The sequence below is a fragment of the Perca flavescens genome, chromosome 17, assembly GCF_004354835.1.
Source record: "Perca flavescens isolate YP-PL-M2 chromosome 17, PFLA_1.0, whole genome shotgun sequence".
Classification (NCBI taxonomy): domain Eukaryota; kingdom Metazoa; phylum Chordata; class Actinopteri; order Perciformes; family Percidae; genus Perca; species Perca flavescens.
Window position 1 is genome coordinate 6877418 of NC_041347.1, and position 60948 is coordinate 6938365.

General features: G+C 41.3%; 2 protein-coding genes and 3 long non-coding RNA genes across 5 annotated transcripts; 3 read left to right on the top strand and 2 right to left on the bottom strand.

Moving 5' to 3' along the window:
- Positions 1–10749: 10749 nt before the first annotated feature.
- rnf166 (ring finger protein 166) lies at positions 10750–24076 on the bottom strand. The gene is made up of 6 exons (XM_028604303.1): positions 23526–24076; positions 17001–17157; positions 16366–16478; positions 15657–15771; positions 13384–13491; positions 10750–11268 (listed from the first exon to the last, which is right to left on the bottom strand). Exons 1-6 carry the CDS (start codon positions 23708–23710, stop codon positions 11203–11205), a joined length of 744 nt encoding a protein of 247 aa, XP_028460104.1. The 5' UTR covers positions 23711–24076; the 3' UTR covers positions 10750–11202.
- Positions 18903–19294, top strand: LOC114572611 (uncharacterized). The gene is made up of 2 exons (XR_003694784.1): positions 18903–19013; positions 19104–19294. It is a non-coding gene; the product is annotated as an uncharacterized LOC114572611 (long non-coding RNA).
- A 2004-nt stretch (positions 24077–26080) lies between the features above and the next one.
- LOC114572610 (uncharacterized) lies at positions 26081–33551 on the top strand. Its single transcript, XR_003694783.1, has 9 exons — positions 26081–26184; positions 27716–28398; positions 28486–28553; positions 29394–29453; positions 31444–31497; positions 31617–31721; positions 31962–32048; positions 32144–33176; positions 33379–33551. It is a non-coding gene; the product is annotated as an uncharacterized LOC114572610 (long non-coding RNA).
- Positions 33552–36734: 3183 nt separating this feature from the next.
- On the bottom strand, positions 36735–37744 carry LOC114572417 (uncharacterized). Its single transcript, XR_003694765.1, has 3 exons — positions 37612–37744; positions 37310–37498; positions 36735–37031 (listed from the first exon to the last, which is right to left on the bottom strand). It is a non-coding gene; the product is annotated as an uncharacterized LOC114572417 (long non-coding RNA).
- Positions 37745–39125: 1381 nt separating this feature from the next.
- On the top strand, positions 39126–60629 carry ctu2 (cytosolic thiouridylase subunit 2 homolog (S. pombe)). Its single transcript, XM_028604078.1, has 16 exons — positions 39126–39559; positions 45310–45384; positions 46626–46704; positions 46861–46920; positions 48112–48172; positions 48463–48572; positions 49841–50082; positions 50753–50888; positions 51652–51783; positions 52820–52911; positions 53061–53158; positions 54737–54835; positions 56816–56921; positions 57975–58041; positions 59165–59223; positions 60180–60629. The coding sequence occupies exons 1-16, from the start codon at positions 39504–39506 to the stop codon at positions 60247–60249; spliced, it is 1542 nt and encodes a 513-aa protein (XP_028459879.1). The 5' UTR covers positions 39126–39503; the 3' UTR covers positions 60250–60629.
- The last annotated feature ends 319 nt before the right edge of the window (positions 60630–60948 follow it).

Consider the following 60948-nt stretch of genomic DNA (forward strand, 5'->3'; position numbering starts at 1 on the left):
TTTACAGACATTTTGAATCTGTCCCCCCCTCCCCCCAGGCCACTGTACCCACCAGCCACAATTATACCAGTGCAAAAACAGAGTAACACACCCTGTTTAAATGATCATAGACTAGTAGCACTTATATACTATATACATATATATATATATATATATATATTATATACCATACTCTACTAAACTAAAACACATTAAAGTGCTCATATTATGCTCATTTTCAGGTTCCTAGTTGTATTTAGAGGTTATATCAGAATAGAATTACATGGTTTCATTTTCAGAAAACACCATATTTTGTCATATATTGCTGCAGCTCCTCCTGTGTTGAGCTCTCCGTTTTAGCTACAGAGTGAGACATCTCACTTCTGTTCCATCTTTGTTGGGAGTCGCACATGCTCAGTACCTAGGTAAGGACTACTAGCCAGTCAGAAGCAGAGTATGAGGGCGTGCTCTGACAGTACCTAGGTAAGGACTACTAGCCAGTCAGAAGCAGAGTATGAGGGCGTGCCCTGACAGTACCTAGGTAAGGACTACTAGCCAGTCAGAAGCAGAGTATGAGGGCGTGCCCTGACAGTACCTAGGTAAGGACTACTAGCCAGTCAGAAGCAGAGTATGAGGGCGTGCCCTGACAGTACCTAGGTAAGGACTACTAGCCAGTCAGAAGCAGAGTATGAGGGCGTGCCCTGACAGTACCTAGGTAAGGACTACTAGCCAGTCAGAAGCAGAGTATGAGGGCGTGCCCTGACGTACCTAGGTAAGGACTACTAGCCAGTCAGAAGCAGAGTATGAGGGCGTGCCCTGACAGTACCTAGGTAAGGACTACTAGCCAGTCAGAAGCAGAGTATGAGGGCGTGCCCTGACAGTACCTAGGTAAGGACTACTAGCCAGTCAGAAGCAGAGTATGAGGGCGTGCCCTGACAATAGCTAGGTAAGGACTACTAGCCAGTCAGAAGCAGAGTATGAGGGAGTGCTATGCTAGCAGCTAGGCAAGCATTATAACGTGTCTTGTCTCTGAAGTAAAGGCTGGACTACAATAGAGCTGTTTGGAGCAGTTTGTGAAAAGTGTTTTCTGTTGGAGATGGTAAGTCCCTTTGGGGGGGACTTTGGACTTTTTTACTTTGTAAACCTATAACGTGCACAAAAAAGATATATAACACAATAAACGAAAGGGAAAACGCCAAAAAGCATAATATGAGCACTTTAAATCCAGCCTTCCTGCCAACCTTGCCCAGCACCAATACGCCTAGAGCACACCGATCAACGGAATATGCGATTGCCACAGATCTCCACATAGCACTCACACACCTTGACCAGAAGGGGATGTATGTTAAAATGCTTTTCACTGATTACAGCTTGGCTAGTCTCGCATTGCCACACCTTCCTCCACAGTGCCATAACACCAAACAAACATGGACCCTAATGTCATTTGATTCAATTTTAATGAATTGAAAACTGTAATTGTAATAATTTTAAAGAATATAAATCTATATTGTCAATGCAAAGTATTTTTAACCCTCACAAGACCAACTTCGTCAGCCGATACCATTCATCACAATTTCATTTCTCTCACATGGCCTTGGTCCTTCACTGAATGTCAGCTCTGGTGTTGCATAAAGAACATTTCCAGTCATTTGAAATTATTTGACCACAAAAACATTATTGAAAGAAAGAAATGGCACATGCTGCCCATTTAGATAAAGTACTCATTTAACAAATATTTGAATGTTTTGTCACAAGCAAAAAAACTACTGTTATATTTTCTATCTAATACCTTCAAACTCCTGTAACCTTTAACAATTCACAAGATCTTTTTTTCACAAAACACTCTTTCTGCAAAGAAATTGAATTGCAAACACATTAAACAAGAATTGAGATTACACAAATAAAATTCCAATTGTTATTAAAAAAAAAAACAGAGAGCATGACTTGTGTTTCAGTACGGCTCTCAATGCTCTGCCTATCTGGAGAAGGACTGCCATCTATTGGTTACACTATAGCAAACATCTGTGCTAGTCTCCTCTCTAGTGCTGTGTGTGTGTGTGTGTGTGTGTGTGTGTGTGTGTGTGTGTGTGTGTGTGTGTGTGTGTGTGTGTGTGTGTGTGTGTGTGTGTGTGTGTGTGTGTGTGTGTGTGTGCGCGCGCGTGAGTGTAATCAGCAATTAAAGTTTGTAAACCAACTTCATCATCCCAGAAAGCTTGCAGACACATATCTGATGAACATGTCCCATGTTTTGAAATGGAAACATTTTCCAAAATATATTTTTTTATACTCTTCTATCTTGGCCGTTGGATCATAAAAGTATTCCTTGTAGCAATAGTCCAAGAAGCAGATAGCAGTATCCAGCACTTCCATCTTTTCTGAATTGTCCAGCTTGTATTTACCTTCACAAAAGTGTTAGTTTTGCCGCTGACAGGCTCAGATTATTATTGTAAGTGTCTGACAACATTATGGAAATGATTTCTAAGGAGGTCGACCTTTGTGTTAAAGTTTTTTTAAACATAGAAACATCTGTGAAATTGCGTTCACTAAATCCACCAGACTCAATGTAAATAAACAGTAATTTTAGCATCATAAAAATACATTTCATTCAAAGTTGACAAAAACTAAATAAAACTATGAAAAGCCATTTTGGGTTGTCTTTCCACTTTTCCAAACATCACAACTCTAGTTTTGGTTGAAATAAACACATAGTTTACAGATTTACATGTGAAAATATGTTGGCTCTATACACGCTAAAAGTATTGCTTTTTTAAATGGAGTCTGGTGAGTTTAGCGCTAGCGACTTCAGAGCTGGTTCTGGTTAAACAGAAAGCTCTCAAAGAGGTTTTAAAGGTCTATCTCTATAGGGATCCTTTCCATAATGTTGTCAGACACTTAGAATATTAATCTGAGCCTGTCAGCGGCAAAACAAGCACTTTTGTGAAGGTAAATACAAGCTGGACAATTGGCCTATTAACTTACATTGTAGCTTGTTTCTCCGCTGCCAGCTGCAGCGATCTCACTTAACACTGGACCAATGTCAAAGATTGTTGTTCCCATCAGTCACTTAGACACAAAAACATAGGAACATAGGGTCCAGGTTGAAAGAAAGGGTAGTAACCCTTTAAGGTCTCTCCTCAGTACCGCTGGGATGGACAGTGATAAACAAGCTACGGCTCATTTGTATCAGATGACGGCTTCGGAAGCCTCTGTTTGGTGTTGCCATGTCAGAATTATGACTAAAATACCAATTTATCATTTAAACATTTGGAACCAATTCAACACGGTATTACAACTGGAGTTGGCCCATGGGTGCCGAACTATTGCTGCCCACTGCTCGTAATTAGTTTGGATGGGTTACATGCAGAAGATACATTCCTTGTATGTGTAAATGTGCTTGGCAAATATAGGAAGTATTATTATTATATTACTATTACTATATAGTATATTATTATATACATTATTATATTGACATCAGAGTAAACTGGACAGACTGCTGACTGTTTGTCTCTATCAGCTCTTTTAACTTAAACACTTCTCTACAGTATGGGCAGCTGGTCAGGGATCCGGTTAAAGGTCACAAACATATTTTCAGCTCCTGACGCCAACAAGAGACTGAAGTGCATTGAATGATGAATTCAATCTTTTCACAAGAGTAATGGGTTAGTATAAAAACCTGATTATTCTGCGAATGCTGCTCCTTTTGGAGTTTGGCGAGCTGCCGTTGACCGACCATGACCACGCGGCCATCACTGTGCCAAGTTGAAGCTACCACAACTCATTTTAAGCTTTCATGGCTACATTTTGTGAGTGAGCCCTCAGGCTCGTGGATGAGCACTGAGATGACAATGAGGTGGGGTGTGTGTGTGTGTGTGTGTGTGTTTGTGTGTGCATGCGTTTTGGTTATAAACAGCGCTAAGAGGCTAGGACAGGCTGAAGGGCCAGAAAACAAATGTGGATACGGTTCTATCTAGACTATATTGGGTGTCTACATATAATAGTAATATCTTTTATTTATATAACACCTTTCACAGAATTACTGTGGCTAGGATTAGGGAGGTTGTAGGCTGTGGTGAACAGGGGGTGTTTGAGGAGTTTTTTTTAAATGTCCAGGGATGTAGCATTTTGGATATCTGCAGGATGGGGTGTTCCAGAGGGATGGGACTGCAACATTAAAGTTGCAGCCCCATCTGAAGGTACAGAGTCTGGTGTGGGGAATGGCGAGCAGGCCAGTGTCTGAGGACCGCAGGTTTCGGGGTGGGGTGTATGAATGGAGGAAGTCGGAAAGGTACTGGGGGGCCAGGGCATGGAGGGATTTGGGATTTGAGAAGGAGGATTTTATATGTGATGCAGGACTTAACTGGGAGCCAGTGAAGGTGGATGAGGGTTGGGATGATGTGCTGCCAGGTCTAGGTGTGGGTGAGGGCCCTGGTGGCAGAGTTTTGGACTTCATTGGCCTACCTGGTTAAATGAAGGTTGAATAAATACTAGAGCCTGTCTAGGGTTTTGCTGTGGATCCCAGACGGGACTCTACTACTATATACAGGGTGCGATTTGTGAAAAAAAAAAGCAGAGGGTGGGGATGTTTTTGATCATGCACGACAAAACAAAACATGCAAGAATTAAATCCCCATTCCAATACCATGGATTTAGCGCCACTCGGCCGTGCATGCTGAAACACTTATGCACTTCAATATTTAATGGAAAATAAAGTCAAACTGAAATAGCACAGCGTGGTGGCTGCATAAAACACAGCGCTTTGAAGCCGGAGAGCGGCAAAAACAAAATACTTTAACCAAGGAAACGCTCGTTCGTTTCTCGGGAGTGATTTAATCCAACTTGATTATTTTTCCTACATTTAACGAGTCATTCGCCGCATGACGCTCACTTTTTCTGGCTAAACTCCACCACCACGGCCCCTGAAAGGAGCGTCATCTGGCAGTGCCTGTAGCCGGCTCGCAGTCACCTGTTGGCGGCTAAACAACTGCCGCTGGTAGCCGGCGTCCCGGAGCTCTGTAGAGGCTAAATCCAACCAGCAACTACTGCTCAGATTTTATGGTTCTATGCATAGACTGTTCTATTTTAGTTATATATGGTCTTGGCTATTGGTAAAGTAGCATTGATCACCTGGAAGGGGGTGGGGGTGCGGTGGGGAGCTTCTTTGAGCTTCTAAAGTTACCGGAAGTCATTCATTTTCAATGGACGCTGGCTTCTCTGAGCTGCAAGAGCGGCAAATCTGTCGGCATTTTGAGCGACCAGAGCGTCAATCAGAAAGTTGAAAGTATGTAAACTTTACGGAAATGAGCTCTGACGCGGTTCAGCAGGCAAGCAGCGGCAAACGCCAGCAACCAATTGGAATATAGACGTCCTTCGCGCTGGCTGATTCCGGAGATACGATGTAAACTTTTGTTCCTACCAAAACAGTAGTTCCAAGAAAAGGGAGGAAAAGCTCATAATCGCTGTTGCTGGGTCCCCTATCATTTATGATAGGACGTTGTTTGCGTATAGGGACCAGTTAACGTTACCTGCCGCTCACATCATCTCTAAACAGTCCGCTCTCACAGTGAAGTCCTGCACAGACAACAGACACCGCTGCAACCAACAAACAATACAAATTGTCATTAGCCTAAATATGTAATGTATAAAAGGTTTATAGTGTCAATGTATTGGCCGTGCAGTGGCTGCTTGTGCTTGTGCTGCCACGTCAGAGCACAAGCCACTTTCCTGTTCATCACACGTTACTAGCTAGTGTGTGATACGTTTTTTGGGGATTTAATCGTTACTGTGCTGGAGAGGATGTTCATTTTACTTGCACAGTGTCATAATTGTAATTTTATTTCAGTATTTGTTAATATTTGTTATTTTTAATATAATATATTTAATATTTGTTAATTCCTTCGGCTACAGCCTTAAGCTAAACATTTGAAATAATATAAACAATATATTCAAACTTTGGACTGCTTTCTTTAATAACTAAATAACACTAATACTTATACTCTTAGTACTTGAGTAGTAGATTTTAAAATAAACTACTTGCAATACTTAAGTACAAAAAATGTTGAATACTTTATTACTTCTACTTAAGTGTGGAGCTTAAAGAGCACTTCAACTTCTACTCAAGTCACTTTTTTGATAGAGCACTTGTACTTTTACTCAAGTATGGGTCTCTAGTACTTTATACACGTCTGTCAATATCTCCAAAAATTCCCATTGGTCCTTCAGCCCACTAGTCCGACTTCCCTTTGTTTTTCGAAAAAATAAACCCTCTGGTCCAACCATATAGGTTTAGGGTGAAGGTTAAAGTTAGGGTTATAGGGTTAGGGACAATTAATTATAATATTTCTTTAGCATTTTTGCCTTGTTTAACATGTCGGGAATCCCGAAGTTTCTCGTTTGAAACAACCAAGATGAGGCGTCTTCTCACTGATCAAGTTAGTTTTACATTGGTTATTGCAGGGATATGCCCCATTCCTATTCATTATCATTGCATGCTTATGGAAATATAAATACATTACCCTGTTGGAATTTGGACTTAGCCTGCATTTTTATTTCAGTTTTTCAAAGATACACATTTAAATGTGTTAATAAGCTAGAGAAAAGTAATTTTGCTTGTTATTTTTGATTCAGATTTTAAGTTATGGGAGGTGATCCACAAAAGCCTATATGGTCGGAACAATGGGATGTCGGACCAAAGAGTTTATTTTTTTTTCGAAACAAAGGGACGTCGGACTAGTAGGCTGTAGGACCAAAGGGAATTTTTCGGTTTATTGAGAGGTCGGAACAATGGAGTGTTGGAGAAATGACATGGCACCCGAGCCAAAATGCTTATGTTATCAATAGCTCGCTCATTCTGGTTTCCTAACTGTGTCGCAAGTTATAGGACCTTAGGAGCTTCATGGAGACAGCTAAAGTTAATGTTAGCTGCCCAGAGTAGAGTAGCTTCCACTTCATATATTACCTTCTAACAGCTGTATTCTCAGTAACGTGACAATCTACAAGATACAGGTTGCTTATAAATCACTAAAATAGTAGTGACAGAACTGTTTGGCTTAGTTATCAATGCCATTAGCATCGTAGCCAACACTATTTGTTAGTGTTACTTAGTTTATGACAAATTGTGCTTTCTAACATGATGTCGTTGTGCTAACCGAGCACCGTTCGTCTTTACAACAGAGCCGCTTCAATACACTTCTTCGATAATGTTTCATTCCAGCGTTCTCTGCTGATTTGTGTTTGTCGCTGTGTGCTCGTGGTGGAAAATAATGTAAACAGAGAGCGGTGTGTCGGAAATGCAATGCGCTGTGACGTAGGCCCCCTTCAAGGCCAGGTTGATGTTAGAAGTCCCTCTAGTGGACAGAACGTATAACAACAACCACATGCTTATAGTGGCATTGACAATGCATACGCCTGAGTAGTGTAGTACATATTTATAACTGCATATGAGCATTAAATATTCAAATATTATTTGAATGTTAAAAAAAATAACAAATATAATTTGAATGGTATTATAGAGGAAGACCGACTCTAATACAGATGTGTATGTTTGTCATGAGCATGGACGTGGGCAGAAGATGGATCTCATGGATGTGGAAAGTATAAATTGGGCTCAAGCCTGCCATAAATATTTATGGAAATATTATGCTGATGCTTTTTTTGTAATTGACTTGTTTTTTCAGATGGTTATTTTTTTTTTATGCAGTAGCAAACATAAAATAAAGGTTATTTTGGAGAGGGAGGGAGCAAGATAGATGGCTGTGGGACGGGGGCCTTTAGTTTCACAGTGGTGTGGTGCAGCAGAATGTGCAAAGCTGGCAGTAATGGGACTGAAAAGGTTGAGCTCGTTGAAAATAGTGAGCCAGTTGGGTCGTCCCTCTGCCAGCCACCTGAGCTACCGATATCAAAAAAACTCAACACAGTTGAACATTTGAGTTCATCACTGAGATCCATCAGCCTCCAGACAAACTCATACCTCCAGCTGACAGACATCTGAGGAGGTATTTCAGTCCATAATCTTAGAAATGTGTATTTTGTTTCTTAAGTGGTTTATTATAACAAGTTCCATTTGTGTGTGCATACAAAATAACAATAAAATAAGATAAAATATATTGAAATATAAAATCTCTAACTTATAAGAATTTAAAGCCCTGAATAATATATTCCTGTTCATATGGCAGGGTTTAGTAAATGAACACTGAGCTTACTCTATTAAGATCTCTTTCAAAATACCGCTAAGATCTTTCTGTCAGTATGTTTATACGTCAATCCATTTATCAAATGTCTCATATAATAACATGTAGGGATGTAACGATACACTCAACTCACGATTCGATACAAATCACGATTTTAAGTTCAGGATTCGATTTTCTTGCAATTGTTTTTTTACTGAATGAGCTACAGACAAATGAGTGAAACAGATATGTCCTCTTATCAAAAGCGCAACTGAAATTGTATTTTATCCTAAACTGACATGACACTGTCACGAACGTGTCATAAACGTTATAAACAAGTCATAAATGTTTATGACTTCTGTCATTAAGTGTCATTCGGTTTTTGTCATGACAAGTTGACATTGTTTGGGTTGTCTTGATTATGACAACTTGACATTAATCAAAGTGACATTACCAGAAGTTGTCTTGGTCATGACAAGTTGACAATAAATTAGTTTGGGATGTCTTTGTAATGACAACTTGACATTAACCACGATGACATTATCAGAAGATGTATTTGTCATGACAACTTGACATTACATTTCTTTGGAGAGTCTTTATTAAGACAACTTGACATTAAACAGGATGACATTATGTCAAGACAACTTCTGGTAATGTCACTTTGATTAATGTCAACTTGTCATAATCAAGACAACCCAAACAATGTCAACTTGTCATGACAAAAAACGAATGACATGACATAAGTCATAAACGTTTATGACTTGTTTATAATGTTTATCACACGTTTATGACAGTGTCACGTCATAGTAATGACAGTGTCATGTCACGATTATGTCGATACCTTCAAGTAAAGTCTTACCTCACGCCCTAGGCCGTTTAAAAATTGCATCGCAATAAATTTTTTATCTCAACTGGTTGTAATTTTTACTAATTTATATTGATTTTGATATAGAAGTTTACTCCTCGGTGCAGCGGCTGCGGGTTCAACTGCAACTTGCGGCCCTTTGCTGCATGTCATCCCCCCCTCTCTCTCTCTCTCTCCCCTTTCATGTCTTCAGATGTCCTATAAAAATAAAAGCCTAAAAACATGGCCAAAAAAACTAAATATATATCGATTTTTAACCGATTCACGATGCATCGCTACATCCCTAGTGGAATACAATCTGTTGTTGCTACACAACATTGTATTAATGGGACAACTGTCAGTCTGTGCTACTGTGTTGTCAGGCAGAATATTCATAACACCTGCATGAAGTTGGAGAGAGCCAGCGTCGCAGTGTGCAGCAGCACAAACGCCCAGGTTACCGCCGTGAAACTAGAAGGCCAGATAATGGGAGGAGCATGATGCATTCAAAAATCCATGGACTTTTAGCCTCTCCATGCACAATGATCAGGCACCGTCCTCTAACCCAGTGGTTCTCAACCTTTCAGAGTTGTGACCCCTCAATATAATGAAGTTGGTGTTCTTCTTCTCTACCCCGACCCACCTTCAGACCCTTTTCTGTGTTCCAGGTACCAAACTCACACAGAAATGTAAAAAAAACATTCCCCAGTCTAGAATGTTATTTCTTCTTTTAAAACTATCTGGCGACCCCCTGAAATTTTCTTGCGACCCTCTTGGGGTCCCAAAGGTTGGGAACCACTGCTCTTACCTACTGACCATGACCATTAGAAGATGTCATGGGCAGTACCGTTGCAGGTGTTGCCGTGCAACCACACTTTGAGCAGCTCAGTCTTGAACTTACAGAGCTAAGCAACAGGATGAACTCTTCTGTTGTGTATATGGTCAACAAACCTGCGTTTCTCACTCCTATGATTTAGTTTGGTCTGGTAAGTGCAAAATACAACACACCAACTCTAAAGCATTTGCATCCATTTGGGGAGATGACTAGAGGAGCTATTTATTCATTGTATTTTATTCATTGTTGTACCTTTGAAAAAATACTTCCTAATTAGCCCTTGTGTACTAGCTACTGTATGTTAACTCATCAAAAAAAGTGCCCGTTCAAACTTGCTCACTGCAGACCAATCTGTGGAATAAGTTCTTCACAGTGAGTACCAGCAATAAGGAACTCCTAGCCAGTGACTAGTGGTCACTGACGAGGGTTTAAGAGTCAGCAGGCTTCAGGATGTTTGACACTCACACACAAGACATTTGCTTAATGGAGGTAGCCCTTCATGCTGTGGTGGTCCAGACGATCTGAAGATGTGAGTGGACGGACTGTTTCCAAGCTGTAGATTGGTATTTTAACGTAGTTAATGTTAAACACCCACTGGCAGTGTTGTAGTACTCGAGATCAGTCTCGGTCTCAAGACCGTTCTTGGATAAAGAGGACTCGGGATTTTATTTCAAGACCGGTCAAGAACACAACTACTGGGATTTCGCAGTTGCTTGTTTCTGTGCATTGTCTGACGTAAGCCTACGTGTTAAAACTTGCGAATGCAACCACTAACTTGACTTATATCTTATTGGAAATTGGTTACCGTAAACCCCCCTCTCCCTGCCCACTTTACACACACTCCCAAGAAAGCGAATGTGGGAGACAGGAGAAGAAGCTCTGGCTGTCCAACACAAATCTGGTCTTGGTCTTGACTCTGTCTCGCCCGGCCTTGGTCTCGGTCTTGTCTCGGTCTCGATACACTCTGGTCTTGGTGGTGACTTGGTCTCGGTTTAGGTGGTCTCAACTACAAACCTGCCCACTGGATCCATTCCAAGCCCACAGAATGTTTTATCTTCAAATCATCAAATCAAATGAAGCAGTGAAGACAGGTCCCAACTGCTTTTGCTCTGTAGCGTAACAAACTGGCTGTCCTGCTACCCAAGGAAAAACCCAAAAAAAAGGAAGTAAGCTTATCACCAAATCCAAACATGGCTGGACTTCTCCGCGATGTGGCTTTCTGTAGAGACTGTGTGAACCCGGCAGGGTCAGCTGTGTCTGTCGGCTGGATGATATCTTCTGAGACGTGAGGAACAGCAGCAGTGCAGAGGGACGAGAGTGGCAGCAGTCATGGTCAGGTTGGTTCTCATGGTGAGAAGGTGGCTGTGGTGTGATAGTTGTCAGTTTTCAGCCAGCGACAGTGCCAGAGCTGCCTGCAGCGCTGCTTCTTCGTCAATGCTGTAGTCCTGACAAAACACAAAAAACAGCTTTTAGTCACTGCAAACCACACAATGCAACCCTAATCGACCTTCCATTATTTAACCCTCCTGTTGTCCTCGGGTCAAATTTGACCCATTTTCTAAAGGTTTCTATATCAGAAATTTGGGTTTCTTTCAACCAAATTGAACGCTCTTAACAAGTTTTATTCAATTTCATAGCATTTGAATTTTTTCATATATAAAAGAACGTTGAAAAAACGTCAAAAGGTGCAGAAAAAAACATTGGGAAAAAGTGACAAAAATGTTGAAAAAGTGACAAAAACATTGGTGAAAAAGCAACAAAAGTGTCAAAAAAATTTGACCCAGAAAAACTAAAAGTTGCATAGTCGACAGGAAGACAACACAAGGGTTAAGGCAGTGATTCCCAACCGGGGGTGCTTCAGCAGTTGCCAGGTAGTTTGTGGAAAGATCAGAGAGTAGCTCAACTAATTCCATATTAACATGAAGTCATCTGTAACACCTGAACACTACATGTTTAAGTTTTCTAGAGTGTTTGCAAACTAGTCAACAAGCCAGCACAGAAGGTTAAGTAAAATTAATGAATAAATGGTCAAAATAACGAGCTAAATGTTTAACTATACAGTTTGAATGATTAGCTCAAAGTAATAGAGAAACAGTAAACATAGCTACAAGTTGAAATAGTTAGCTAACGGTTGGAATAGTTAGCTAAAATTACTGACTAAAAACTTGAAATAGTTAGTTAAAATGACTGCCTAGTTGAAATTGTTAGCTAACGGTTGGACTAGTTAACTAAAAGTATTGACAATAACGTTGGAATAGTTATAATGGTTGATAATAGATAAATGGTTGAAACATTCAGCTTCACAGTAGTAGTAGTCTAGAAGGTTAGTCGTAGAACGATTGCTGACCAAACCAACCTTAATATTGATCGTTTACTTGTATATATAATTAACAATATCCACCTTTAGGCCTATATAATGAATAGTGTACATTGTGAATTGATGAAGGGGTACGCAAGTTCATCTGACTGACTGGCTGTGGGGGTATGTCGGACCAAAAAGGTTGGGAACCACTTGGCTAATAAGGCTAATCCTTGGGAAATGTTTGTTATAAATTTGTACAAAATAAATGTAATTTTATGTGACTACATGTACAAAAGACCATGGACCATGTGAACCCTGCATCAACCCTCACCTCCCCCAACCTGCTGATTTAGGGTCTGTTGGGAAGTGGTTGAATCATGAGGGAGCACCTTGGTCTGGTTGTGTGTGTGTGTGTGTGTGTCTGAGTCTGAGTAACGCAGAGGAAGACTGCTCTCTTTGCCCGTTAGCTCAGAGATGACGTTAAGTTCTGCTGTGTACTTAGAAGTGATGAATTCACAGCTCACTGCAACTTAATGCTATGTAGTGTCTGGCTTTTGTTTGATATTTAGTTACGCAAAAATGCCTTGAAATGCTCTGAGTGAATTGAAGCAGGCCTTTTATTGTGAAGGGGAGACACGGAAGAGCTATGGTAGCCCTTTTTGTCAACCTTTTTCCTCATCCTCTATTGTGTGGTCATTTAGTTTAATTCATAGTTGATAGTTCATTTATATCCATATCCAACACTATCACTACTGCTCCAAATTCTAAATGCCAAATTTATTTGGAACACAGGAAACTGAGTGTGAAGTAGATTGGATAAATGGTGCATGAGACACACACACACACACACACACACACACACACACACACACACACACACACACACACACACACACACACACACACACACACACACACACAGATATATAGTTAGATATAATTCTACATGCTGAAAATGGCAAGTTTTGAAGAAAATTTGGATCATGCAATAAGGAATCAATAAGGCCTCAGGACCCTGTGATAAAGCAGGACCTAGTACTCAGTACTGCACCACAAATTAAATCCATTCATCTCTATTGTTGAGGGAATCTCCAAACCTTGACAAAAAAAAAGTATTGACATGGAGAGATACCACTCAAGAGGAAGTGTGAGAACATGTTTTCTTTTACCATTTTTTAAATTATTATTTGACTTCCTTGAGGTAGAAGTTACACATAATATTTAAAAAGACAAACCATCATGACAGCTATGGACTTACAACAAAGGTGTCATAAGAGAACTTGTGTCTGTGGAGGAGATGCTGGAGGAAGTTGGAGCTCTTATAGCTGGGGTCTCCCCACGGCATGGCTGAACACACCGGACACACCTGGAGATACAACCACACAGCCAAGTTTAGTTACTATGAAGATCAATAGGGCTATGGTTCAAAATGCTAGAACTTGAAGAACCAAAATCTGAACTTGTATGTCATACTTTTTTTACTCATACAACATTTTCTGACACTCGTTTTCTGAATGTAAAATCACAAATAAGTATTCATAAACATGTACTTTTTTCATAATTACGAGATCCTGATCTGGGCTTAAGTGGGTCCAACAGCTGCCCAGCTACGTCTGGACCTACTTTCTCCCCAGCCCCATTATTTCCTAGAACAAAATCAATCACCTGAAAGGGGAGGCTCTGCACCTCCGCTACCTCTACATATATGTACACATGAACGGACTCCATAGGAGGAAATGGCATTCTTATATGAGGCTCCTTTTTCAACTACAAGGTCAATATTGTTTTTCACTAACGACAAAACAACAAATTATCCGTGCATTTATTTGGAACTAAGCTTTAGGAGCTTTCCATCTTTACTCTTTACTCTCCTTACGTTGCATTCAGAGTCATTCAGATCGACTCTTTTTGACCGGCGAGATGGAGGTGAGCTGAAAAACCAACAGCTAGAGTGAGTTGTTAAAACCTTTTTTAGTAAACTCTGTGAACACAAACAATGTTCTCAATGCTGAGTTCATGTGTAGAGCCCCTGGTCATACTTCATGTTGTGTTGAGCCTTCTTAGTGTTTTAAAAATAGTGATAATTATGCTTTTAAACGTGCTTTTAAATTAAAGTTTGACTAAGTTACATTCACAAAAAGACCCTAGGTTGCATTTTGGCGAAAGTTACGCTTTAAGGTAGACCTTGGCACTTCCACCAGCCCTTTTCCTTGTGTTGGCATTCTAAACCAGTCGATTTGGGAAACATCCTCCATGCTAGAACTGATAATCAAATGATATATTTTTTTTTTTTTGGGACAAATTCTCATGACAGATTTGACAGCCATTTTAATTCCAGAGCTCGCCTCTGTACGTGCACATGTTCCACCAAAACAAGTTCCTTCCCGAGACTACTTTGCAGAGGCCCCGTGGCTCCGTCCCTCGCCTAGCGCCGCCCAAGATGATTGTGATTGGTTTAAAGAAATGCCAATAAACCAGAGCACGTTTTTCTCCTATCCTGGAATGTTGTGTGGAGAGAAAGATGCAGAGGGGCAGAAAAAAGCCGACTGCTGAAGCTGTATCAACGATGGAGAGGGAATCTTTTCAAAGAAACAATCACAAGAGATTAAAGTCAGGAACTGATGTGTGGACTTAATTTTCACTAATTTTTTTACTCTTCCTTTTTTCTTCCTTTTTCTCTCCACCTTGCAGTCAATTTTTAGCCTGACAAGCCAGACCCACATCCAGATGTTGGGTCTGGGAACTCACCATTGACAGGGCTCCATCCGAGGGGCGGGATAAACGGTTGTCTTTCAAATTCCCTCTGCACGCAATAGGATAGCGCTACAACCAACCAGAGCAACGAAGAAGGTAGCAGAGCTAGTTGATAGATTCAACTTTTGCCGTATCCGGTCGGCAAAACTCCAAACACATCTTCCTTTTTTAAGAATGACTTCAGTGCCGTTCTTTGTTCTTTTCTCAAAGAAAAGCTGAACTCCAAGTCTTCCAGAAGACCACTGTTCCCAGCAGCAGCAGCCATAAGCCCCGCCCACCGACTCTATACACGATGTGATTGGCCTGACCAGAGTTTGGTTTTTCCAGCTCACAAGCCAACGGAGAATCGCTAGACCCCCTGTCTTCAAATTACATTTGCTGCCGCTAGGGTGCGTCTAGATTTCTAGGCTAGTACATGTTTGCCCATGTATGCCTTTGTTAGAGAGCAGACAGCGGACAGCAGTCAGGAAAAGAAGCGAGAGAGAGGTGAGCATGACATGCAACAAAGGTCCTTGGTCACATTCAAACTGGTGGTCAGCACCAGCACTAACCCTAACGCCACCAGGGAAGCCTGCTACACACAGGTCAGCTACATGCTGTTGCTTAAACGTCAATCACATCAGATTACAGTGTTATAGTTTTTTCGAAGAACCTCAAATGGTTCATGGGTTTCTTCAAAATGTTCATGCAGTAAATATGGGCTGGAAGCACTTCTGGTGATCTAGGATCACCCGAGTTCTTCTAGACAGTGTAATCTAGTATATGACAGAGTCTTACCACTTTATTAGGGTCATTGCGGTGGCTGTCCATACAGTGCTTCACCAGCTCCTGCTGGTCCAGGTTTCTGGCCCCACAGAACGGACACGCAAATGTTGACCGGTTTGGAATATTTCTGCATATGGGTGGACACACATTACACATAAAGACATGAATTATGACAAGTCTGTAGTAACTAGTGTACATTGTGTACATGTGCAACCTATCAAGTATGTTATATTACTATAATCATTACATTCTACTCGTGCACTGGACATTAACATGTGAGCACCTTGTCTTTTTTTTTTATTATTTTTTGGGGCATTTTCGGCCTTCATTTTGACAGGACAGCTGAAGTAATACAAGTGGAGAGAGAGGGGGGAATGACATGCAGGAAAGGGCCGCAGTTCGGAGTCAAACCGGGGCTCACTGTATCATACATATTGCATACATATGGGCGCCCGCTATACCAACTGAGCTATCCGGGCGCCCACACAAGAATAAGGGTTTGAAAGTGCAGCTATGAGCGGGACTCCTGGGAGCTGTAGTTGTTAACTGCACAAAAAGAGATTTGGGTTGTTCTCAAAAGTAGAGGCATTTAAGAGAGTGGCGAGAAATGTTAATGAAAATAATTCCAAAAAATGCTAATGTGCACATACATTGTTTTGGCATGTAAACCCCATGTTCAGATTCAGTCAGCTCAGCATGGACGTGGCCAAAGTGTGTGTACCTTGGTATAGGTTGGGAGGTGGGGACCACAGGGACAAACTTAGGACAGTTGGCTATCTGCTCCTGTACTTTAGAACAGGAAGCAATGTGGGACCTCATCTTCACCAGAGCCACCTGAGAAAACACACACACACACACACACACACACACACACACACACACACACACACACACACACACACACACACACAGAGTCTCATTAGTGTTACTTGCTGCCATATTCATAGAAGATCTAACTGATTGACCATCATCCCTTGAAATATCTGGCTAGTAACAGACACCTGCAAAGCATAAATAACAGCTGATCAAATGCATTCATCATTCAACCTCACCCTGTCTTTACTTTTGTACAACTCTGTGCATGTACATTTTAATTGATGCAGTTACTTGGTATAACTTTCAAATAAATACATAAATAACCGTTTTTTACTGTAAATGCTGCAGAAATAAAAATGTAAATTGTATATTCACGAGTCTATATCAATTGTACTAGGCAGTGACAATATGATGATTTACTTATGTACCAAATAATAAACATACCCATATTAGAAAGTTGAAAATTGAAAATTGAAAATTTTGTGGAATTCTGTGTCCGCAGATTCCATGTGGCCCTGGTAATGAATGGTCAATATCTACCTTCTTGTTACAGCCCCTGCAGGGTGCTTTGTATGAGGCCAGCTGCTTCTCCACACTGGAGGAGCGCTCCACTTTCTTGGGGTCAAAGGGCACACGACAGAGAGGGCAGAGGGGCGAGGTCACCTGAAGACATGGCTGTAGACACTCCCCACAGAACCTTGAACAGCACACAGCAGGGGAGAAAATGTTAAGTTCTTGCTCAAATGAGGGAGGGGCATCCCAGATATGTCCTGCTGGTCCAGGGAGCACTGATGAGTTCTCTCAGCAATAACTAACTATAGACAATGAATCCGATCTGCTTGGAATTTTGCATGTAGACTCTGTGGAACCTCATGAGAAAAAGTTATCAAAATAATTTTGATAGTCCCCCCACAATTACAATCTCCTCAATAATCAAAACTGGCCAGTGCAACCCCCCCGCAAAAAAGACCTTATATAATTTCCTTTACATAATAAAGACATATGCACCATAAATTGTAGTCAGTAGGTCTGCTATCTGTTGTTGTCCAACAACACTATGTAGTCAGCGACACTCAAGGCACTTGGACAGGACTCTTCTGATTGTTGCACTAGCACTGGGAATCCAGTATTTCAGACACAGCTTGGACAGCACATGATTGTGCCCACTGTGACCTACTGTACTTCTTGGATCTCCCAAAACATGAGCTCTGACACCTGAAAATCCTTAGCCATAACAGACAGGATGTTTGGATTATTTTGCCACTTCTGCTCGACTGAGCCTTCCTCCAACTCTAAAGTGTGATTTATGGATCTCCACGCATGAGGCTCCACGCAGAGCTTTCGCCGTAGCCTACGTAAGTGGCCTGAAGTTTATACTTGTGCGTTGGTGTGTGCGTCCATCTCTGTGTGTGCATGGGGAGTGTGTGGTAGAGCGAGTGAGAGAGTGACTGTGATTAGCTTCGGAGCAAGTACCGACTCTAGACGTGTAGTGGGAGAAACAAAGCAGGAAAAGTTAACCCTCTCCTTGATTTCAAGTTTGTTTATGGAGAAGGAAAACCAGGAAATGATTCGGGGGAGGGACGTGCGTCACCGTGACGTGTAGTTACATTTTTTGGGAGGTGCAGGTCAGGCTACTGCGTACGGTCCGGAATAGGGTCCGAATATCCAGGTACCTACATATATAGCCACGGGGTCGATTTAACCCTAAAGCATAAATCGGCCTTAAGAATGCCATCTTCAAGAACTTTGGTCGAGCAGTCTCACCCTTTGTGTTTATTTCCTCTTGGAATTCTTTCACTCCAAGCGTGAGATGGTGGTGGGTTTGAGTGAGGTAACTCTTGCCTTTTTCATGATGAAGGCGCAATGGACTGGATTGATGCTGTTCTGATGGATTAAGTAGGTCACTGTCCCATAGCCCTTGTCACTAGCATGACAGACATTTTGCAACTGAGCGAATGTAGGCTATTAAGAATGTGCAGGCTTAAAATAGGGTCAATCAAACCGTAGCTGAGAAAGGTGAGTTCCAAAGAACTATGTCATTGCAGCTGAGCCTGCAGAGCTCTTGGAAGATCTGTTTTGCAGGTAGAACCACCAAAGCCAAGATTTCCAATGGATAATAAATGGAACTTGCCATGGAGAGCACTTCTTCTACAAACCCTAACCCAAACCTCCCTTCTGTTGACAACTTTTCAAGCAGTGGAAGAATCAGACACAGAATCGCAGACTAATTGACAAAATTGGAATGAAATCACGAGTCTTGGTAGAGTTGGGGCGTTCTCCCGTCATGTCGATCGTTAGGTGTATGTCACAACTCCACTACTGGGGAAGTGACAAGCTGGGCTTCCCTGGAGCCCTCTCTCTCTCTCTCTCTCCCTCTCCTCTGCTCTCCCTGTTTCTCCTCTCTCACAGTGCAGTGTGTGGCTAGCCACTCCCAGGACAACTCGCAGCTGCAGGCAATTTCCAAATCAACCACCTGTTTTCTGTGGCTGGTCAGCACAGCTTCATAAGCTGTGGCTGCTCTCTGTTTGGCGCTGGATAGTTAAGTCTAGTCATGTAGGTGAATGTCCTGGTTAATTCTGTCATGGTACTTTTGTAACCTGCTGTTGTGCCTGCAAACCTGAATGCTGTTCTTTGTGTTTGAAGGTGAACCACTCTGCGCTACGGACTCTCAGTGGCACCTGCTGACGCCACTCTCCACCTGCCGTCACTAGTCCTGCATGCTTCGCCTCTCTGCCTGTGTCCTCAATTTGCTCTGTCATCTGAGAGGATTTTCCCACCTGTCCATTCTGCTACCTTGTCTGGATTCAGCAATAAACGTAAATGTGTAAAACTTCGTACTGTCTGTCAGTCTGCTTCTGGGTCCTAGTCACAAAACCTGACAGTGTAAGGTGGTCATAAAACTTAGTCAATCTTTTTCTCCTCTTGACTTTACGAAAAAATCTATGTGTTTGATATTATCGTAAGTTTTCAGTATTGGCAGTGCAGTTAAATCATGTGAACGTTGTCAACAACCAACGGACGCGCTCCCTCCAGCAGCAAACAGTGTTTATGGTGCTTTCATCCATCACTGCTCGGGGGGAAGCTATGGACCTTTTTCACAGCGGACATTTTGACTTGTCATAGTAGGAAAAGCACAGCTGAAATTGATAACCTTAACGATGGCTCAATTCCATCGTGTCCCAGTAAGCTATGTCAGTGAGTCAGCATAAACAATACCAGGTCTTCTCCTAAGTGGAATGCAGCCATCATTAATGGTTTAATACCAGGGTCTGTCCTTAGTGGAATGCAGCCATCAGTAATGGTTTAATACCAGGACCTCTCCTAAGTGGAATGCAGCCATCAGTAATGGTTTTGAATACACTTGTGCTTTTCCTACTATGACATGTCAACATTTCTGCCATGAAAAAGGTCTATTGGGAGCTGGGAGCTGACCACCACCTGTCTGCATGGACCATCAACTAAGGCTGGGCAATATATCGATTATTATATCGATATCGATATATGAGGCTAGATATCATCTTAAATTTTGGATATAGTAATATCCTGATATGACACAAGTGTTGTCTTTTCCTGATTTTAAAGGCTGCATTACAGTAGAGTGATGTAATTTTCTGAACACACCAGACTGTTCTAGCTGTTCTGTTATTTGCCTTTACCCAACTTAGTTATTATTTCAACATAACTGATGATTATTATCAAAAATCTCATTGTGTGCATATTTTGTGAAAGCACCAATTGTCAACCCTACAATATTGCCACCTTATCTACCGTTAGCTAGTTAACACTACACTCGACAGCAGGTAACGTTAGCCTACTGTTAGCTAGTTAACACTACACTCAACAGCAGGTAATGTTAGCCTACTGTTAGCTAGTTAACACTACAACTACACTACTTATTATATATACAATATTTTTGAACATAAAGAACAGACAAATACAATTGAACAAGGTGCTCCTTTTTGAATTATATATATATATATATATATATATATATTTGTAGAACAATTACAACATGACTACAGCTAGTAAAAGTATTTTACTCGATCCCAGGTTCTCATATGCTCTGTGAACTGGAGCTCTTGATATACATAAAATAAATCACAATGCTATACACGGCACAGACACAAGTAACTGTGTGTTTATTATTAATGAAACATTTGTTTTTAATGAGTTATTAGCCTACTCCAACTTAAAGAAAATGCTTCTGATAAAATAGGCCACCTTCACATCAAAATGAATAATGCAGGATGGTTGCTTGACATCATCAAATGCTTCTCTCACAGCTGGCCCTCTGGCAGTTTTAATCCAGCTCTGCAAAGCTGCAGATCTTTGAGCTGCTTCTTTGAGCTCTATCTCTCTTCTTCAGTTGTCTTTGTTGTGAAGGCATACTTAAGCACGCAAAACTAACATTGGGTAACCTTCTTTTTTTTTTAAATGCAAAGTTTATTACATTCACCAATTGGGATATTCATTTATCATCTCATAAGGGACTGTTCGTTTTTTATTTAAGGGACTACCGGAGGAGTTTTGGGATCTTTAGTCAAAACAGACTTGACCCTCCCTTCGCCAGCACTAAAATTGTTCTATGACCCTCCAAAATGATTGGGAAAAGACGCATGACCCTCCCCAACAATTTATTGATGTTTTCTGCACTGGTATGGGCTTGGCAAAGATGTACAGATAGCCATTGTTTTTTTTACAATCATGACTTAACCTCTGCTTTCTCATTTGACGCATCACACTCCTCTGTTATGGTGTGGTGGCCATTTCAGTAGATTTACTCACTAACATTGTTGTGGAAACACAATAAGCATGGAAACTACTGCATTACTTAGGGTTAAGGTTAGGGTTAGGGTTAGGTGCCTTGAAGGCAGCGGTCGCAGCGCTGGTGGCTAGCATATAGCAGAGTACTTTGTTTAAAAGGCCCTTCCTGTTAAACTATTTAGGTCCCAAAATACTGTATGTATTGGCCCAAGCATTAGTGTTAGTGTTTCCTGAAGTTTCATCCATCCCCATCAACAGCAGAGGAGTAAATATAGCTGCAGTTTCTTTTAACTAGAAATAGAACTGAGGCTACCTGAGGTCTGCTCTGCTCTTTGTTCTTCTTTTCAGCTCCAGACTGAGAAAGATTAAAAAAAATCTGTCATTGGATACAAAGCAAGACGCTGATAGTGTCAGTATCCCATCAGTAGTCTCCCATTGCCAGACCTATATTCATTGCGCTGTTTCTGCGATGAAGTATGGCCAGGCTACACTGCCTATCTATTCTAGGATAGGGGGAAGAAAATGCTTTGGCTTGTTTGTGTTTCTTTAAACCAAGCTAAGGCTGATAGCAGAGATAGCGAGAGGGGAGGGACATCTGGCGCGTGAGAGACACAACGATGGATGTCAGGTTTTATTCCAGCAGTGACGTCCTCTTAAAAACATGCCTCTGCCTCTTAAAACCACATTTATATAAGTGTACTTTCACAGGGTTTGTGGCCTGAATTCACTTTTATCTGTTAAGTCACATGCACAATACTGAGATCGGGCCAATACTGACTCAATCGGGTATCAGTGAAAAAGGTGAACATCTATTCATTTCAATTCTTCTTCATTATTATTAGTTATTTTAATTATAAATAACAATTCAGTACATTTATATCCATCAAATGTATTTGTTACATTAAGTTTTACAAAGTTAGGAAAGCCTGATATTGCCTTACACATAAAAGAATGATCCCAGTCATTTCCACACAGTGAGGCATTAAACACAGGTTTCAGACCGGTAATTGGTACTGGCCGATACCAAAAGCCCTGGGGACTGAAGAAGTCGGACCAGTGCATCCCTACTTAAAACCTATTTCATAATAATAATAATAATAAACTTTATTTAGATAGCACCATTTGTAAAATTAGTCTCAAACTAAGTGAGGACAAAACTAACAACACGCAAGTGCAGACGCAGTGTAATAAAACCAATCAATGAGCAAAAAAACACCCGGCAGCAAATATCAAGAACAGGTTTGCCAAGAACAAAATCAAAATATCCAAATAAAACAAGGAAAAGCATAGTAACAATCCAACAAATGTTAACACCATGACAATAAAATAAATGAAGAGCGACAATAAAAGGCAGTGCTGAATAAATATGTTTTCAATTGTCATTTCAAAATAATCACGGAGCTTGCATTTTACAGTCATGGGTAGGGAGTGCATAACGTTAAACAAATATATATTTTATATTGTTTTATAAATAGCTCCTTTTGCTCAATGTTGTATAACATTTTAACTGTTTTTTATGGTTTTTATCATTGTTTATCTACCATTTTTATCATTGTTTTGAAAAGTGCTATATAAATTTAGAGTTAAATTATTATTATTATCATTAGCGTGTATAAATATGTCAGTGCTGTCTGACCCCCCCACCCCAGTACACTTTGCACTAACCTTTATACTAACCTTACTATACATCTGCCCATTGCACATATAGCCTATTCTTTTGCACATTCTGCACTTGACCCATTCTGTTTCTTTTCTTATGCAACATTTTTTTCGTATGTAATTGTTATGATGAAAAAACCATGAAACTGGGACACTAACGCCCTACCGCATGGGGGGTGAGATGTGTTAGGGGGCTGAGCCCCCCTAAAGGTCTGATCCTATAATCGCCCCTGCTAACGTTGTAAAGTCATTAATGAGCATTGTCCCTGTTCAATAAATAAATACATTAACGTTCCTGTTTTACTAACTGTTACTGTTACAAACTAACGTTGCCTCAAATCTAGTTAGCCGTTTCTCGTGAACTGTTTTCATAAGCCCATAGTATTAGTGATGGATTGCGCATCAGTCAGAGGTGTGTGACTGACAGATGTAGGCTACCATTGCCTGGTGATGCTGAAATATCATTTAAATACTGAGTGCTTCAGAAATAATTAGTATTAAGCCAAATGAACTCAGCTACAAACCGAAAACACATTCAGCTGTCTGCTTATAGAATAATAATAATAAAAAAAAAAGGTATGTCGTTGAACTGTTAAGTGCACACACAATAACACGCATCCAGACAAGAAGTAGCTACTTTACGTGTGAGCACAGCTGGCGATGCTGACGGGTTCATGGTAGACCTCCAGGCAGATGGGACAAGAGAACTGGCTCTCGATGCCCTCCGCCGGGGCTGCCAGCGAGCCGGAGCCGCTGCTGGGCTGCTGCGGCTGCTGCTGCTGGCGGAGCTGGGTGCCCAAGACCAAGCTCCGAAACATCGCCATCATGGAGCACGAGAGGATCTCCAATTGTCGACAACAAGAGAGGAAGATGTCCTAACTACTGTAAGCTATAGTGCATTAGCCGTACAAACATAGTGGCTTTCCAATCGACTCATCATATAGATATCTTCGATAAACCGAAGCGTTACTTTTTCCTGTCTGGAAGAGACATGCTGGGGAAGTAAACATTGGGAGCAGAGCCCGTTCACAAGTGTCCGCGCTGTGCTGGGTGCGAGGATGACCTGAATAAAAACACCAAGCTATAAACTCAAGGCGGGCACGTCTGTGCGTGGAGTAGATGTACTGCCGGATCCACTCGGTTGTCAGATTAGCGCTTTTGGAACAACGAGAGTGAACGCTCGCGAACATCACGAGAGGCCACAACAGAAGCCCTCCGCGCGCTTTGCGTTGTGGAGGTTGGAGTCCTGCAGCTCTGTCTGTACAACTGTAGTCTGGCATTGACAGACCTATTTTTTTTTTTTTTTTTTTTTTTAATGGAGCTTTATTAAAGTTTTACAAAATACAAGTTATAACTAGACAAACAGTAGGCTACATATCTTACAAAAAAATAAAACAATAACCTTTTTTTTATTTGAGCTTTTCCGCCTTTAGTTTTTGACAGGACAGCTAGGTGAGAAAGAGGGGGAAGACATGCAGGAAATCGTCACAGGTTGAATTCGAACTCTCGACTTCTGCGTCGAGGCATAAACCTCTCAGTACATGTGCGCTTGCTCTAGCCTACCCACTGATCCAACCCGGCCACTTAACAAACTTAACTGATGAACAAACCAGTGCTAATGTGCAAAGTGAGCTAATAAAGTGCATCCCGTGCATAGAGTCCTTCATAAAGTGCTGTAGATCACAATATCAATATGTTCCAAGGAAAGAGCTGTTTGTGGTCTGAAGTTCTTCTTCTCCTGAGTTCAGTGAGCACCTGTTTGCACACATCGTCACTGTCTACAACAGCAAACAATACATATGATTATTTGTCAATTCCTTGTGCCTCTGATAATAAATCATCTATGATACAGTACATAACAGACTTATATGAAAGATAAAAAATGTACACCTTACATAACAGACCTATTTCAGATCTGTGAGTCATTGGGAAAGAGCGCCACCTGCCCATTGACACCTCGTTGTGGCCGAACATGGTAATGCTGGCCGGCCTCGTGGCGCTTTAGATGAGGATTCGATTCTAAGCGAGTAGAGGCCACATATAAAAAATAACAACACGACAACACAATCTAATTGGCTCGTATTTTCAGCAGACAAAATAACTGAGAAAGTACTACAGTAGCAGCCGTGGCTAGAGGAAATGAGATTTAGCTTAGAGCCCAACTCACCGTGACCATATACCTGATTAAAGTTCCCATTTTATGGATGAGTCATGAGAATTCGCATACATTCATTTTTACATGGCACGTATCAGGCGTTACCCACAATTCCAATGGGCATCGTCAGCCAAATCAACGGCAATAATTTCAAAACTAAAGCAATTTAAAATATGAACTCAGTATCTGCAGTGACTATGAGATAGAGAGAGTGTGTCCGACATGAGAATGAACAGAGAGTATGTCCTACATGGAAATGAAAAGAAAAAACAAATATGCACCAATGAAAAGAAAAAACAAATATACACCTTCAGTGAAACAAGTGAGACATTGGAGGCCTTTAAATACAGCTCGATTCCTCATGGTAACAGTGTGGCTGCGAGACTCTGGAGCTGGAAGTTATAGCTTCTGAGGCGGGCGTAGACAAAGAGTTGTAGCGTTTCATACTACTTCGCTCTGTCTCCCCTGACCCCGGTTATATTGGCTATTTCTGGAAGCTCGAGTCTCAAATCCGCGTAGTTGTTTACATTTTTAAATTGCTCAATGCTTCATAGTTTTTTTTAAGCTTTACATAATACTCTTTTAATGACATTTGGAATCATGCAGATAATAGGCTACCTAGTTTAATTATCTGGTGTCTGTTGGGAGACTTACAGTTGTCTGACTTTGTCTATAAGACCCGACGCCTCACTTCATGTCTAAATAGTTTAAAATTAGGGTAGCCTAATAAAGTATTACTTTCCAGGATATAAAAAAACAGGCTTCAGTGGGGAAAAAGGCAGTGCAAGATCTTTAAACCCCATCAAATCTTCCTTTAATAAAGTAAAATTCCTTCAGGAGTAGTTTAAGAAACGTTCTTGAAATTATTGGATGATAATCACCATCAACTCCCCCGACATCTGTCCCTCTGAAGTGGATGAATTCACACAGGCGCTAAACTGATTCCCATTCATGGTACTGCTAAACCAGTACGGATGTAATATAGCCTACCTTTGGCCGCTAGTATGCGCACTGGAGTCGTTTTGCAAGTGAAAACGATTGCTTCCGACCCCTCAGTGCTCGTCTGGACCATGGACAGTATATAAGGTCTGGACGGTGGATTGACAGCACGCACCGATTGAGCTCCGCTGAACATTACGCTAAACGGTAAGTTATATTTAGATGAATGAAAAAATGTTAAATGAACAAACGTGTAATGGAATTTCATGTTGGCCCTGTCTAACGTTTTTCTGACGTTTTTTTTATTTTAACGTAACGTGAATGCTATTAAAGTTAGTCACTCTTCTGCTAAGTTTATTGCGTCGGCTTCATGTCAACGCCACTGTCGGATGGATATTAGCTACATGTTAACTAGCTAACGTTAATGTCACGTTAACCTTAAACCGTGGCTTGATTCATGTGTTAGTTTATTGTCCATTTGTTTTCGTGGTGAGTGGAAATTGGCATTTTATTAAGTCGAAAGCATCATTGTGTGAGTTAACGTTAATGCCCATTCAAGTCATTTTCATATCATTTAGCTTAAAGTGAAACGCTACGTAAACGTTACCGTTTAGCTTTAACGTTACCAGCCGGTTAAGATTTGATATACTCTGGATACCAACGTTAGCTAACGTAGTTAGCTACATACACACATTGCAAGAATGACAAACTATGAATGAACATTCTTACTTTGAGTTATGTAAATGCGTGGTGTTTTCTTCACACTCAACGTTACGTTGACTGCTATCAGTCTCCGTTGTATTTCTGCAGCTAAAAAACGTCTTTCGTTTTCTGGCAGTTTTACATTTAGTGTTTAGATCCAGTGGTGAAATATAACTAAGTGACGTTAGCCTACATACATACAGTAGTTAAAATCAGCTCCAACTTTACCAGCTGCCACATTACAGTGATAAGCATTTATTACATCACTAATTACAATCTAGTAATAAAGATGTATTTCTGAAATGAGCCATACTGCATAATGAATATTTTCAATTTTGGTACTTTTAGTATATTTTGAATGCAGGACTTTTACTTGTAGCAAAGTATTTCTCCACTGTTCAGAGAACACCAGAATATGGCAATGTTGTTAACAACATACTACATATTATGTATGCTTTATTTTTTTATAGGCTACATCATATACATTTATATTCTATCTATAATGTACTATTTAATTTACACATTTGCCTGAGATTGTCAAAAGCTGAGTATATAAAACAAGGCACATCCAATTCTGGGTGTTTTTGGTTAAGACTTCACACCTTGATGTTACATGAGTCAACAATTGAGTTCTCATGAAGGTTAAGGTGTGACTACTCACTAAGCTGAGCTCCCTTCACCTTTAAGTTCTTTCCTGTGGGTGGGTCAAAGGGTTTCACCCACAGGGGCTCTATCTTTGAAGGGTTAACAGTCTCACTTAACAAACACAGAGCTCATTGTTAAGACATACAGAAAGGCAGGCACTTGATCAAGTTCACAAACATCAACAATATCAAATATAAAATAAGAAATAAAGCTATTTGGTATTTTTTAAAATCTTCAAACCCTAGAGAAAAACAGTATGAATATGCAAAGGCTGAGACGTAAACCTATTTTTTTCACTTCATTGAGACCCTACCTATTAACATTTGTTATGAAAACAGTCAATGTCTATGTTGTAATAATATACTAATTACGTGACTTTTCTTCATGACAGGTAAAATGCGCAAACAAATATTTTTTCCAAGGGACCTCTGGGGTATCTTTGTCGGGATCCTACTAATTCTGCAAAAGTCATTAAAGACGACCCATCTCTCCAGGACAAGTCTGCACCTGTAAGGGAGGAGCTGGTCAGGCAAAATGCACTCAGTGTCATCCATCAGAGAGGTGGGGATGCCTCAGATAAATCTGAGGTGGCTGGAGAATACATCCTGCAGTTTGGGAAATACAAGGGGAAGTCCTTCCGCTGGCTTCTTGAAAATGATGTAGGGTATAGGGTATATACCATCTACCTAATCAGGAACAAGGTGAAGGAGGAGGCTGCAGGAGTGTTTATAGCAGAGGGCCACAGCAAGGACAGCCTACTGTCATTTGTGAACTATGCCCTTAGCTTTCAAGAAATCCAGTCTCTTCTTGACTATGAGGCAAGGTCACAGGTTGTGACAGTAGCAGCATCAGAGGATGACCAGCTGGTTGGGTTTGGCTCTCGTGCCAACAACACTTGGCTCGAGATTTGAGACAATAGGGATGATGGCTATGCAGCCTTTATACTGAAAAAAAGCTGTGCTTCAGGGACAAGGATGCACAAGTTACAGCAATACCTGCAGAAGAAGCTGCCCTCACCAGCCTCTGGCTCTTCTCTGATGACACCTACGTCAAATGCTCCTGCTGAAGCCATGGGTGGGTCTTGTTTTTCCTTTGTTTTGTCAAAAAGATGTAGATGCTGTCATTGTAACCAGTACTAATGTTTGTCTGTTTGCATCACAGTGATGGATGAAGATGAAGAGCTGGAGTAATGCTGAGCATTTCTCCTACCATGCAACGTGAGAAAAGCTGTGAGTAAACATTTGTTGTCTTTTATTTGTTTGTTTTTACTAGGGCTGGGTACCGAACGTCGATACTTTTATGGTATCGGATGGTATCCAATCCTATGAGTATCGAAAAATTATTTATCTTTCGGTGCCAAATTTCGGTTCCAAAAGCATCTGAGCGCGTAAGCGCAAGCTTATCTTTCCTCTGTGCATATTGACACAGAGCGGCGCTCCGACCGACACACACGCGCACACACACACACACACACACGCACACGGAGACGGAGTAAACTGTCTGCAGTTTTGTTGAAGTCACAGAGAGTCACGGTTGGTTTCAAGTGTAGTTACAGTTTTTTAAAACTTCACGCAGACAGCGTTTGCTGCGATATGATATTAATGGCGAGCCGAAAGCGGTCGCGGTGCTTTTGACGTTACACTTCCTCTTACAAGCAGGCACAACGGTGGTTTTTCTGCCCTGATGACTGACTGACAGGCTGAGCTTGTAAGGCAAGGCACTTTTATTAATGTTACTCTGAGTGAGCAGTCTTACCAGATTTTTTTAATTTTGATAACTGTTTTGATACACAATTAAGGTGGAAAATAAAAGCTTTGTGTTTAATGTATTTTTGTTGATGTTGAAATGGATTTTAAAACATATGGTATCGAAAAAAGTATCGTTAGGAATCGGTATCGAAACTGAGGTATCAAAATTAGCACCGGATCGAAAGATTCTGAACGATACCCAGCCCTAGTTTTTACTGCCTGAAGATTCTTAATGATTTAAAGTTCAGCCTGTTTGATATTAATCCTGTGTTCTATATAGTATATGTTATATACTGTATATCATTGTGTTCTGTTTTATAGCTGTTTCTGCACCAGCATCATCAACTGCCAGACCACCACAGGCTTCTGGAACAGATAGAGGTTCTTAACCAACTCGTCCTGCATCAGCAGACAACTCTGGGACCATGAATTCTTATCACAATATGAAGCATGACTTAAAGCTTTCCGTCTCATGTTGACCATGTTTTGGTCATGTTTGTGTTTTGGTGTTATACCTATTGTCCTAGTGACTATGAATTGAAACCAGTCATGATGAGGGTAAGGGTGCGTTCTTTTTGTGCACCGAAGTTGATTTACGAGTCGTTTTCCGAAGTTACGAACCGGAAGTTGCAAAAAGAACGCCTCCAAGGTCGTATATACGACTCGTCAAGTCGTCTGAACTCAGAGGACCCCGAGTTCACTTTCAAAGATGGCTACGTCGTGCATCACACGTAGTAAACATTGTGGTTTTCTACAATTTTAAGCACTTTTGTCTTTGTTGTAACCAAATGAAGAAGTCGTACACATAGTGCTGTATACTGCTACCTATAGGCATGTCTCTACAGTCTTATTAGGAGTTAAACATAGTGCTGTATACTGCTACCTATAGACATGTCTCTACAGTCTTATTAGGAGTTAAACATAGTGCTGTATACTGCTACCTATAGGCATGTCTCTACAGTCTTATTAGGAGTTAAACATAGTGCTGTATACTGCTACCTATAGACATGTCTCTACAGTCTTATTAGGAGTTAAACATAGTGCTGTATACTGCTACCTATAGACATGTCTCTACAGTCTTATTAGGAGTTAAACATAGTTAAACCTATAGACATGTCTCTACAGTCTTATTAGGAGTTAAACATAGCGCTGTATACTGCTACCTATAGACATGTCTCTAAAGTCCTATTAGGAGTTAAACATAGTGCTGTATACTGCTACCTATAGACATGTCTCTACAGTCTTATGAGTTAAACATAGTGCTGTATACTGCTACCTATAGACATGTCTCTACAGTCTTATGAGTTAAACATAGTGCTGTATACTGCTACCTATAGACATGTCTCTACAGTCTTATGAGTTAAACATAGTGCTGTATACTACTACCTATAGACATGTCTCTACAGTCTTATTAGGAGTTAAACATAGTGCTGTATACTGCTACCTATAGACATGTCTCTACAGTCTTATTAGGAGTTAAACATAGTGCTGTATACTACTACCTATAGACATGTCTCTAAAGTCTTATTAGGAGTTAAACATAGTGCTGTATACTGCTACCTATAGGCATGTCTCTACAGTCTTATGAGTTAAACATAGTGCTGTATACTGCTACCTATAGGCATGTCTCTACAGTCTTATTAGGAGTTAAATATCGCCTGATTAATTATTTTGTAGCTTGTGAAGCTGAAAGTTGCTAGAGACGCTCGGTTGCTGTATGACAACAATGGCTTTAAGCCGAGCCTTGAGCAGAAAGCAGAGCAGTAGCCTAACGTTAACGTTAATCAAAACGTAATTTTCATGTATCAAACTGTGAAATGTATTTGTGTAATATGTCAATAACTGGGTGAATAGAATCCTAAATGTTACTAAAAATGTTACAAAAATCCATCTTTTCTCCGACTCGTAGTATTGTGTGACAAAAAGAACGCAACAACCCCGCAGGTTATTCGTTTTTCGACACAGATGTGATGTCACACTCGAGCTACTAGTCGCGATTACAAGACAAAAAGAAAGCACCATAAGTATCAGTCTTTTGCTTATGTGGATGAAAATATATACTGCATGTAAAACTGCTGTGGTTACTAACACTTGAGTGCATGTGTTTGCATGTACAGTATGTGTGTTATGTTGCTTCCCCTGCTTAGGCTAAATTCTAATGAGTGACTACTAAATATTAATCCTTTCAAAAAAATGAACGCATGTGTATGAATGAACATATTCTTTATATATTATTATAAGAAACAGTCTGTTTCACTATATAAGACTGAGATAAGCCGGTGAAGTAAAAGATGGGTGCCTTAACTTACTAACACAAGTTTTTGTATTTTGCCAAAAATATAAATGACTGAAAAGACTTTTTCTGTTTTAGCACCATCAGCTACACGGTCTAGAACAACTAAATTGAAGATCTCACAAGAAGATGGTAAATGCACTGTATTTTGCTTCATCCATTTAAAGCTTTCTGTCCTATTCCCTGTGCTTTTGTCTGTTATAAACTAATAATTGATTTTTGTTGTTGTCCTTCCCTCCTTGCAACCCAAGCCCTGCCAACTGTAAGGAGACCTGTGCCCCTTCCTCAGGAGCTGAGGTTTCTGATGCCAAAAACAGCAGGTCCTCAGCCAACAGAGACAACTGTAACAGTTCCAGGTCTGTATTATTTTAACTGTATTTGTGTCTTTAAAAAATATCCATATGTTGTGCCCATCATAACTGTTGTAAATTGTTGCATATCAGATACTGTTCCACAGTTTTAAGACAAGCCAGCATTTAAGTGTACAGCCTGCTAAGTTTCAGGGACTAAAATGTAGATGTAAAGTGTAGTGTCATATTACTTTTTTACTTTTTCTTACCTGTAAATAATAATGAAATGTTTAATATTCTATATAGTGTCAGAGGCACTTGTGATTACTCCCGATACGTCTGCAGAGCCCAGTCAACCGGCGCTGCAGCCACCAATTGGACAGAGAGCTCAAAGTACGTTTTTGAATGTTTTTTATTTGAATTGTGTGCGTTTCATAAAGAACACAAAATCATAATAATTTGCCTTGTTATTATTCTTGTCTTACTAGGTCAGCCGGTAACCAGGCCATCAAGGGTCCCCAGCATTCCTCCTCCACAGCTTCCTGGCTATGACCATGATGGAACTGTTCTCACCAGCAGAGGATCTGGATGAAGACAGAGCTGGAATCGATGGGTCTCTGGCCGGGCTCCATTCCTGTGCGCAACCCCATGAAGATGGTGTCATTGTTTCCCTCCCCAGCCAGAATTAATTGACAGCATCTCTGATCTTCCATCCCCAAAGTACTTTCAGCTCCATCCCTTTTTTTATATGGAAGCCAGAGAATGACTTAATGGCAAGGCTGTGGAACAGCGACACTCTGCCATGCATTGAAGGTTGCGCTCAGGCCCAAGTTGCCTCTGCAGGTGTTGGTAGACCTTGTGTGATTGTTGGCATCACTGGACAGTACTACCTTTTTTCATCCAGACTGTGCTGTAAAGTTTGCCGGAAAAGGTGGTATGCTGACAATCCACTGTGGCTGGAAAAACTACCAAAGAGGTTCACAAACCTGTTGCCGGCAATACTGACCTACAAGAAGGCCATCTGTAAATCCGTAATGGACGAGCTCAGGCGCAAATATGAACGTGCTCACCTGGCCTTCCTCCTTACCTCATCATGGATGGTGAGGCAGGAAAGTATGACCTAAGAACCATCACTCAGTTCATAAGACAGGAAACCAAGCCAGCTCTCTTTGGAGAGTATGGGGATTCAGATGGCTGGAACGGGATCTCTGTGTCTGCACACTACCTAACTGACTGCCTACTGCAATAGTACAAACACCAGGAGGGTGCTATCACAAAGCTTCTTCAGGGCACCTTTGGACAGGCTTTCCGCTCAGACCACACATGGAAAGTTGCTAGGAAGGTCACCTTTTCATCTGGGACCATGTCATCATATGCAGTCATGAATGAGAACTGGATGATCCTTTCATGGGTGATGGTGCAGTCTGAGACAGAAAAGTCACTGAAGCCCATGTATGAAGGTATAGCACACCGCTACAACACTGCAGGCATAGAGAAGGCCCACTACCAGTGGGTAGACAGGTAAGATATAAACAGTCTATTTTACTTTCATTGGTGACATGAACAGCTAATAATCACAATTAACTTTGCTTTTAATTTTTCATAATTTCACTTTGCGTTCATTTTATTTTTATGACTGAATACACTGAAGTGTAAATAGGGATTGATATCTGATTGATATGCTTTAACGTTAATTGCTATACTGTGTCTCTATTTCTTTCAGGGATTGCTGCGCAGCATTTAAGGTTGTTTAGTGTGTATATACTGTATATTTTGCCCATTTCATATTTATTTTACATATTTTATTTTGTGTATGTGTGACCTTGCACTATGGGCCTTGGTGTGTTTAAACTTTCATTGTTGTATTTAATAAACAAGACATTACATTAACCAATATTTACATGTCTCATTAATAAGTGCATAACATTAAGAGAACAGTAAAATGTTTATAATTGAATGCAAAGGTTTTAGGAAATTGTAATGTTACACATATAAAGAAAACTGTAATATAAGGGAAGTCAAGTATTTGACACAACAGTGTAATATATTTTTAGTATATATAGTATTTAGTAATATATATATATATATATATATATATATATATATATATATATATATAGGCCTATATAGGCCTTTGGGGTCAATGTGACCCCATGCGTTAGCCGCTGGTATTTCTCTCCACTGCACCGGCTCTGGCCTTCGGGATCAAAGAAACAAACCTCGTACTGTCCTACTAAACACTTTTATTACACACACACACACACACATATACACTGTACACATTCGTCTTGTTGTTTCTGTCATCTATGCTGCTGCTGCTGCTTCTTCGTCTTCTTCTTCTTTCGGACCTTTGTACTCGGTTCAGCAGTCGGCATGGCCCGTTGTATGACTCTAGATTGGAAGCTGCGTCGGGCTCTCGCCCTCGCGGTACGCAATGTCCCCCAAGTTGAAGAGGTAGAAGAGGACACAGAAGAAGAAGAAGAAGAAGAAGAAGACACAAAAGAAGAAAAGGAGGAAGAAAAAGAAGAAGAAGAAAACAAAGGAGAAGACGGCGACGACGACGACAGCGAGTAAGACGAATGGTCATCAGGCGGGAGTGAGTCAGACGAGGAACGAGACAAACGCGACGACGCAGGAGAAGACGACTACGCCGAGGCCGACGACCGAGACAAACAAAGGAGAGGAGAAGAACGAGGAGGAGGAGGAGGAGGAGGAGGAGAAGAATGAGGTGCACTCGCAGAACCCCAAGAGGGTGTACGGCACAGGGGAGATGAAGACGAGGAGGACAGCGAAAGGTTCGCGTCGAGAAACGGCGAAATCGAATGGTCCTCGACCACGTATCATCCCCGTCGGCCTCGACCTCGCCGCCGTGGCGCCAAATACGAAGAGGAGGAAGAGGACCGACAAGGAGGACGATGACGACAACGACGACGAACGAGAACGAGAACAACGCCGAGGCCGACGCGCCACCGCTCCGCAGAGCCCGGGACCCACAGAGTACGCGGCCGCGCGCGTTCACGACATACTCTCCGCGTTCGAGCTGTTTGTCACGCCGCAAATGCTGGACAAGGTACTGGCCGCCACGAACCTGGAGGGCCACAGGCAGTACGGCGCAGACTGGAAAGCGGTGGATGCGACGGAGCTGCGCGCCTACCTCGGGCTGCTGCTCCTCGCCGGCATGTTCAGGTGCCGACACGAGGCCGTGGCGAGCTTGTGGCACGAGGACCACGGCAGGGCCATCTTCCGCGCCACCATGGCGCTCAAGCGGTTCCACGCGCTCTCCAGACTGCTGCGATTCGACGACCGCGACACCAGAGCCGCCAGACGCGCCTCGGACAAACTGGCGGCCGTACGAGACGTGTGGGACGCCTGGGCGCGGCGGCTGCCTCGCCTCTACAACCCGGGGCCCAACGTAACCGTGGACGAGCAGCTGATTCCCTTTTGAGGTGAGTGTCTGAGCGCGCCTGCTGGATAAACAGCAGGCAGCGGCGGCGGCGGCACGCAAAAGATTGATAGATGGATAGAGTGGTCGGATAGCTTGCGGCGCTGCAAGCAGCCAGAGCAAAGCGTCTGTGGTTTCGAGGGGTGCGTTCGCACGGACACACACCAGCGCCCGCCCTCCCACCGACGCTGTTCTGCTACATAATGCGTGCGTGCGTGGCCACCCGACTAGAGTTTGGCTTCTCCGGCCGCTGCTGCTGCTGTTGCTGTGTTTCTTTTCGTCGACTCCCCGTAGTTTACAATGCTCATGTGTGTTTGTGCCTATGCGCGCACGGATGTTTTTAAATTTTTTATTTCTCTTTTTGGTATCCTTGTTTATTTTTATCTCTTTCTGCTTCTCATTTCCTCTTTTCACTCTTACTCCTCTCCCGCCGAGTCCTTTCCCTGCATCCTTCTCATTCTCCATCTTTGACGTGCCCACCACGCCGACGACGACACGGACGCCGGCACCAAGGTCGATGCTCCTTCTGCCAGTACATACCCAGCAAGCCCGGCCGGTACGGATTCAAGGTGTGGACGGCCTGCAACTCCAAGTCCAGCTACGCGTGGAACATGCAGGTCTACACGGGCAAGTCCGCGAGCGGCGCCACCGAGAGGAATAAGGGAGCTCGGGTGGTGATGGACCTCACTGAGGGCCTACGGGGCCAGCGCAACGTGACGTGCGACAACTTTTTCACCTGCTACGAGGTTGACGTGAAACGATACACAAAAGGGTCCCGGGGACCCGAAGTGAAACGCCGGGGTAGTAGGACAGTACATACACTGAATGAGTCCCCGTGACACGAAGGACAACACAAGGGTTAATAAAACAGTAGTGATAAAAAGGTGTAAACTGCGACGTTAAGCAGACGAACATTAATGTTACCTGGGAAACATCATTAATCACTTTACATGGAGTTAAAGTTAAAACCAAATTATGTTAAATCATGATCGCCGAAAGAGTTAGTGAATGTTTATAAGTCGTAAGAAAACATAAATGATCTTTTAGAAGGAGTAGATGTTTACTGGTAAAGCTCGGCTATGTTTAATTTAATGATATATTAATGGAATTTGCCTCAAACAGTGAACGAGTTGAAGATTTTATTTGCCTCGTTGTCAGTCATTTCTGTAAATGAACTAATCAAACAGACTTCGTAATTCACTAAGTTATTCTGATAAAATCGGCATCATGTTTCAGGAAGCAGAACTCTAATTTAATGAAATAATAAGTTGTAAAAGCTCCGTACGGACATGCTGACTGGCGTTGTTTCGGGATGTCAAACAGTAACGTTAGCTAGCTTTATCATCTCACTTTAGTTTAAAGTTAGTTTAAAGAGTAGCTGCTTAAGTTAAATCCAAGCCGAAATGAAAAGCCTTTCTTTAGGAGTCATACAAAGTTATACGTTATAAAATAGGAGTATTAGCTAGCTAGCTATATGTGTAAAGGGGAACCCAGATCTTTTAAATTGAACAATTTGTTAACGGAGTAATGGGCAGAACCCGTACTTACTAGCTAGCTAGCTAGCTAGAGTAATGTTAACGTAACGTTAACTGTAACAAGGAAGTTAGTATGAACTAATGTAAGAGTATTTTGTACAGAGAAAAAAAAACAATATGTTCAGAGGATAGCTTGCTATCCACACTAAAGTCACAAGTTTAGCTAGAAAATGACTCTGTGTGAGGATATCGCAACGTTAGCATGCCCAGTGCACCCCACACTATAAAAAAGAACGATGTTGTAGTAACGTTACACTTGAGCGTATAATCATGAAACATTATGATAAAAGTTAGCATGAAATACATAAAATAAACCAAACTTACCAACACTTCCAAACTAGCTAGCTAGCAAGGCTTCTCCTTCAGTATCTGGGGCCAGTTGGTGTTCTGTCTGTGTAACTGACATCAGGAGTTGTTTTTTACAGCAATGCTGTATTATTGCCATGGCATATTACAGCCAGGTTACAGCTAGCCTAAAATATACTGTAAAATATTCCTGCTTCATCAAAATTACCCACAATGCAACATAAAATGAAGTATTTTACTGTAATGAAGAAATATGGTATTGTACTGTAGATTTTTACAGTACTGTGCTGCTAAATCTACAGCGATTTCAAAGTGTATTCAAATAATGACATTTTTAATTTGTTACAAGTGTACAGGCTACTTTTGTGTACCTGGAATCATGTGTGGAAGAGTTTTGTGGAATCCTTCCAGGATGTTGCTTCCATGCAGACATTTGTAGAAGGGCACGTCCACATTGGTGATGTCTGTGGTACGCAACAACCTGTACATGATCAGGCCTGGTGGATCCTGGATGCACTCCAGGTGTCACTGCTGGCTTGCCCACATCTCATCAATGGCCTCTGTAAATACAGATTCATACAGAGATACAGTGTGTTATGTTCATTACCTATGCTACACTATCTGTTTTGCTGTTAATAATAATAATAGCTGTTTTGTATGTTGTCTTTAATACCAGGTCTTTTGAAGAGGCTCACTCCACTCTCGTCCAGCCCAGCGGGACCTCTTAGCTCCTCGACGGCCAGGTGGATGAGCCGGAATTTGTCCTGAGCCCCGAGTGTGACCCTCCGCACGTGGTTTTTGAGGTGGTCCCTTGAAATGTATAGGCGGACAATATCTTTGTCTGGGACAGAGTTCAGCATTGCAGCAGACAGAGCCACAGTCGTGGCCCTGTGGCTCTGTCTGCTGCAGCAGCAAACAGAATAGCCTACACAGTGGCACGAAGCGTGTGAATGTTAACATTTCACATTTTCACCTCAGGTAATTTATAACCAATTAATTTGGATACAAGCGTTGCATTTTGGAATATAGATTGGATTCTGAACAGCAATGCCCGCGCTGCGCGCGCACACAGACAGCAGGGCCGAGGTGTGTGCGTTACTTCACGCAGCACATGTAACTGACTGGAAACGTTACCGAGCATTATTTACCGTCGATGGCGCAGATGAACTAACGCTACACTCGTTACTGTAAGTAGGTAGCCTACTATAAACCCTCCATGATTAAAGAGTCAATACTTATCAATAGTGTGACATGTTTACCTGACAACAGGCCTTTCTTTCTGTAAGCATTTTCCACCAATCAGGACACTGATTACGTTTCAGTAATCAAGACTTTAACCATCACTCCTCAGTGAACCGCCGCCTAATCTGAGATCCTTTTCTAGTTAAGTAGCCTATCTAGTTATCATTATGGATTTTCCATGTTTGCTTACACTAATAAGTGTAAAAAATATAGCCTAGCATTAATTTAGTAAGAAAGTGAAAATATCAAACAACAAGATGCATATTAGGTATAATTTTATTTTCTTTATTTGAAAGTCCGGCCCCTAGAGTGCCTGCTTAAAAAGATTCTGTCCCTTGGAAAAATGTAGTTGATGACCCCTGGTCTAGCTTTGCTGCTAATGGCACAACATCCAGTGGCAGTGGCTAGCTGGGTTAGAACCATTTTATATATTTTACATATTTACATATATATTTTCCTGCTTTTTTGTGCTTTTCCAATCACACCTATGAAGTTAGCAGTAAGAGTGGAAACAATGATATCTAGTCTTCAATTTGGTCACACTAGATCAGCCTGCACAATAAATAAAATGGCAAAATACAGGAAGCAGAGATTTTGTCAATACTCAGTGAAAATCAGTGAATAAAATGCACCGAGTCACTATCTTAGATGACTGAGAGCTGACAGAGAAATCACCTCGGAGGCAATCATTTGAATTATGACCACGAGATATTTTACAGAGGTTCAGGAGAAAAGTGTTATCTATATTTATTTCCGAACATTTGTTTGACAGGATATACGCAATGTGTCTTTATTATTATTATTATTATTATTATTATTATTATTATTATTATTATGTTATTTTGTATGTCTTATATTATTATATAATTATATTTGAAGCCTTGACTCGACCTCCATACCAGCAGGTGGCAGTAACGCACCGTAAAGCATAAAGCATAAAGCAGAAGATTATCTACGTCATCAAAAAGTGCCATGTTTAGACCAGACACCACACACCATATATGTCAATGCCACACACGCGCACAGTTGTTGTTAGAGAAATGAAGTGAATGTAAATATTTAACAGCATTATATCGTAACGTGTAGCAGAAACGCGAGGCTGTAAGAATCAGTCCCCCCCCCAGCGCTGCTTCCGATGAGTTAGTGCGACCTGCTCCTCGTGAAAACGTTTGACTGTTCTATGAGTTCAACACTAGACAACACAAGTCTCGCTGACATAACGTCGCCGTGACTCTGTATTCTGATAGCTCCAGGCGTAGCTCCAAACGTAGTTCCAGACGTAGCTCCAAACGTCCAGAAGACTCCGTAACGGTAGGAGGAGCTATGTGCCAGGTGGATGAAGACTACCAGGAGCAGCTGCAGCAGGCCCAGCTACCCAGGTACGTTATCCGTCAGCAGGGGTTGTAGCTGATTCTGTGGTCTGTCCTGGGACCAGTGGTCACAACCACTAGGGGCGCTAGAGACACTGGTCGCGACCAGCTCCTCAGTGGTCTTCCCTGTGGTCCGTGTGGTCTGTGAAGCGGCTTTAGTATTGTCAAACCCTTCCTGTCGTTTTGGCAGCACTGTTAGCTGGATAAATGTCAGAGATCACAATCTTTTGTATATAAAATACACTATATCATATATATTATGATTATTATTGTTATTATTATTGATAATGGAGATCCGTGTGGTCAGGACCAGCTGGTCTCTGCGACGGACCAGTGGTCACAACCACTAGGGGCGCTAGGGACACTGGTTGCGACCAGTGGCACAGTGGTCATTACCAGCATCTTACTGGCACAAAGGGCCCTAAAATGACTGGTCCGGACCACCTCCTCTGTGATCTGGTCTGTTCTTTGGACCAGTTGAGTGATCTGTGGAGTGTTTATTTTTAATACAAGCAGAGTCGCCTAATGTGAGAAGCCATAATCGTTTGTCTATCCAATGCTATTGATCACTATTATTAATAAAAATCAGAATAACAATGATTAAATTATTATTAGTCGTAGTTGTATGAGTAGTACTATCGACTATGCAGGTCCGTGTCTTCCATTGAGAATTGAAGATTCATTTTCAATTGGTTTTTCGATCATGCCGTGGCTACATGGCCACTGCCTTTAAATTAATGAAATGAAGTAAACGGTTGGTGATTCAGTTCCTGGCCAATAAGAAGCCATTTCCAATTTTGATGCCAGGTGTGATCATATTGATCATAATGCTGTATGCTCATTTTTTTTTTTTTTTTTTTTTTTTTTACAAGTATTTTTATTGCTTTAGAGAAGATAAAGTGCAACATTACAATGTCTATAAAAAGACTTCTTTCAATTAACCCCATCCCACCCACAACAAACCCTTGAGGAAAGGAAAGTTAAAGAAATAAAAAATAATAAAAACACCTTTCTTCTATTACTCATGATAGCAAATAGTGTAAGTCAGTGTGCTTCACAAATCTTAGCAGTTATTAAGAGGGACGTGTAGTAAGTCAAAGTAAGCCAGTAAAGGGTCCCAGTTTTTGTAAAATGTTCTGGTTAATCCTCTAAGAAAGTATTTAATTTTTTCTATTTTTAGAAACCTCATAATATCAGAAAGCCATGTGGAGGCTTTTGGTGGTGTAGATGTTTTTGTAGTATTCTCCGTCGTGCTATTAAGGTGACAAAAGCAACAACACTTTCCTTCCCATTGGACCTTACAATATATATAATTATATACATAAATTGTAGGGCTAGGTTGTAGATCTAAATCAAAGGCTTCATTTAAGACCTCAAATATTGAAGCCCAGAACTCTCTCAACCTGGAACATAACCAAAACACGTGAAGTAAATCTGTTCTGTCCATTCTACATCTTTCACAGATGTCATCCATGTCAGAGTATATTTTGGCCAGTTTAACCTTACTGTAGTGCATACGGTGAAGAACTTTAAACGGAATCAAATTCAAACGTGCACAAGAAGAAGTCGCATTCACCCAGCTTAGAGCTCTGTCCCATATAGCATCTGATATATTTGTCCCTAACTCTTCTTCCCATTTTGCTTTGATAGGATTCATGGATATTCTGTAAAGTGAGATTTGAGACTCATGACTTCACAGAGCAACTTAGAGGAAATATGCAAAGAGTATTCCTCTTCCACAAAGCCGAGCAAGATGTTTGATGCCCATGATGTTAAGGCAGAGTTTCAGAGAGTTAAGACATATAAGAGCATGGGGCCTGATTCTATTACAGGAAGATTGCTAAAGCACTGTTCAGAACAGCTTTGTGATGTGTTCTGTAAAATATTTAGGATATCTCTGGAGCAGTGAAGGTGCTAAATGACCTTAGACCAGTGGCATTGACTTCACTGGTCATGAAGTAATTTGAAAGGCTGGTCAAAAGGGAACTGATAACTATGGTGGAGGAGGCTTTAGACCCCATGCAGTTTGCATATAGGGCAGGGATGGGGGTAGAAGATGCCTAACTTTCTGTATAAGCACCTGGAAGGTCCTGGCACTCATGCCAGACTTTTATTTATGGATTTTTCATCAGCTTTTAATACTATTCAACCACATATTTTAGCTTGGAAACTGCATACCTATTTTAATTTTGATGTAAATTTTGTCGGCTGGATTGCAGATTTTTTAACATGTAGATCTCAGAGGGTTAGGGTTAATGACTTTCAGAACAGCGTTCCTCTTCCACTGGCTCTCCTCAGGGCTGTGTCCTGTCCGCGTTGCTGTACATTCTTTACACCAATGACTGTAGAAGCCAGCATGAGAACAGGCCCATTCTGAAGTTTGCTGATGATACGGTCATCATTAGCCTGCTCCGTAAAGATGAATCTGAGCATGGGCCAGTTGTGGATGAGTTTGTCCAATGGTGTGATGAGTCCTTTCTCCAATTAAACTCCACAAAAACCAAGGATATGGTCATTGATTTTAGGAAAGTATTCCTCCCACCATCTAAGACTTTCATTAAGGGAACTGAAATTGAGTTTGTTGAAAAGTACAAGTATCTGGGAACTGTCATTGATAAAAACCTGAAGTTTGATGTGAATAGTGATGCAGTCTGTAAGAAGGGACAGCAACGTTTGTACTTCCTTAGAAGTTAAACACTTAATGTAGATAGGAAAATTATGTCCTTATTTTATAAATCCTTTATTGAATCAGTTCTTATGTTTGCCATGATTGCTTGGTACGGTAACCTTAATATCAGAGACAAAAACCACCTAAGCCATATTGTAAAGGTGGCTGGTAAGGTGTTTTCACAGTCCCCCTTGATGGTTATCTTTGACCAGCAAGTTCTTCGCAAGGCCCGGTCTATATCTATAAACCACCCCCTTCACTCTTTGTAGTAGTAGTTGTAGAGTTTGTAATACTCCCATCAGGTCACAGATTTAGAGTACCTCGGTTTAAGACCAGTAGGGGTAAAAACTCCTTTGTCCCATGTGCAATAACTCAGCTTAATTTGCACATGTAATGTAGTACTTGTTTTGTTTTTAGAGATTGTTCCAGTGGTGATACATTCTGTTGTGTGTATTACACAGGAAATCTTTTTTTGTACTCATGTCTAGTATTGTTGCCTCTATTTATATGTGGCTTTAATGTGTTTCTTTTTATCTTTCACTTCTAACTGCATATCAAGTTTCCCATTTGGGATAATAAAGTGACTTAACTGAACTGAACTGAACATAATTGAATTATATGTTAGAGATTTGGCCTCTAAAGATTAGAGGGGTCTGCAGTATATCTTCCAGGTCAGAGTGCTCAGGCAATTAAGAAAATTATGAGATGTGTGTTTAAATGAAATGACGAACCTGAAGATATCTGAAAAAAATGGATTTAGTGATGTTGAATTTACTGACCAAGTCAATGAAACTGAGAAAGATGTTATTTAGGAAAAAATCTTTACATGTAGAAAGGCCCATACTGTCCCACTGTTTGAAAGTATCGTCAATTTTAGCAGCCGTAAAAAGATGATTATTACGCTGTATGCTCATTCTAAAACCACAAAGGGCGGAAAATATGGTCTAGGATATACTTTGCTTGGATTCCTTGGATTCCCAGGCCCATTCCAACGATCTATGTAAGTAATCTTTGACTTTTATTGTTTTTATTGTTATTCGTCGAGATATGCTTACGTGATCAGACTCTTTTTAGATTTGAGCCATCTTCTGTGTCTTTGACTATAGCCTAACTGAAATGTCATTGAATATAAGCCCCAAATGAAGAAGAAGAAGAAGCTTATAAAGCCACAAGAGGCCCTATCAGGACCCATTGGCCAATCAGAAAATAGCATCTCTTTATATATATATATATATATATATATATAAAAGAGAGAGAGAGAGAGCAAGAGAGAATAATGGTTTCTTTAAAGCACTTTCAGTGCCCAGAAAAGTCCTATATAATTCCAACCCATTATTTTATGTTTATAATCTGTCCTCTTCCTTGTTTATTTTTTCCTATGTTGTCATGAACTTAAATTTTTTCTATTATGCAGTCCACAATTGACATCCTGGTGAGATTTTAGGGTTTTCCAGATTTTTTATCCAGAAAAAAATCCTTTGAACGATCAGGTGATCAGGTGCTGGATCAATCAAGATGATTCGACTGTTACTGTTGTTACTGTACTGTAGGCTACTTAAGTTGAATTTTTAATTGAACTTTTACATTTTTGTATTTCATTTGATGTTGCTTTGTCAGTCAACTCTACATTTTTTCCTCCACTACATGTATTTGACTTTAGTTTCTAGATCAAGATTTGATACAAAGGGTAATGTGACAAGCTTTTAAAATGCAACACATAGGTAAAGTTTAAACCAGTCAGGAAGACACGGACCTGCATAGTCGATAGTACTACTCATACAACTACAACTAATCATAATAATTTAATCATTGTTATTCTGATTTTTATTAATAATAGTGATCAATAGCATTGGATAGACAAACGATTATGGCTTCTCACATTAGGCAACTCTGCTCACACTTTGAGAAACGTGAAAAGTTGTATTAAAAATAAACACTCCACAGATCACTCAAGGGTCCCAAGAACAGACCAGATCACAGAGGAGGTGGTCCGGACCAGTCATTTTAGGGCCCTTTGTGCCAGTAAGATGCTGGTAATGACCACTTTGCCACTGGTCGCAACCAGTGTCCCTAGCGCCCCTAGTGGTTGTGACCACTGGTCCGTGCCAGAGACCAGCTGGTCCTGACCACACGGATCTCCATTATCAATAATAATAACAATAATAATCATAATATATATGATATAGTGTATTTTATAGACAAAAGATTGTGATCTCTGACATTTATCCAGCTAACAGTGCTGCCAAAACGACAGGAAGGGTTTGACAATACTAAAGCCGCTTCACAGACCACACGGACCACAGGGAAGACCACTGAGGAGCTGGTCGCGACCAGTGTCTCTAGCGCCCCTAGTGGTTGTGACCACTGGTCCCTGCCAGAGACCACTGGTCCCAGGACAGACCACAGAATCGGCTACAACCCCCTCACTTATCCGTCCACACCGGTTCAACGAGCTATGCTCAGCGGTGTAGTCTACGTGATACGCAGGTATACCTGAGGTTGTACCCACTAAGAGAGCTCCAGGATTTCCATGTACCCTCTTAAAAATGCCCAATGACACGCTACAACATACTTTTCATTATGTTTTTAATATATTTTGAATTGTCGTCTGTTATTTTCTTCTTCTCATCTAGGCTAAATAAAGGTATTTCCACCGTAAATTGGTGCATAAAATTGTATCCGAATACAGGAAATGAAGTCGTTGATGCTCCCAGACCCCCCACAATGATATGCCCCCCACCCCAAAGGCAGATTAGGGCCTATATACTGCATAGTATACTCACTACAATACTTCAAACTGTTTCCCCATGATGATAACATAACTTCAGACCCTCTACATTACTGCTGTAGTGTAGCTATTGTGGCATTCTAGTACACCATTAATGTTGCTCGGGAAAGGGAAGTTTGGGGTCCCCTGCTGGAGCTGCTCCCCCCGCAACCCGATACCGGATAAGCGGACGAAGATGGACACCATCAACCTCCACAGTTTATGTAGACATGTTTGCTGTATAAATGATAGCACATAAATGTGTCATCAAATATAAATCTATGCAAATTATTTTTGAAGATGTCTTTTTTTTTTTTTTGTTAGTGTTTCCAAGAAATGTGTGAAATGCAAAGAGGCGCCTGCAGCTGTGGTCATCAGAGCAGGAGATACGTTCTGCAGGTAAGACTGTCGTACTGCTATCTACTGGACAGCTCAGGGCAGTCATTGAATGGGGCTAGATGCATAAAACTGTTTAGATTAAGACCCATTAAAGCTATAGTGTGTAGTTTCTGTCACTCCCATAAGGAACTCTAAGTAATGACAGCACGTTCACATGATACAAGTCGCCCCCCCTATACATACACCTTTTTTTAGCCAGCTTCATAAAGTCTCACTCACACATGGTTCTGTTTTATAAATTAAGAGTCAATAAAAAAGTTAATTTGTGTATGAGAGGAGAAGCTCAGCAGCAGAGTGGTGAATGTGAAGAGCAGATCAGAAAACACAATCTTCTCAAATTTCTTTGTTTATTCTGTTATTATAAAAGAGGATAAATCAATCTACCTATCTCTAAATAAGCCTGTTGCAGCTGAGGTACAGTGCTCAGCATAAGTGAATACACCCATGCTAAAGTTGACTAAAAAGAGGAATAAAAACTCATCTTTATGCCTTAATTGAAAATATTTGTAAAAATCCAACCTTTAAGGACACCAATTTTCTTTGTGAATGAATAATGTATCGTAAATAAATAAATGTTGGCATGGGGTACTTTCCATAAAATCATCTCTCAATGCAAATCAAACCAGCTATTAGGCTAACTGAAATAAAACCATGCCAATCTCTAGGTATGGTGAAGGCTATGTGATGATGTGGGGGGGCTATTTTAATTCCAGAGGCCAAGGGAACTTTATCAGGATGCATAGTATCCTGGATCCATGAAATAACTGGCCTTTAAAAATAAAAATCTGCCTTTCTCTATGGGACTTTAACATAGGGGTGTACTTACTTATGCCCCCTGTATTTTAAGGAAGAACATTTATTTATTTATGATACATTATTCACAAAGAAAATTGGTGTCCTTAAAGGTTGGATTTTTCCTCATTTTTTTAAATTAAGGCATTTAGATCAATTTCCAAAAGATGATTTTTTTATTGCTCTTTTTAGTCAACTTAAGCATGGGTGTATTGACTTATGCTGAGCACTGTAAATAAAGGCCAGTATTTAGAACGTACAGCCCTGACAGAATCTGAATTTCTTGTTGTGACCAGGCCATGTATCCAGCCTGTCCCATATCTGATTTTCAAAGGTCTTCTTGTTTGTATTGTTAGAGCTGGAGTTGTGGCTAGAAGAAATGAGTTCACAATGCAAATAAATAAGTTGCATTTTACTGACTGCTCAAATCCTTTCTCTGTCTGTGTTAGGGGCTGTTTCAAGGAATACTTCATTCATAAGTTCAGAGCCATGCTGGGCAAAAACAGGGTGATTTTCCCTGGAGAGAAGGTAATCTGTGGGCTTTATTTGTACACTTTATTTTCTAAATAAAAAAATTGTGTTTTCTTCGGACACCGCATGACACAATATACTGCAATTCATTTTCTTCATTTATTATGCACACAGAATATTTAAAATGAACTAAAAGGTCTTCTCTGGTTCTAGGTGCTGCTGGCTGTATCTGGAGGTCCTTCTTCCTGCTCAATGCTCAGTCAAGTCCAAGAGGTTTACCTGTTTAAATTTAAATGATGTAAAAAACAAATGGCTGTGATTGGTTGTGACTGATGTGAATGATAATTCAATCAGTGGGGATATGACTTCTGTGTCCTGCATGAACTAACGCAATGCTTAATCTAATTTTTAAGAATGGGAAATAAGTTGAATAAGCGTTGGTTAGTTAGTAAGCTTTTGGTTGTCTGTTCTATCAGATGGTCAACGGAATAGCATGTTATGGTACGTGCAGCCACAATCAGTATGTTTACATGCACACCAATATTCCACTATTATTCCGAATATGACAATATTCCGAATTTGATACAGGTCATGTAAACAGCATATTCTGGTTGGATATTCCGAATAAGGCCTTTTTCCAAATATAGCACTTTCAGATTAAGACGTGGGATATTTCAGTATTATTCGCGTTTTAAAGGTCTTCTTTGGACATGTAAACAGTGCATTTGGAATATGCGTCTCAATCGGGGTTTTCACCCGCAGGGTTATGGTCCGCTCTGTGCGTTGCTATGGTTGCTGTACACAAACTAACGAGCCAGCAGTTTGCAGGGCTGCAGACCCGATAAGAAGGAGAAACATAGCTACTTTTAAACATGATCAAAGGTTTTTGGATATGAGCACACATCACTATGCCGACCTTTTCAAGAAGCTGGTTGAAGGAATGAAAGAGAGACGCTGTGTTCACACGCTCCAACAAGTCCTCCACTGGTAAACTTTGAAAATATTGTATTTTGCACGGCTACCTGTAAACAAAAAAGTGGAATATTCACTTTCATTAGCCATGGAAACAGCTTAGTTGGAATATTGTCTTTTTCAGAGTTAGGGCAAGATGTGGAATATTATGTGCATGTTAACATACTGGCTGAGGTCTGAGACAAGCATGTTATAAAACATCAGTGGATGTCAGCAGGAAAATATCGTTCAGTACTAAAATTTCAGCATGGAGCACAACCGCCAGTGACCTACTGTATGTGGATAAATGAAGGATTTTCACTAATTAACTAATAACTACCAAAGTTCCCTGAACATTTAATGATGTAACAGATGGTGAAATGCTACTTATAATTCCACTATATATTCCTTATCCATAGAGATTCTGTGTGACCATATAGGTCCATTATAATCATGTTTCCTTGTCTTTGTTTTTAAATATTAATGCAGCTGCAAACCTTTTCTTCCTCCCAGGGTTTGAGTCAGAATGCTCACAAGAAGTTGAGATTCTTACCCGGCATTGTCTTCATTGATGGTAAATGAAGTTGGGAATCTAATCATTTTCATATACACTATGTCAGGAGGACTTTTTTTGTGATTAACAATATTTTTTTTTTTTTATTTAAGTTTAAAATGATGACACCATAAACCCATCATGCTGATGACACCATAAACCCATCATGCAAATGTCCGGAGGACTTTTTTTTTTTTTGAAATGATTCTTGGCCAAAGCGTTTGACACTGTGTGTGTGTGTGTGTGTGTGTGTGTGTGTGTGTGTGTGTGTGTGTGTGTGTGTGTGTGTGTGTGTGTGTGTGTGTTCCCAGAGGGGGGTGCCGTAGGTCAGTCTGTGGAGGAGAGACAGAGGACTCTGGCTGAGCTGCAGGCTGTGTTCAAAGCTACTGGTTTCCCCTTCCACATGGTGCCTCTGGAACAGGTCAGGAACGCTCTGCTGAACCTCAGCAGTCTGTTACAACGCCTAAAATGACTAAAGTCTAAAACTCTGTCAAACATGCATTTTGTTTCCCAATATTTGACTACAGTTTTACCTGTGAGTAGGGTTGGGTATCGTTTGGGTTTTTTCCTATACCGGTGCTAAAATGATACTTTTAAAACGGCACCGGTGCCTGAACCGAAATATATATAATATATTTATAATTTATATAATATAAAATATAAAAAGGAGCACAAAATGACAGTTGGCGATATTAAAGAACGGCTTGTTTATTGCTAAGGCCATATGGTCAAAATTAAATGATTGATTAATAATGTAATAACAATAACTATAACAATGAGTTATTTCACCAGGAAATTGCTGGTAAACAACAAAAACAAGGACCAGATGGGAAAAGGGTATTTTACAATAACTTTGAATGCACCACAAGGCTGGCGAGTTTCAAGTGAACGCACCGTCTGTGTCGGTTTTTCCGACAACGGCAGCTGCAGTCAGACCGTTACGTCCCGGTGTTGGAATCCTTTACAGGGAAATACAGTCACAATGTACACCGTTTAACGTTAGCTGTCAGCATTTTAACCATTGGCTTTAATCCAGCTACCAGTTAACGTAACGTAGAGTCCCGTGCAGCGATGCTTCTGGAAAAAAAAAAAATAAATAAAAAAAAGTCAGGCACCGAAATGAGGCACCCTACCTGTCAGTCTATGTGTCTTTATGAGGTTGGACCTGTAAAGGTCTGAAATGAGTGCTGTCAAACTGACAAAAAGACTACATCAGATCAAATGTAGTCTATATCCTCGACGTTCCACTTCCGGAATTGCCCACGGTGCCTCAGGAAATTCCCCCGGATGCATTTATTTTCGCCAATATCCGTCCCCTTCCTCTTTCTTTGTGTTGGCGTTCTAACCTCTGGTGGATTTGTGAGGACTATGGTTAACTGCTCCTCAGATCTCTGCAGGGTAAATCCAGACAGCTAGCTAGACTATCTGTCCAATCTGAGTTTTCTGTTGCACGACTAAAACTACTTTTGAACGTCCACATGTTCCACCAAAACAAGTTCCTTCCTGAGACTATTTAGCAGAGGCTTAGCACCGCCCGTGACGATTGTGATTGGTTTAAAGAAATGCCAATAAACCAGAGCATGTTTTTCATGCATGCTATGTGGACTAGCCAGCCCCTCGTCCGCAGCACTTGTGGAGGAGGGTCTAGATCAAATGGGATATTGAATGTGTCCTCCGTCCGCTCTTTAGGTTCTGGAACTTCCCAGTTCAGTGTTGGTGACCGCCCCGGCACTTTCAGAGCGACCAGCCGGCGCCTACAAAGCAGCCGTCGATCGTTTCATTCAGAGCGACAGCAGAAGCAGTGTGCCGCCACGGCAACAGGAGGAAACCTCACTACCTCGTGTTCAGGAGTCCCACAGACAGTTACTGCAGCAGCTGATTGGCTCTGCTAAGACACTGACCGCCAGAGAAGACCTGCTAAACACATTAAGGTTAGACCAACACTACCTGCTGACTCCCACCTGTCTTGATGGTGCTTCTGTATTTAATGGTGTGTTCTTCCCACGGGAATTCTATTTGCTCCAAATGGTCAGTGTGGCTTAAAGCAAACTAAACTTGCAATGACTTAGGGCTGGGCGATAAGGAGAAAATCAAATATCACAATATTTTTGACCAAATACCTCGATATTGATATTGTAGGGTTGACAATTATTGCTTTCCCAAAAATATTTACACAATACTATTTTTGATAAATAATCATCAGTAATGTGGATATAATGACTAAGTGGGAGCTACTACAAAGTGCTACTTTTGTAATGTATTTGTGTGTTTTATTGTATTTTATTGTATCATATTGTATTGTATTGTATTGTGTTCTGTAGTATTAATAAACTGCCCAGGGACGACAGATGAAAATGAGCTCATTAGCTACCTCTGGCACATTTACATTAAAGTGGAAACTGAAATGTAGATTATTGTGCACCGTCCCTGGTAAATATAAAAAAAAAAAAAAAATACAATCGGGAGGCCCAGAGAGAACATTCACTGGGGTGCAGAGAAAATATTGTATCATTTGCCTTGCCAATGACAATCATGATGTTGATTAAAACACCAAATGATGTTGGAAAAAAGTCTGTATTTTTGTGTGTGTTCTCCTCAAAGGCAGCATCTGCTGGTGCACACAGCTCGGACTGAAGGCTACAGTAAACTGATGCTGGGAGACAACTGCACCAGACTGGCTGTAAAACTGCTCACCAGCATATCACTGGGCAGAGGCGCACAGCTGGCTCAGGACACGGTGCGTACAGTATGTGTGCAGATGATAGGCAGCGAGGGATTTACTGGGACGTCCCGTTCAGCCTACAGTGTTGTTTCCCTTTCTTGTTTTAGATATTAGATGTGATGTCTGACTTAAACCAATAATGTTAATTACGTATACAGATCCATTCTCCATCATAATAACAATGCTCCAAGGTCCAAACGCGCCTGGCTTTTAAAGGGAATGGGAGATGATCTCTGATTGGTTGATTGCATGTTACGCCCAAAACACACCTCTGATTAATGAAGACACTAAGTACAACACTTTTGAACCATGCGCCTGGCGCACGGACCCTTTTTTCTGCCGTCAAACTAGCAAAAGTGGATTTGGAAACGCACCTGCGCCAGGCGCTTCACGCCGTGCGCTCAGATCGTTAAAATAGGGCCCTCTACTGTATGTCATTCAAGCATGTTAAAATCATGAAGGAATGTCATTTATTACTCAGACTCAGCAATGTACACAATAGATAATGTCCTAGCATAAAATGTTAAATATAATCTGAAACCTATGCATATAGCACAGTTAAAAACCGAGCAGCAGTTAAAAGAATAGTGCATCAGTGCAAGTTCAGAGGACAGACTTAAGTCTGTGAGTTCATAAGCCTCCCAGCCTCTGGGAAGAAGCTGTACTTTAGCCTCTTTAACCTTTTGCCTGAGGTGAGGGGTGTGAACAGTTTGTGTGCCGGATGGGTGGGATCCTTCATGATATTAGTGTATTTGTGTGTGTGTGTTTGTGCTAACAGGGTTTCTCAGACTCCAGATATGGTGACACAATATTAGTGAGGCCAATGAGGGACTACTCAGCTAAAGAGATAGCCTACTACAACCGTATGTTCAGCGTGCCCTCTGTTTTCCTACCAAGCCTGGACACAAAGGTAAGATCTGACTGTAACTGCCGGCCTGCACGCTGCTGGGCCAACCACACAGTGATGTCACAGTGGAACGCAGTTGGGAAAAGGAAAGAATTTGCCAATTGTCAGTGTGTAAAGGCTGATTTATGTGTTACCATCATTACTGTGATTGGATGTAAAACTTCCTGCTTCAAATGCAGCCAATTACTTGACTCATTTCTGGTTTGAAATGTGTTACTGTTAACCCCCATTCACTGCCCCCCCCCCCAACATACTCTTAAAGTAAATGTAGGTGCAAGGAGAAGAAGCTCTAGCTGTCTGGGAGATGTCATAACATAACATTTTATGTATTACATAAGTAGAGACTGTTGGTATTGATTATTACTACGAAGGAAAAAAACATTTAGTATTGACTGATCTGATAAGAACCTCCTCAACAACTTAATATTGGTCCTCATCAGCAGTAACTTAACACGACTCCTATAAGCGGACATGAAATGTAAAATAAAGCAGATATATTATAGAAACTAAACTTCAAACCGCAGAGCTTCAGTTAGAAACTGCAAATGTACTGAGAGCTGAACACACAGACTTTTAAAAAGTCTTTCTCTGCTGCACAGATCCCGGCGACAGCCAGTAGACATCTTTATGTTGGAACACAGGCAGGCTGCGGGCAGCGCCTTTTCATTAGTCATCACACGTTGCTAATGTGTGATTTATGTAACTGACGGGGAAGTGAGATCCGATCACAAGTGGTCACTCTGCCAGGTGGAAATGGGGACTTCCGCTTGTTATCAGATCACTCAGGACAGATGTTAAAGCCAGGTCAAAAAAGCCCCTGTGTCTACTGGTTTATTAAAACAATTTTCTCTGCAGATGAGCTGAAGATTGAGATAATACATTTATTATAGTGATCTGTGCATTTTTCTCCCAGTGGGCACCATGTTTTTGTAACTGTACAGAAATAAATACTGTATGTCTCTGGTATTGCACGATATGAATGAAGTCTACTGTGATTCCATACGGTTGCTTTCAGTGTGCATTTGTGTCTGTCCCACAGACAACAGACAAGTCCAGCATCCAGCGTCTGACCGAGAGCTTTGTCACCAAGCTGCAGGCAGACTTCCCCTCTACAGTCAGCACCATCTACAGGTCAGCAGGAAACCACAAACATCATGGACATAAGCATGTGTTCTTTAAATGCTTTTTTCCTAATTATTAGCAAGATACCATCAATCTAGAATTTGCCACACACAAATCCACCATAAAGTAATTAAAAAGCTGCTGTCTGTGCGCTGTAGGACCAGTGAGAAGCTACAGACAGCATGTAGGAGCACCTCCGCAGCTGACCACTGTGACAGATGTCTGCTCTGCATGTGCGCCTTGGACACTCCTGTTGGTAAGTGTTACCAGAAATTAGGGACAAATCCGGCGCAAAATGAACCTAGGGGTTAACAACACATGGGTACCGAGTCGACCATTCTCTGGGACATGTTTTCATGCTAATCGAATGGGACCAGTTTTAGTGCAAACCGCGTGTGTATGTGCAGTGGTATGTAAATACCCTGCCTACAACGCTTTTTTCATTTGGATATCCTCCAAGGCAGAGAGATCAATGCTTAGCATTCACAAGGAAGTAAAATAAAGATAATACAGCCATGTCATCACAGAAAATACTGAACTTGGATCAGACCTCTACAGATAATTCGCTCAACCTCACAGTATTGGTCATTATTGGTCACCTAACAGGATGCAATATATGCATCCAATAAAATAATGAGTAACGATACCTAAGACGCATGGATCGCTAATGTACAGAAAGTAAAACTAATACAGAGAAAACACATCACAGCATTTTTCAAAATCAAAAGCAGGACCGGCGATTCCCACAATATTTCTTTCTTTCTTTATCCCCATCTACTCGTGGACGTCCAGAGAAAACTAACCACAAAGCACTGACGACCCATTGTAGCCTACCGGCTGGTAGCTTACTGCTACAGACACACGTTAGCTTACCATTAGCCATCAGCTGCACTTTTCCAGATACCATTGCCACTGCCAGAGTCTGCGCTGACTGGAAAAAAAAGAAACCGAACTGTAAAATCCTCCTGCTGGTGTGATCGTCTATATCAACGACATTTCATTTCAGGGATTGTTCAGGTTCCTCTGGATGCCCCTCATTTTGGTCGGATGTCCGTCCCCTTCCTCTCTCTTTGTGTTGCCGTTCTAACGCCAACACAAAGAGAGATTGCTCCTCAGATCTTTGCAGGGTAAATCCAGACAGCTAGCTAGACTATCTGTCCAATCTGAGTTTTCTGTTGCACGACTAAAACTACTTTTGAATGTACACGTTCCACCAAAACATGTTCCTTCCTGAGACTAATTAGCAGAGGCACCGTGGCTCCGTCCGGCACTTAGCGCCACCCAGGACAATTGTGATTGGTTTAAAGAAATGCCAATAAACCAGAGCACGTTTTCTCCCATCCTGGAATGCTGTGTGGACTAGCCAGCCCCTCCTCCGCAGCGCTGTGGAGGAAGGTCTGGCAATGCGAGGCTACCGGTGTGACTTATGTAAACAAACACCTACTGTAAAGCCGTTAGGCTCCGACTGGACTTCATGGTTCGTTCAGGTGCACCTCATTAAACGTATGGTGCATTCAAGTGCGCCTTGTTAACTCTGAGAAACCTACGTGTTGTAAAGTGGCCTTCTGCCATCTATAGGCTCTTATTGTGGCATTGCCATCACTGCTGGATATCTTTTGTATTTTTTTTATTGAATTGAATTGTGACATGTAAATGGAAAGTAAGGTCAAATTGTGGATTTGGAGAATCTTAACTCCCCTACTTCACAGTATATAATCGTTCTGTTAAATAGTCAGTAGGCACTGAACACCTACAGACGTAAATAGCACGAGAAAGAATACCTAATAATTTAGTCTTTCCTTCCTCTCTGCCTTTGTCTCCCTCTTTCTTTCAGAGAAGGCTTCAGCCTTCAAGGCCACACTGATCTCAGAGCAGCTCTCCCAGACTAAATCTCCAGGAGCTAACAGTGCTGAGGTCCAAAGACAAAACCCAGGTACAGGAGTATACTGTCAGTCAACGAATACATGTCCCCTCCAGTCATGCCTTGGGAGATTTTTTGTAGCCATTGTGTCTCTGTGGTATTGTCTGGAGTCCTTTTTCCAACAGGATATGGAGAAAGTCCAGAAATATGACTAAGACAGTTTAGCACTTAAGCTTCTTTAGAGTCAGTTATAAAATGTGATATGAATTAGATACTTGTGCTGTATTTCAGTGCTGTATATAAGCAGCTAAAACATTGGTACAGTGGGGGAAATAAGTATTTGACCCCTTGCTGATTTTGCAGGTTTGCCCACTTACAAAGAATGCAAAAATCTACAATTTTAATCATATGTACATTCTAACAGTGAAAGACAGAATCCCAAAGAAAATTCCAGAAAATCACATCATATGAATTTATTAAAATTGATAACCATCTGATGAGGAAAAACAAGTATTTGACCCCCTGGACAAACAGCATGTTAATATTTTGTAGAAAAGCCATTATTGGCCAGCACAGATGTCAAATGGTTTTTATAGTTGGTGACAAGGTTTGTGCACATTTCGGCAGGGATGTTGGCCCACTCCTCCCTGCAGACTGCCTCCAAATCATTCAGGTTCCGAGGGTGTCGCCTGGCAACTCGAATTTTAAGCTCCCTCCAAAGATTTTCAATTGGATTCAGGTCTGGAGATTGGCTAGGCCACTCCAGAACCTTGATGTGCTTCTTCTTCAGCCACTCTTTTGTTGCTTTGGCGGTGTGCTTAGGGTCGTTGTTGTGCTGAAACACCCATCCTCGACCCATCTTCAGCTCTCTCACTGAGGGAAGGAGATGTCGGTCCAGAATTCCACGATACATGGCCCCGTCCATCCTCCCCTCAATACGATGGAGTTGTCCCGTCCCCTTGGCTGAAAAGCACCCCCAAAGCATGATGTTGCCACCACCATGCTTGACGGTGGGGATGGTGTTCTTTGGGTTGTACTCGGTGTTCTTTGCCCTCCAAACACGACGAGTTGAGTTGAGGCCAAAAAGTTCTATTTTGGTCTCATCTGACCATCACACCTTCTTCCAGGCCTCTTCTGAGTTGTCCAGGTGGTGAATGGCGAACTTCATGCGGGCCTGTACATGTTTCTTCTTGAGCAGGGGGACCTTGCGTGCGCTGCAGGATTTCAATCCATGACGGCGTGTGTGTTACCAACCGTTTCTTTTGTAACTGTGGTCCCAGCTGCCTTCAGTTGATTCATCAGTTCCCCTTGTGGTTTTGGGATGATTCCTCACCGTTCGCATGATCAGGGACACCCCACGAGGCAAGATCTTGTGTGGAGGCCCAGACCGAGGAGGTTGGCGGTGGTGTGGTGCTTCTTCCATTTCCTGATAACTGCACCGACAGTTGATCTTTTCTCTCCAAGTTGCTTTCCGATTCTCTTGTAGCCCATCCCAGCCTTGTGCAGATCAACAATCTTGTCCCTGATGTCCGTAGAAAGCTCTTTGGTCTTGCCCATGGTGGGGATGTTGGATGCTGGTTGTTTGGGTGTTGACAGGTGTCTTTTATACAGGTAACGAGGTGAGGCAGGTGTATTTGATGTAGATAATTGGTTCGGATTGGGGCTGTGTCTTAAAGAAAGACTAACTGGCTTGTAGGAGCCAGAATACTTCCTGTTTGTCCAGGGGGTCAAATACTTGTTTTTCCTCATCAGATGGTTATCAATTTTAATAAATTCATATGATGTGATTTTCTGGAATTTTCTTTGGGATTCTGTCTTTCACTGTTAGAATGTACATATGATTAAAATTGTAGATTTTTGCATTCTTTGTAAGTGGGCAAACCTGCAAAATCAGCAAGGGGTCAAATACTTATTTCCCCCACTGTATGTGGGCAGAAACCTTCTCAGGCTGAGGTCAGAGGAAAATGTACACCGGGCAGTGCAGTAAAAGTCCACAATTGACTTTCTTCTTATTATGCGATAATATATCAGTTTCCTGTGTTTTCATTAAAGCTCCAGTGGAACTAGAATCAACTGCTCCCTCAGGAGATTGCTGCTCCTCTGGTGGAGGGAATTGTGTAAAAGCAGCAAGTGGTGGAGGCTGCTGTTCGTCTGTCAAGTAAGTGTTGACAAATTTTATTCATCTAATCTAATCTAACATCGACACTTGCCATGCAAAGTGATGTTAACAAGCAAATTTCAAACACATCATTGTAAATAGGACTGGGAGCCTTGAGTGTGTGTCTTTATATGTGTTAAAATTGTTATCAGTGGGGTTGGGTACCTAAACTGGTTCCTAAACGACCGGTATCTACCAGACCAAATGACAACTGGATTTGGGTCCCTCGTTTCAGTGACATTTAAATGCCTGCGCTGCCCTCTGGTGCTCTGAAACAGACGCTAAAGACACATTGAGCCTAGCTTCGCTTTGAGACACCGTGGTCACTGTCGGACTTGTCGGAGAAACGACACTGATGGGACTTAATGGTGCGTTCAGTTGCACCTCGTAAGCTCATGGTGCATTCAAGTGCAACTCGAGAAACTCAAGCTGTTGTTGTAAAGTAACCTTCTGCCATCTAGTGTTTCTCCTTTTTGTTGTTTAACAGCAATTGACTGGTGAAATAAGTTATTGTTATTACATTTTAAATAAATGATACATTTGACCATATAGCCTTAGCGATAAACAAGCCGTTCTTTATTGTCGCCGCCTGCCGTTTTGTGCTCTTCTTTGTTTTGTTTTTAAGTATCTGTTCAGGCCCTTTTTAGGCACTGGAAACCGCTTTTAAATGGTTTTATCACCGATATCGGGGAAAAAACCCAAACGATACCCAACCCTAGTTAACAGTGTGACTGCACGCCAAAAAATGTGCTGTTGAAAGCAGAGGTCTTGACAATTTCCCTCTGCTATCACTGACAATGCTAACATTTTGGCATTGTCTAACATCAGGTTTAGCGGGTATCATTTTCACGATGGTCACCATCTTAGTTTAGCCTGTTTGCATGCTAACAGTCGGCAATTAGCAGTTAACACAAAGCACAGCTAATGTAGCAGGATCATGATCCCCTTCCGTTTGTGTCTTCTCTCTTTACGCCATTTAATTGTGTTGTTTTTTTTGGCTGTAATGTAAACAGGATGTAAATAATAAATGCTTCACGTTTTGTTATATTACAGGGTACCAGAGACGAGCGATCTGAAGAGTCTGTTGTGTTACAGCTGTAAGCTGACCATCAAAGACATGGTGAGTGAAACATAGCCCAATGATTTTCAAATACAATCTGAAGTTTGTCTTTGTTGTTACCCACCTAATTCAAAATCGAAATATATCCTGACCTTAAAGAGTAACTAACCCCAGAGTTTTGGCTGAAGTGCCTCTACCCTGGAACAATTCAAACAATACCTCATAAGTGATGATTGAGAGGGATTCTTTGTGCTCATATTCTGCTTTTTGGCGTTTTCCCTTTATTGTGTTATATATCTTTTTTTGTGCACGCTTTAGGTTTACAAAGTGAAAAATCCCAAAGGGACTTACCATCTCCAACAGAAAACACTGTTCACAAACTGCTCCAAACAGCTCTATTGTAGTCCAGCCTTTACTTCAGAGACCAACGTGGTCACTTTGGATCACATGTTATAATGCTCACCTAGCTGCTAGCATGGCACGCTCTCATACTCTGCTTCTGACTGGCTAGTAGTCCTTACCTAGGTACTGTCAGGGCACGCCCTCATACTCTGCTTCTGACTGGCTAGTAGTCCTTACCTAGGTACTGTCAGGGCACGCCCTCATACTCTGCTTCTGACTGGCTAGTAGTCCTTACCTAGGTACTGTCAGAGCACGCCCTCATACTCTGCTTCTGACTGGCTAGTAGTCCTTACCTAGGTACTGTCAGGGCACGCCCTCATACTCTGCTTCTGACTGGCTAGTAGTCCTTACCTAGCTACTGAGCATGTGCAACTCCCAACAAAGATGGAACAGAAGTGAGATGTCTCACTCTGTAGCTAAAACAGAGAGCTCAACACACAGGGTGAAAAGAGGAGCTGCAGCAATGTGCAGTACAACAAAAACATGGTGTTTTCTGAAAATTAAACCATGTAAACCTATTCTGATATAACCTCTAAATACAATTATGAACCTGAAAATGAGCATAATATGAACACTTTAAAGTCTATACATTGTTTTAAGTAAAATACTGCATATTATACCTTTTTTTTTATGTAGTTTTTGAAATTGGAAAAAAAACCCGCTTCGTCTTATAGTGTTGTCCCATGTTTGAAGCGAAATAAGAACATGCATGTGGGCATTTGATGTTTTCCTGGTACTGATGTTCTTCTTTGTCCTCGTGGCGTCTCTGTTGTCGTTCCAGTCGTCAGTGGAGCGTCTCCCGCAGTACATCCTGTCAGAGGCTCAGAGGAGGCAGAGGAGGTGAGAAGATTTGGTTCATTTAAAACATATTTCCATTGTTGATTCCATGTACAAGAAACGCCTTCATGAAATCATGAAACTGTGCTTTTCTCATTTTCTGAATGCATTTTTCAGACGTTCTAATGTCAGCCCAGTAGGAATACCTAGTATTGCGGCATATAAAACTTAAAAACTAATCCAAATGCCGCAGCAGGCTAAGACGTGGGTTTACACTGAAGACGCGTCACGCTGAACCATTGCACACGTCTTTATTACTTGTATTGATGCATTTCATAAGCCGTGCAAAGATACCTCAGACAGTGCAGTAATAGAAGATACCGACGGTGACGGTCAACAGAAAGTTTCTCCACGTGCTCACCCTGCAGGCATCATCCCAACACCTGGTCCAAAACCCGCACAAGTGAACGCACACACACACTAATACAGTCACCACACCCCCCGGTGACCCCCACAGTGATCAACGACGTTACTAAGCGCGTGCACATACAAAATAGCGCAAAAAAGGAGGAAAGATCATAAGACTAATCAAACCCAATGTATGGCTCCTACATTCCGACCCCAAATTATTTCATAGTAATAATTGACCACCATAAACTCTTGTTATGATTTGATACCATAAATAAAATTGAATTGAAATTGAATAATCACCTCGTGGGAGACAGAGATCAATCAAAATGCAAAGTGAACTTTTAGTCCTCTGAAAGTCATTTAATGTCAATATACATGTCCGATGTATCAAACGATCTTCACTGCCCCTCTGCTTCCTGCAGAAGGCAGACTTTAGTTATTGGCCGGTTCAGAAAACTGGTTTTAGTCCTAGACTCTGTGAGCCAAAGGAACTGTTGTACTGGAACAACCGAATTAACATTATAACATCAAGACAAAATGGATTTGTAGAAAATTGGAGCAGAAACCCAAATGATAGACTCTCAGGACTTAAGTGTTGTGTTCCGCAGGTCTCAGATGAGAGAGGAGATCAGTGAGTTCCTGCTGGATGATGAAGATGATGGCGACGAAGGCGATTAGAGGGAGAAGTAACGCTGATTGTTCAACTCCAGCAGTCCACTCTGAAAAAATGGACAACACAAAATGTACAACCTGCAGGGAGTGGAGGACTATGAAATATAAATGCTTAACAAATACAGTATATTATCAATTTTGTACAAAAGCAGTCATAATCTAAATGTGGTTATCCTGTGTGGGCTGCGTTTTCTTCTAACATGGCATAATTCATATGTACACTCACACACACGTGGTGGACTCAAACACCCAGCACGTGGACCATTGTTAGAGTTAACATCTCAGAAACTGAACATAATAAAGTATCTATTTTTACGGCTTTCTGTGCACAGTTTTCCGCATTCATTCATCGAAGGCTGGTATTAAAGAAATGTTTGAAGTATCAAGCATGGCCAATGGTGGTGCTTACAACTAAACCAAAAGTTGATGTCTTATGAACCAGATAACCGATCCCTTTGGCAGTGAGAAAATGGATTGATGTTATAATTAAAGCCATTAAAATGCATTCTTTCTGTGCTGTTGACGCATTAAAAACACAACGTACTAAGAAAGTGCTGATCCAACATGCCCAGGATGCATTGTGGGGGTATTGAACAGTAGATGAGTTATCCAATCCTGGCCACCAGTTCATTGTAAAACTGCTTTTAGTTCTAATGTTAACAGCCTGTAAAACTGAGGTTGCCCTGTGTGTTAGCCTATGTTCTG

What these genes read in the sequence shown, in the direction of transcription:
- ctu2 (XM_028604078.1), top strand. Translation starts at nt 39,504, where the DNA reads ATGTGCCAGGTGGATGAAGACTACCAGGAGCAGCTGCAGCAGGCCCAG. An exon ending in TGCTCAGTCAAGTCCAAGAG is followed by an intron (nt 46,921 to 48,111) that starts GTTTACCTGTTT and finishes TCTTCCTCCCAG; the next exon opens with GGTTTGAGTCAGAATGCTCA. An exon ending in AGCTGACCATCAAAGACATG is followed by an intron (nt 58,042 to 59,164) that starts GTGAGTGAAACA and finishes TTGTCGTTCCAG; the next exon opens with TCGTCAGTGGAGCGTCTCCC.
- rnf166 (XM_028604303.1), bottom strand. Translation starts at nt 23,710, where the DNA reads ATGATGGCGATGTTTCGGAGCTTGGTCTTGGGCACCCAGCTCCGCCAG. An exon ending in ATCGCCAGCTGTGCTCACAC is followed by an intron (nt 17,158 to 23,525) that starts GTAAAGTAGCTA and finishes GTGCTGTTCAAG; the next exon opens with GTTCTGTGGGGAGTGTCTAC. An exon ending in ACCTCCCAACCTATACCAAG is followed by an intron (nt 15,772 to 16,365) that starts GTACACACACTT and finishes ACCCATATGCAG; the next exon opens with AAATATTCCAAACCGGTCAA.